Source organism: Rhinolophus ferrumequinum, chromosome 14 (genome assembly GCF_004115265.2).
Source record: "Rhinolophus ferrumequinum isolate MPI-CBG mRhiFer1 chromosome 14, mRhiFer1_v1.p, whole genome shotgun sequence".
Classification (NCBI taxonomy): domain Eukaryota; kingdom Metazoa; phylum Chordata; class Mammalia; order Chiroptera; family Rhinolophidae; genus Rhinolophus; species Rhinolophus ferrumequinum.
Genome location: NC_046297.1, coordinates 5281480 through 5353568, shown reverse-complemented (window position 1 = coordinate 5353568; position 72089 = coordinate 5281480). Strand labels below are relative to the sequence as shown.

Genomic DNA, 72089 nt, shown 5'->3' with positions numbered 1-72089 from the left:
GGGTCTTCCCATTTAATTTACATGATGGATTTTACTGGTGAGAACACAGAGCAACTGGAGCTCTTACAGAGTTCTGGGAGGAATGCAGAATGGCACTGCTGCTTTGGAAAAGAGTTTGGCGTTTCTTAAACATACAGGGAGGACCTGTTCCAGCTTTCTCTCCTGGCTTCTGCTAGATTCTTAGCTCGTGGCCACATAACTTCAGTGTTTACATGGTGTTCTCTTTGTGTGTGTGTGTCTATGTTGAAACTGTCCCTGCTTCTAAGAACAGCAGTGATATTGGATTAGGGGCCCATCCTACTCCAGTGTGACTGACCCCATCTTCACTAATTCCATCTGCAACAATCCAACTTCCAAATAAATTCACATTCTGAGGTACTGGGGGTTAGGACTTCAGGGGAAACAATTCAATCCATAACACCACCTATTAGAATGGCCACAATTCTTTGTTCTCCTGGAGATCTGTTTATTTTTCAATTAACAAGGAGCAAAAGGCCTTTTCTGACATTTTTCCTTGGAGGACTGAATTTAAAGGTATGCCATTTACGTTTGGTACGTTTAATTAAATGTTTGAAATGAGCTTATAAGGAACTTCTATATATTTTAGTCAGTTCAGATTGCAGTAGATCATTAAAAAAATCCATTAGAGATTATTGTTGACATAATGACTTTAGAAAAAGTATATCTAACAGGATAAAGCCTGTTACCAAATGTTCAATCTTCTTTCATATATTTATTTGGTGACTATTTTAATCCCATCATCTCTTAGTGGTTTTCTGATTTTATAGTTTCTGACTCAAATAATGCTATTTAATCAGTGGGTCAGACTTATAAACTCAAGCTCATTCTCACTAACAACAACATAAGAAAACAAAAAGAATGGCCAAAAAAAGAAAAAGACTGATCATACCAAGTGCTGAAGAACACGTGGCAAAACAACTGAAACTCTGATACTCACATAAATCACGGGTAGGAATGTAAATGGTACAACCACTTTCGAAAACCATTCAGAAGTTTCTTAAATTGTTATATATATTCCTGCTATATGACCCAGCTATTCCACCATTAGGTGTTTACTCACAAGAAAGTACAACCTATGCCCTTGTAAATATTATACAAAAACATTTGTAGCAGCGTCAGTCATCCTTTCCCAAAACTGGAAGCAACTCATGTCCATCCATAGGTGAGTGGGTAAACAGACTGTGGAAAATGCACACATGGAACACTGCTCGGCAACAGGAGAATGTACTACTGCTACAGGCCTCTGCTCTCTCCTCCTCTGCCTACTTTGCACAGCGTGGTGCCGTAGAAAGAGTACGATGCCTGTTCCTGAAGAAGGTAAGAGCGAGATTTAGCAGAAATGTCAGGTGCCAAATAAAAACGAGTTAGCGATCTGTGAAATGGAGCTGGGTCACTAACGGCCAAGCCCAGGACATGAGAGTGGATTAGGAGTGGAGGTCGCGGGCAGCCTGGAAGACACTGAGGAACTTGATTCAGCAGCTCATACTCAGTATAGATACTGGAGCTGCTAAGTATTTAGCGGAAGAACATGAAGAGAGTAGTGAACATGCCCATGGGCACAAGGGCACGTGAAGCAATGACAGGAAATCACGGGAACGCAAAAGGTGCTGAAATGCAGACTGCAGCCTGAGCCTTTCCGAGCACACAAACATCACAAAAGACGGCAACAGTCTGCTTGTCTGTCTGTCTGTCTATCCATCCATCCATCCATCCATGCATCCATATCTATATATCTATATCTACAGTGTTATTTGAAGAAGCCATGTTTCCATTGAAGGAGGAAAGAAAGTCTGAAAATGCAGGCAAGTTTCCTGCAGTTAACTAAAGGTTACATAAGAAAGGTCAGTTAAGGGGGGCCCATGAATAGAATTAATGGACAAGCTGAACTGGACTCGGTTTTGAGGTGGGGAGGAAGCAGGAGAGAAGGACAAACCAGAAAGACAGAAATGGATGATGTCAGAGCTTGGGAAGCACAGAGGAAGAAAGGAGTATTTGTGTAGTATTTTAATTCCAAAGTAAGTCAACCAACACAAGAGTAGAGTTAGGCAAAGACTCCCATAAAATTTCACAGAAGGTGTGTTTTCTGACCTTAATGAGCTCTCTGTGGTCATGTACTTTGTATTGTACAGTAACATCAAGGATTTTCCCTGCCTGTTTTGTTTTAAATAATATCTCGAATTAGAAGCAAGGTATGCGCTTACCAGAAACATGGGATACATCAAGCTCTAGTCCATGAATTTTTTATAGGCAGAGAAGAATTAAAGGATCAGATTAAATTCAGAGCAATAACTGAAACCCTGCTCAGAATTAATGTGCCTCATTACTTGAGTGAAGGTTTCAAGAGTAAACACTGCTCATTTCACAGTCAGAGCACTGAGCTGGTGACATGTTTCTAGCTTACTCAGGCAATCCATATTTTAATATTATGTTTCATAATTATGATAAAATATTCCAAGATGGAAATTATGTTTGGGCATTTATGCAAACTTTCATTTTGTGCAAATTAATACAATTCATGACCTGGTGTGCCTTAGGGCTTAAATATTTAAATGATGCTTAATATAATCTTTCCCAGTGGATAAAACCATCTTGGAAAAAAAAGCAAGATTTGGATATAGCAACATGTGATATTTGAAAACTGTTTACTTAAATGTGTATTTGCTTGATGCTTAGAATAAATACTTCAGTTCATTTGATAATCTCCTCTGTTCCTCTGTGCTATTTTTTATTCATAGGATAATTGTCATTTGAAGTTCTCCGTGTTTTAAATAAACACGTATCAATTTTTACTACCTGTGGTAGGTTGTTTGCAAACAGGAACTAAATAATCTCACTTATTCCTATATACATGAACCCTTGCAATTGACTTTTGCTTCTCCTCCCATCAAGAGGTAAGTGAGGTTCTTTTCTCCACACTTTCAATCTGGGCGTGGCTATGTGATTTGCTCTGGCCAATCAGGTATTAGCAGGCATGAGATGAGCAAAGACTTAAAAAGTACTTGCACATGGGGACTTGCTCTTTTTGGACTCCAATTGCAACCTTAAGAAAGCAACTGTGAATAAGCCTGAACTAGCCTACTGGACAGACCATTTGGGATGGAGCAGAGTGCCCCAGCTTGACAGCCTGCTAACCACCCCACTTGTGCGTGAGGCCATCTTAGGCCATCCAGTCCCAGGTAAGCCACCAGAAGGTGACAGCCAACTGAGTGGCCTAGGAAAGCCCATCAGAAGAACTGCCCAGCTGAGCTCAAGAACTGTCCAAATTGACGACTCACAGAATCATAAGCAAATAAAATTGTTGTTTTAAGACAATTTTTTTTTTCCCCAAGTCAAGTTGTTGTCCTTTCAGTCTTAGTTGTGGAGGGCGCAGCTTAGCTCCAGGTCCAGTTGCCGTTGCTAGTTGCAGGGGGCACAGCCCACCATCCCTTGCGGGAGTTGAACCAGCAACCTTGTGGTTGAGAGGAAGCGCTCCAACCAACTGAGCTATTCAGGAGCTCAGCGGCAGCTCAGCTCAAGGTGCCGTGTTCAATCTTAGTTGCAGGGGGCGCTGCCCACCATCCCTTGAGGGACTCGAGGAATCGAACTGGCAACCTTGTGGTTGAGAGCCCACTGGCCCATGTGGGAATCGAACCGGCAGCCTTTGGAGTTAGGAGCACGGAGCTCTAACCACCTGAGCCACCGGGCCGGCCCCCACCAATATTTTTTTTATAATTTGTTACATAGCATTAGATAACTGATACACCAATACACTATTACTCTCTGAAATAAATAGTATTCATTCATTTAAAGGGGGGTGGTACAAAAGAGTGGTAAAGAAAGCAATGCTTTAATTGGGGTAAACAAAGGAAATAAAAACATAGTGATATTATCAATCACATCCGACTGCAATTTATAGCACCCTGACCCTGTCTAGCAAATCCTTAAGTCTCCTAAATTAGCTGTGTTCTAAAGCTGTAGAAACATGTAACTTGCAAATGCTTTCAATTCCAGCTATCCTACTGTCCTAGAAAGCCATCTAGTGAATCCCATTTCCTACCGTGTTAATAACGGGAGGTTGGTAAGCAGCCTCAGTGTTGGATGTGTTCGATGCTGCAGGCCTGAGTTGATCACAAGATCTGTTCCACTGTCACTCAATTTACATTCATGTACAGGAAAGGCTGCTGGGGTACCTGCTTCCACCATGAGTTAGACTAAGGTTAAGCCAAAGTTGCCACTAAGCCCTGTGCCAGAAGTAGAGGCAAAAATTAATTACTGGCCAGGGTCAGTGTTAATGCTTTTTAACCAGGGATAAATATAAAAATCACCAGTGGACTTTTTAAAACTACCAGTCTTTCCCCCGTCTAATGGATGGGGTGGTCGCATCTGCTTTGTTCCAACATCAAAGGTAACTGCCATGTGCACGACTAAATAAGAACCACCATTAACAGCAAAGGACTTCAACACTGTGATATGATTTCAGTGTTAACAAGAGGATCTTTCAAGAACACAATCTCCCGCTGGCCTACTATAGTGCCTGAAATGACATTGTCTCTTCTTTGGCTGATGGTATAGCATCCATGGCCAGGGCAGTTACAGCATTGGGGAAAGATCTAGAATAGAAAGACCTGGGTTGTCTCCTAATCACTTACCTAACCTTGGTGAAGTCATTTAACCTCTCAGTTTCTTCCTCTCCAATATATGGAAAGAAATATCTGCTTGCTAGTTTACGGTGAATGACAAATGATGCATAAAAAAGGGCTTTGCAAACTCCAAACTCCCATCTAGAATGAGGAATGAGTAGCCTGCTGTGGGGAAAAGCCATTAACTTCTCAAAACAAACTTATGGACTTGAATTGCTAGTCTATTCCCTACTAAAATGATGAGGCAATGAGAGCAGGCACAGGTAACCTTGAACTGGGAGGGAAGAAACCTCTGAAGTGGGAGCGTATCTAGGGATGAGGGACTAAGTGTTCCACCTTAGTGGGGGCTCCTCCCCAAATGGCATGTGGACCGTACAGGAAAAGGGGCTCATGAAGGATGTCAGATGCCAGATAGTCGACCTCCCAGGTTAGCCTTGATCAGTTCAACAAATGGCCCCAAATCAAAGGAGAAAAAGAGTAAAATAAGATATGCCTCAGAATAATAGACTTGATTATAGATATATCTGATTTTTGTAGGCAGCTCTCCTTTCTCTCATTTTCCACTTGGAAATCAGGTGATTTCCATTTTTCATATTTGGAAGTATAGAGCTGTAATAGCAGAGGCAGTTGAAGAATTTTTGCAGATACAGTAAAAGTGAATTGCTCTCCTAATTGCCTTGCAGACTTAGCTTATATGAATAATCATTCACAATCTTTTTTGATTCTGTAGTATAATTGGGTTTTATTTTTCTTTTCATGGCAACGAAACAGGTTCATTTATTGAGGTTATGATGATCGAAATGAAAACTTGAAAATGATGGGCGCATGCACTAGAGGAAAAAGAGTCTGAATATTTCAAATACTAAACAGTAAAAGTTTTTGTCACTTCAAGCTTTCAAAACTGTTATGTGCAGGTGAATTCTGTAGACTTTATTTTTTTTATTTTAGTTAACACGATATGTCCAAAATATTATTTCAATATGCAATCAATATAAAAAGCAGTAATCAGATATTTTACATTCTTTTCATACTAAGCCTTTGAAATTCAGTGTGCACCATACTTGCAGTGTACCTCAAAACGGATAGCCCCATTTCAGGTGCCCAGGAGTCACGATTCTTCTCGGCTTCAGAGTGAAGGAGGGGTGGGGTCTGGGAAATAAGAGTGGGCTCTAAGGAGATAAGGTACTACGCTGCCCAGCTGAATAGAAAAATCAACGGCAGAAGAACAGGAGGAACTGAAGAAGTACTAGGGGTCCATGGGTCCTTTCACAGGATTCAAGGAAAAACTAAAGGTCTTGTTATTTTAAAATATTACATTTGCCTGGACTTCATTCGACATTGGCGACCTGAGCGGGAAGAGAGATGGCAATGAACATGCAGAATATGAACACAAAAGGAAGGCAAGTGAGCTGAAGATTAAAGTATGGGAGATGGAAATAGCAGTGTCAGGAAGACAGACAGCTGTAACGAGAAGAAATCTAGTTCAAGAATAATGGGAGTTTACCAAAGAAAGTTGTGCATTGGCAAGATCTGAAATAGAAAAAAGAAAGCTAATTTGTACATCAATAGAGTGCGAGATCTCTGTGAAGCAGACTTCTAAAGATTCAGAGATGAGGGGAAAAAATGACAACTGGGGAAAAAATGTCCTTTATCTGAAGACTTTTAATTTTTTTTATAAAGTGGAAATTTTCCCCAGGCCTTTCATAGCTCTAAACATGATGGTTTTGTTTCAAAACCAAGTTAGGTATTTTTCAATATTCATTAAATAAATGGGCTTTTGCTCTAACTCTATACATGACATTCAGCACTGCGTACATTTTTATTTTTCCTAAATAATAACTACTTATCAAGTACCTCCCCTATGCTAGGTACTGAGCTTCCTAAACCTTGCCTCAACTATCCCTACAGTCCTGAAAAGTAATTGCTAATATCCATATTTCAGAGGTAAGGAAACGGAGCTGCTACATTGCATGGGGGGGGGGTGCCTCCCAGAACTGTGCCGCCTGGTCATGTGTGGTAACCTGCCCAAGTCTACCCATCTAACTAGAAGAAGCCCTGGGTCTCTGGCCGGGAGGCCTTCCCACTCTTTGTATTGCACCAAAAAGTAAATTTCCATGGCTTCAGAATTTCAGGAAATTTTCCATTTCTGATTTAAGCTGCAGTTGCATGAAGTTACAAAGTTATTAGGTATTTATTGAGCCCTCACTGTAGGCCGAGCACAGTATTTGGTGTTCCCCATGTTATTTCATCTTCACAGCTTTCCGATGTCGGTATGATCCAACCTCCCCTTTCACATACAAGGAAACTGAGATGACGGGTAAATAAACCTGCCCGTGACACTCACGCAGGAATTGGTGGATTCAAGATGGAACCCAGGCCTCCCCGACTGATTGTGCAAAGCTACTCTGAGGAATTATGGGGGAATACCACACACTCCTGGGGCTGGCTTCCTCACAAGAGTTCATCTGAAAGTATCCTCACGTTTATCTCTTTCCAATTTAAACTGTCATGCTACTTTGCAATGATTTATCATCACACGCCAGATTCTACAGTCACCACCACACAAATCTGTGGTTGATTAATCAACTAAAATTGGAAGACATGTTGACGATGAAAAATGCTAAGCATTCCTATGAATAATAATTAGTGTGCTACTACAACTAAATTATACATCAGCATTGGAGATCAACCAGCGGACTGAAGGTCAGAGCTCAGACGACCAGAACCAGGTAAGATGGATTCATCAGGGCAACAAAGGTAACTAGAGCAGATATTCGCAGAAAGAAAAAACCAACTTACTGAACACCTACTATGTGCCAGGGACCACTCAGGACCCTGGAGACACGTGCTGAAGACAGAAACGGCGCCTGCCCTCATGGGTCTTCCAGCCCGAGACAGAGCAGACAGCAGAGCTGGGCTCCGAGGAAGCCCTGCAGTCGACAAGCAGACAGGTAGAAAGCAGGGGCAAGGCTATGGTGGCAGTGATTTGGGGGCCTGCACACGGTCCCTGAGAAGGTTGAGATGGGGCAAGGCCGCACTGCAGTATTAGACGAGAAGCAGCACCGGCGGGGCTATGTCAGGGATTCAGCTCCAGAAGTGAGGCGCTTACCTGCCCACAGGAAGTGAGCAAGAGCTTGGTTACTGGAAACAGATCAGGGCCTGACCATCGGGATGGTTAAAATAAGGTCGGACTTGAGGCCTAGGATTTCTTAAAGCCCCCCGCAGCCCACTAGAAGCAGAAGTGACCCCAGAAGCGGCGGCACCTGAGTGCCCTGTTCTCCGATGCTGCAGCCGTGGGAACCGGAGAGCCGCCAAGGAGGAAGCCAGACCAGCCCCTTCCCAGGCCGAGTGTTCTACGAAGGCTCACAACGTTTGTGTAGCTATAATGAGAGGTCACACCACCACGTCAGGTCCCAAACCAGATGTTACCCGAATGACAGTGTCTCATGGGACTCTCCCCTTCCCTCCCAAAGAGAGGTTTGAAGCATGAAGTAGACAGGTAACTCATGAGCTATCTCGCCCAGTCATTCCACTTAGGAGCCACTGCTGCCTTCTTTCCTGGAAACTGGACTCCCAGGCTTTGGGCTAAGTGATGAACTCACTTAAAAAGGGGAAGCCATGTGACCACGGGGTGCACCTGGTTGGGTGCTGTCTTGGATGGGGGGACCTCCGTGACCTACTCAGTTCTCCGACTCGCATTCTTCTGGGCCAGAGACTCAATTCCTTCAAGAGTCCCATTTCTTTCCCTTCTAATTTTATGACTGTCCCCTTTTACGCCGCAGAAGACCATGGCCTCGCTTGTCTTACACAGTTTCTCAGGGGTCATCTGAGGGGCGTTATCTTCCTTCAGATGCCACCTATGCCTTTGCCTGCAGCCTACAATCCCTGATGGTGGAAGGCACAAATTGCACTTACCTGTATTTGATCAAAAATATGAAAACAACTCTCTTTTGCATAAAGATGTAATATTTTCCCAAAGGATAAGATTTTAAAACAGGACGTTTTGGGTGTCATTTACCCCATTTTCTTTAAAGACATTTCTTCTCAAGTGAGTAATTGCAAACTAAATTAATTTGCAACTAAGCTTGGATCTATGCATTGTTAGAACTGTCAAATAGTGTACAATAAGTATTTGTAAATATTTCCACTTAAGACATGCTTCAAAAAGTTAAGTGACTGCTCTGTGAGCATACGGCAACTAATCAAGAGTCAAACAGTCCATACAACTCCTGACAACTTCACCAGTAACTTACAAAGTTTTTTCACATATTTAAAGTTATTTTATCCTTAAAACAGAGCAGAGTTATGATGCCCACTTGACAGTGACAGGTTCACGTTTACACACGTGGACTCTAAGTCCAGAACTCCAAGCCTGACTCCTTTCTGAAGTATACCGTGCTCACAGGCTGTTACCTGTTTTCAACTTGTTTATCAAGTTTTCAACTTGTTTCTATCCTATAAGGAAACTATGTTATTTTCTGAATCTTTAAAAATCTTTTTCTATAGAATGTGGATTTAAAAAAAAAAGCTGACTTCCAAGTGGCAGCTCAGTTATCACTTTTAATGACATGTTTACCGCAAAGACACAGCTTAGACTGTGTTCGGGCTGCTGTAACAGACCACCACGCCTGGGTGATTTATAAACGACAGAAATGTATTTCTCACTGTCCCGGGGGCTAGGAAGTCCACGATCAAGGCCAGCATGGTCGTGTTCTGGTGACAGCTCTCCTCTGGTTCACACACGGAGTCTTTGCACCTTGTCCTCACGCGGTGGAGTGGGGGAGGAATCCCTCTGGAGTCTCGTTTCTAAGAGCACTGATTCATGCCCAAAGGCCCTGAGTCATGACACAGTTGCTTCCCAAAGACCCCCCTCCTAATCCCATCACCTCTCGCAATTAGGATTCCACATATGAATTTGGGGGGACACATTCGGTCTATAGCACAGTCCTTTGCATGCCCTTGCTAAGCTTCTTCACATTTTCAAATGTGGGCCTCCTTATTGAAGTGGAAAAAGATCATGGCAGTGAGATAAATTACTGGTATCCTTAGAGTGGTGGAGAAAGTGGAAGTTATCTCTGGACAAAACTGGTCCTGAAAATACTGGGTTCTTTTTAAAGAATGCTCAGTTGGTCACCTCTTCCCTTAAGCTGGAAATTTTTATATCAAAACAGATACCCTCAGGGTCACCTAAAGGTAGGCGGAAACTCTTGGTTGTTTTCCCTCACCCACGCAGTCTTCCTGAGGTCATTCCAACTGGGGAGACCCCTGAACAAGAGCTCCTTCCTACAGAAGGCGACCAGCAGAATTTGAAGCTGTCCAGACATCCTCACCCAGAGGACGTGGTGAAGAATCAGAGGGGGGAGGGGAATATCATGGGAGAAACAACTACCCATTTCACTCCTCCCTATTTTCTACTGTGAGGATACAGAAGGCAAGTTATCTGTTGAACGATAACAATAGCTGAGTATCTACTGAGTAATTACAACATGCCAGGTACGACTGCCCCTGTAATTCTACTCTGAATGATCCCATTTCATGCTCACAGCATCCCTTGATGTAGGTGCTACTATCCCCGTTCTATGGATGAGTAAACTGGATATGAAGTAGTTAAGAAAGCTGCTCAAAATCACATAGTTAGTAAGTGACGGTGCCGGATTTGAACCAGGGCAGGAGAGCTCCAGAACCTCTCAGCCATCCTGCTCAGTACACACACACACACACACACACATACACACACACACACACACACACAATGTGCCAATCGCCACAACAGGAATACTTACATATTATTTCCCTGTGTGTGTCACCATTATTAGTGAAGCATAATTTCATGATTTTCTTCTTGTATTTCTGTGTCTAAATTTCAGAAATACAAGCTTGAGATGCATTAAAACTCCCACTTTGCTAACAGACGATATGGGTTACATAAGTGGGTAAATAATTAGGCATTTTAAAAGTGAAATTGCCCAAAGAAATGAAAAATGAGAACACAGACCTCACAATGAAGAACTTTTGTACATCTAAAGTCAGCAGTTGACGAGAGTAATTCCAGATGCTGGAAACATGGGGCTAGATAGGCAGTTTCTAACAGGAGCTTCAGGAATAGATGGACAACACTGCAAAAAGCTTTGCCACAAAATTCAGAGAAAATAAATCTATAAACAATTTCATTTTTCATGATCTAAAGTATAAATATTCAAAAGTAGATTGCTTAATTTCTATTAAAAATCTGATACAAAAGACCTCAGAGGATGAGTGATTATAAATGGAAGCCTCAGCTTTGCAATTCTGAACAGTGATTATAAAAAAAATACGTATCATTATTCTTTCTCTCTCTCACACACTCACACACAAAATTCAGTTTGCATTTTTATTCTAATTGCCAATCTTCATACCTCGATCACTGATCAAATGCCTCTCCCACCACTTCTTCTGCTTTCATTCTATTCCCTTCTTTATTCACATCACGTCAGCACGGGGTCTTACAACCATGAAAATCAAGTGAGTTATCAACTTTAATATGTTTCAACTGAAATATGTAAAAATTTTTCTTTTAAGAGATGCCAATATGCCATACTCACCATACAAACAAAAAACAGACAATGAGAAATACTACTGTGTGAGATCTACTACCCTGTTTCCCCCAAAAATCAGACCTAGCTGGACAATCAGCTCTGATGCGTCTTTTGGAGCAAAAATTAATATAAGACCTGGTCTTATTTTACTATAACAGCAGGTATCATGTCATGCCATATCATGTCATATCATATAATACTGGGTCTTATATTAATATTTGCTCCAAAAGACACATTAGAGCTGTTAATGTGATTGTCCGGCTAGGTCTTATTTTCGGGGAAACAGAGTATGTGCTGGGTGGGCCCTCTTATAAGAAACATGAGCTCTAACCCTACATGTAACATACATATTTCTGCATTTTAACTTGAGGAAGCCACAACTCAAAGAAGTTAAAAATCCAGAAGGACTTTTATTACTGGGAGAAGGGTAGTTCTAATTTTCCACTAAGAAGGTCAATTCAAGATCAATTTTATTCTTTCCTGCTTGGTTTCTGAGCAATTGGAAGAATTCTTCATCTGTCAGATGATGAGGAAACTAACCTGGAGGATACATTCCCAGGAAATAGGCATCTGAGCTGTTTCCTGGCCTGAGCAGCTGTTTAGGAAAAGCTGCAGGTAATGTATTTGTCCTTCAGAACAAAAGTCAGGTCCACACTAGCACTGTACATTGAAATGCCGCCCTGGGGACAAGGGCCAAAGAAAGAAATGTTGAAGAGCTGTCTTGGCTAATGGCCGGAGGTAACAAATAGCATATGTGGAGTTTCTCAATCAGTGTCCTTTCCAGCTCCTGCAAGGAAATGAGGTACAAAGTGCAGTCATCTGACAATTCACACATCATTCTGAGGCTCATCTGCTGCTGAGGTTTGCTCAGGTGGGTTTAGAAATTTAATTTTTTTAAAAAAAGAGCACATTCAGCTGCTCCTTTGGACTCTGGAGTGTTCACATGACCTCCCAGGTTGAGAGTGTATTTGTGTTCGTGGAATTTCTGTGTTTGCTTCCTTAAAGCCTGGGAGAGAGGAATAGTTATGGGGCAGGATAAAACCATAAGAATTAGAGATGGAAAGGAAAAACAGGACTGTGTACTTTCATTTTCCAATATACTCTCACCAGAAGAGGACAAAGAAGTCTACTGTCTCATGAGTGCTACTGGAAAAATACTACAGAAAACAGCACATAACGAAATGGGAAAATCCCAATTTTTTCCAAAAACATCGTAAGGTTTTTTCACTGAGTATAAAATATGTTCTAAACAAACATACTGGTGTACCTTTGTCTTTTCCAGAGACTATTAATAAATTGATTATAAATTTCCTCAGTTTAAGGGGAGTTCCTCTTTTGATTGGCTTATAAAGACTGTAAGTCCTCATTTAAACTAGACTAGGGAAACAGAAACTCCATGAAAGGGAAGTAAAAACACTGTTAATATACAGCCCTTTAAGAACCTGAAAGAGCTGAAATTCATAAGGAAAGAAAGAAAGAGAGAAAAAGAACAAGTTTAATTTTGAATCACATCAACGGATTTGGTTGCTAAGCTACAAGATGAAAAGCAAATGCCACTTTAGACCAGGCCAGCAAATAGTGGTTTTTTTAAGTAGAACTTTAGTTCTTGTAATTAAAATTTGAAGGGCTTTTAATATTAGACACATAAACAGAAAAAAAATTCATAAGTTTGGATTATACTCCCAAACGAAGTGAATCCTGGTAAAGGGCTGGTGTAGGATCGTTTTCAGTTGCCGTCTTCCTAGTTTTCATGTAACTGTGAATGACTAAATGTTGTTTGTTTGTTTTTTCCTTAAGTTGAAGCTGCGAGAAATGGTATGGTAGTTGCAAAGAGCTACTGTCATGTCAAATGGTAAATGTGTCTTATCTGTGTACTAAGGAAATCAATGCAATTTTATTGGCTTGGCAAATTCAGCAAGGATATCAACCAACCTTGACACGCTGACGAGGCTAATGTTTTTACAACGTTTAACACTGAAGTCATTTTATGTGTATGCTTAAGTGCATACACATCAAGTTATTTTAATGAGTAAACAAAGAAAGTTTATAAATCATAGTTCATAATAAGGTTGACCTGTACACATGATTTTTGTGTTTTTGTTATGCTTTTAAATCATTTTTTAAATTTTCATTTCAATTGTGGTAAAATATATATAATTTAAATCATTTTTAATGAAAGTACCTTCTTTCTTGCTTTTGTGTTTATGTTAAATATTTTGCCTCTTCTAAACCACGTAATAATGTCATAACTTTAGGCATTTGGACATATGCTAACATACTGATGTAATGACCAGTTTCCTCCAACAAATCTTTTTGATATTGTCTTTCCCAAGTATGTACAGGCCCCAGATTCAGGATAATAAAACTCTTAAGATACCCTTTTCATGCAAATAATTTTTGGTGCTTCTCAATGGGCCACTGGGTTTACTTATCTATAAAGAATGGATGCTGGATAGAAGTAAAATATGATAGTCTTAATATATTAATTATCTCAACCACCATGAGAGCTAACGAAAATTAATGACCCAGAGACCCTCTCTTGGGACCTAGAATCCTAAAAGTCCTTTTCCTTTCTTAAGCAGACATTACAACTCCTGAATTCAGGCACCCCACTATATAAAACCCTTCTCATTATAGAAAAAGGAAAAGGCTGTGCTTTATGGGCCTTATGTCCCAAACTGGGACCTTGTCATAAGCACGTTGCTTTCCTTGGCACTTTCCCTGCTGCTGTTTACATGTGGGAGTGGCTTCATTAGTTGGAGGCTCAACCGAAAGGTTCTGGCTTCACCTCTGGTACTATGACTCCCTAATAGAATATGGGTCTGTTTACTGCAAAACAAGACCCCCCCATTTCTCAGCTACTCTTACTACCACCTATAAAATTCTCCATTGTCTGATTCCCATATAATGGTCAAATGCTGCCCCACTCTAAATCTGGCTACTTTACTTCCCCTTCCTGGTAAAGATGAATTTCATGACTATTTAACAGTGGTCCAATACCATATCTCTTTCTTGCAAGTTGCTGAGAGAGTAGATCTTAAATATTCTCACCACAAAAAACAAATGGTATTTATGTGGCATGATAAGGGTATCAGGTAACACTGTGGTGGTAATTTCTGCAAAGGTCTCAGCGCTGTACACTTTCAACTTGCACAATGTTATACGTCAATTATATCTCAATAAAGCTAGAAAAAAAACATTACGATTAACAGTCGTCCATAATGCCCTACCCTGAGTTGACAAACGTTCTCCTAGAAACCCCAACAGATGATTTGGTGATGACGCAGATCTTAAAATAATCAATGTATATTTTGTGCTGGGCATTCTCTTTACTGAAGCTGCCTTATTTCAAGTTTTCAGTTAACATCACTGCTGATGATAGATGTGCCTTAGAAGTTGTTTATGACTGCAGCTTCACTGTTTTCCCCAGAAGCGGGATCTAAGGCCAAGTTTAGTTTGTGTGGCACATTTCTTAGGGTGTACACTGGGGTTCGACGCTCTGAAAAGGCCAGGAAAGGAAGCAGGATTGGGTAGAGGACACGGCTGGGCTCTGACGCAGTCTCAACCAAGACCGAAGGCGACACTGTGGACGCTCTGAGGCTGGGGCGGCCTTTCGGAATTATTCTCCATTACAACAAGAATCCAGGGCATTTGTCCTCTGAATCAGTGAGTCCCTGGGTGTAGGTGGCCCCTCAGAAGAGAGCATGACCTTGGATGAAAGAGCTGGAGAGGACAATTTCCAGGAAGAGCTGACAGCTGAGGGACTGGGTCCTTTAGTCCTGAAGGGGGACCCAGGCATGATGTCACAGTTTCCGCGACAGGCAAGGTATGAAAACAAAGAGGTTTTCTAACTTCCTGAGACCCCAACATGAAAAAGAAACAAATGAGCTTTTTGAGACTGTCTAACATACAAAGGAAACCTTAGTTCTAAATTAAAGCCCACACTTCTGAACTAAAGGGGTTACTCCATCCATACACCATTAAGCACAAAACCACAAAACTTTATTGATTTTTGTCATTCTTAGTGTTTAAAGAAAATTTCCCCTCTGATCACGAATCCATAGTTGAATAAGAAGTATTTGCTCAATCTAACAACCTGTGCCCACAGGAAGGAGAAGACAGCTCGGTCCTGTCTTGTACACAGTAATGGGTTTGGCCATTCCCAAGACATTTACTCTATGCCACCAAGCCAGTGTCCAGCGCTTCAGCCACATGCTACATAAAGCACCCAGGATGGCAAAGGCCGATGGGTCCAAACTCAGGACATGTCCCGAGAGACTGAACAGGGGACCGGATATTGCCTTTTCTGTCATTATCATAACCCAGGAAAAACTATAAATAAGAAGCCATGGGTTCTCACCCATTCCTGCTATATTTGTGTTGACGACTAGACTGTCCCAGATTTGGCCATTGAGATCCCTTCTAGCTGGCTCCTGTGTCCTTTTTACAATATCCATTATTTTTTAGAACTTCCCTACTTTTTGGCACAATAAGGAGTTTCAGACTGATGTTGAATTTTCTCTGTCCAGAGTCAACCACGTTTCTAAGCTATTCGGAAACTATGGCAAGGTTTAAATCTACCTAGATTGCTTGTTCTCTACACGTATGTCAATAAATGTATGCCCCATCAATATGCACTTTCGAACCTTTTCCCCATGTAATCAGAGGTCCTCCCATGCTGACTACACAAAAACGTGACCTATACTTTGACAAGAACATCCTGCCCTAGTTCCCTTCAATGGAAAATGGTATTTCAAAATCAAACTCTGACTGCGAGCTGTGCTCACTGTACCAGGGTATAATTGCTTCTGTTCAGTGGACAGAACCAAGAAATATAGACTTTTATTATAAATGTGGCATATTTTACATCATGATTCGGGAATGGGTATGTTTATTTTATATTATACTATGAATTCTTACATCTCTAACTCCAATCTAATAGCACTGTGTTCTTTCCTGCCTTCTCCCGTTCCATACCTGAACCTCCCTTCTCCCAGAGTCAAGCCTGCCTCCCAACCAAAGATTAATTTACCCAGTCTCTGAATCCTATTGTATATATAAAATGGTTCCAGAATTTCCACACCCGTGCTATACCAACAAGAAACAATTACAAAGTGTTCAAGGTGTTGTTTGGGGGTGGGGGGGGAGTGGGGGAGTTTGTGTTATTTTGTTTTTAGTTTTGTTGTCTTTAAACTGAGGGTACACAATCAAAGCACTGTGTTTGAAAGTTACATACCAATGGTATTTAAAACCAAAATAGTTAATATTTACAGAAGAATTCAATTCTCTTGATCCTAAATTTCTACTGTAGCCTTAATTATGATGCCATCTATATCATAAAATCCGAATAAACCCTCACTGTTTTGCTCATCAGCCTTACCCTTATTACATTTTGATCTTGTCAGGTGTTTTCAAAGCCTCATATCATATATGGTCATACTCAACAGGTAAAAAGTTCATTTCCTAAAGAGATACCAGTGAACACACCCCTATATAATACACAACCAGTAGTCTGATTATATAGGGAAAGACACCGAGGAAGGTCAGTCTTAGAACTACACTGAAAAAGACCATTTTCAGTGTTTCTAATCACTAATGCTGATCTTAAACTCCAGAACATACAATCCATGGATTTTTACTCCCCAGTGCAAATGTACTAAGGATCTTACAATCTGCATATCCATTCTCATTGGACATCCAATCCTGGGCTCCCTAAATGGTCTCTAGAAGCAAGAAATTTACAGAAATAAGCAAGCAATTGCAACAGACAACAGCCAACATTGCCAACTGTGGAATTTCTTACCTGGCCCCAACCCTTCTAAGAAGTATTAACCCAAATACGTCTAAGGCACGTGCCGCAACTGAACTCTAGGCCTCCCACAATTACAGTTACACTTCCAGAGTCTCAAATCATCTGTGGGATATCAAGGATAGAAAAGAACAGGTAACTAATAATGCACGTTATGATTCAACCATTTTGTCATAAATCAACTCAGAACCATTATATGATTTGTTAAATCTACTGAGAATGTTTGTTCTTCTCAATTAGGCCAATTACAGGCAGGCGGCAACTGGTACCAACTGATTATCTGTGTGTCCTGTCAACAGACACCCAAGGGACAATTTTTCCTTTATAATTAGATGGGCAAATGGCATGTTAATGACATCAAAATATGACCTACACTTTGGCAAGATCATACTGCCTTTCTAAGAATTTAAAACAAATACTTCTGCATCTTCTATTTTTGGTGGAGAGCCTGACGTGGTAACTTATCAGAAAAGGTCCAAGACTTCAGACATCCACAAGGATTTCTTCCTCAGACTGAAATGTGTGATCCACAATTTAGAATTGACTGGAACCAAATGACAAATAAAAGAACTTAAGCTTTCTAAGTCCATCCAAGCCACAAAAATTTGTTGCGTGCGATAGCCCCAGCTAATAAAATTGTCCCTGACTATTTACAGGCAACCAAGTACTGAGCCAGTACTATGATTAATGCTTGGGTAAAACTTCAGGAAAAGAGGACTCGTTTTATTTTGAAGAAAAAACAAGGCACATAGTTTTTAAGGTTGGCCCAACTGATCAATGGGTCAGTCAAACTTATATTCCTGTGGTTCTAGGCCAATTAAAAAAACAGATGCATAGTGGGGTTCCAAATATTTCTTTTGATATTTATGATTGTCCTCAGACATCTTGCCTTTCCCACTGAATGATATGCAGGCGCTTATAAATTACTACATTGCCAGGATGCCAGGCTGACAGATAGCTGAGGCTATTGCATCAAAAAGACTGGAGCCCTTAGGGCTCACTCAGCTGACTATGAGCTAAAGGAGAGCAAAGTCATTACAATAGAGAAATGGTGTAGTCTTAGCTTATCTAAGGAGGTGAGTTCAGCAGCTGTCCAGCCAAGAGTTCAGCAACAGCCATATGCAGAAATAAAACACATCACTTTCAGGCACAGGATTTCTCAGAAAACTCATAAATAATTAAAGTTGCCTTCCCTGATGATGGCCAGTCCCTGATAAATGCCAGTTTCCTTCAAGAAAAATGTTCATCCTGGTAAGTTTTAACTAATAGCTTGCCCACAGACCAAAAAACAAACAAACAAAAAAAAGAGTGTATTTCACTGTTCCTCCGACTGCTGTGGCTTTTGCTTTTATGAATCCTTCCTTGCCTTGGTTTCACAATTGATTTGCATCAGCTGTGCTTTTAATTAAACTGAATATATATGTGTGTTATTCTTTGAGATGATCCTGAATCTAATCAAGAAAGTTAACTTCCATTTACAGGAAACACAGAAACAAGTGACCACATGGAAGCAAACAGTGTCCTCAGAATGGAAGAAAGTTCATAGGACAATTGACCTAGTTTTTGCAATAACTCAATGACAGGAATCTTAAAATAAGAAGGGAGGTTTGATTCAGGTTAAACGAAACTTGAGGAACATAAAACTGAATACAATATATGGACCATATGTGGGTCCCATGCAAACAAAGAAACTGTAAAAAGGCATTTTTGAGACAATTATGAATATGTGATTATGGACCAGGCATTAGATGATACCAATGAATTATTAAAGTTAAGTGTAATAAAAGAATTGTACTTATGTAGGAAAAGGTTTATATTTTTTAGAGATAACTACTTAAGTGTATAAGAGGATTTAAATGATGTCTGAGATTTTCTTTTAAAGATTTCAGCAAAGATAGAAAAAAGGAAAGCCAATAAAAAATCAATGCAAAGAAATCTTGATAATTTTTTAACTTGATTGGTACAAGTTCACTATTTGCTTTTCCTGTGTCCGTCTGAAATAGCTTATCACAAAAAAATTAAGTGTAATACTCTTACATTTTGATGTGAATATTTAATATAATATGTATGCACTAGTTTTTGGAATCTTCTTTGCAAAAGAGGGCATTTCCTGCACATTCTAAATAAACACAAACAGCAAATCTATGGGCAATTTCTTTTCTGCCACAATAGGCAGCATTTGCCAGTTAATCCGCACATTGCTCCTTGGATGCTTAACTGAATTCTTGAAAAGTTAGGTGCAATTACTCAGCCTGTGATTCAGGAAGCAATTATTAAAAAAAAGAAAAAAGAATCCATCAAGATAAGAAAAAGTAGAAGGAGCGTCCATTGTCTATAGTTGAACTCAGGGCTAATGTTACTGTCAAATTGAATTTTTGATGAAATCGCTCTTTTAAAATACTACCTACATCTATTAATTCATTTCCATTTGATAATAAAGCAGGATAGGTTGGGGGAAGTTCAGAGGGTCAGAGAATGAGTTAATAAATGATTAATGGGAAAATGACCTGGGAAGGCAGTATAATAAAGATGCTTTTGTTGTTCTCCTTCCTAATTCCCACTCCTCCTCCTTCTAGCTGTGGTTTAAAATAAACTAAGTTCTTAGACAACTAACGGTAACTGCATGTATAGTGTGATGCTCACAGAGGGGCTTCTGCTTAAAAAACAGAATAAAGCAGGGACTGTGGGATACATAGAGTGAGTCACACTTCTCTTAGATTTCTGTTCCAGACACTTCACTATTGTCTCACTCCAGTGTTGTGAGATAAAATGCTGAGTGAAATCCCAAGGGGAATCAACTTCCCAGAGTCACTGGTGCCCAATTAATGTTCTCCTTGAGCTCAAGCTGTAAATCAACTCACGGAGAGAAGGAAAAAGTTACAGTGGTTGCTGCCAAGACAGCAAACAGTGTTTCAACATTCCCAACTTCATGTAAAGATGCAAAATATTAAATTGATATCACATCCTTCTTATGATTAGAGCAAGTTCATTTCCAGAAAAGTTCAATTATGAAACCATTAATAGGACTTGCTCATTTCAATAAGTCATTTTGCTTCCGGGTAAATTATACTAATTACTAATATGTTAAAGCCCCATTCGGAAATAAAGAAAACCCTCGCTACAAAAAAAAAAAAAAGGACATAATAATTAACTAATCATCCTTCATTTTAAATAACAGATCTAAGAGGAAAATAATAAGATATTAATACCTTCATTCACTATTACAGAAACAACTCTCAACACAGTGGGAAATTCCTGAACAATACAGATTTCCTCGTTAAGAGGGAACACTAACTCTCCCTCTTTGGAATGAAATGACTTTTCTTTTAAATAAACCATATGGGATGGTTCTATTAAGATACATCCAATCCTTTTTATTTTTCATTAATCTCTAAGGGCTTAGACAGGCACAATCATCAAAATGTCAGTCACTTAACTATTTCTTCATGCGTTGCTGTTTTAGAGGTATCTCTCAACATCCTCAGCTATAACTGCATTCCTAACCTCCTAAAAAAATTCTACTTTTTCTTTTTTCCACAAACTTCCTTTGTCATCCACTGAGGTCAGATCAAAATAATTAACTCAACTCAAACAGCAGTTTTCATATCTCACTAACTTTTAGTAATTATTTTAGGATCTGTTTCCAGACACTTGATTCTTATTAGCAGAAAATCATATGACTCCATTAGATGACACTGACTAATCCTCCGAAGCGACTGCTCCTCTCTGATTTGGAAAGAAACCAACACCTCAGGCCTCCTCGCAGAGATAATACACAATACACTGCAACCCACAGTAATTAAAATCTGTGAGCAATCTCTGATTCCCACAACCTCTTCTTACTGCTGGGAAAGACAGGGAAAAAAATTAACCAGGGTCTTTCTACTGACATGAGCTCCACCCACCCATGTGCTTTTGTGAATGGGGCAGGATGTAAAGAAAGAAACAGCCTAGTACCCACACCCAACATGAGCAAAGCAGAGAAGGCTGGATGGGGCATTGCTGGGGCCGCACTGGGTTCAATCACCTTCGTTATTTTCAACTGTGTTTTCTTAGGGTTGTTATTTCACAAGCATTTACTGACCATCTACCATATGAATCATCAAGCCAAGCACTAAAAGGACGTAAATATGTACAGTACTCAGTCCCTACCCTACAAAGTTTAAATGGATTACAAGCCATTAAAGTAATAGCTACAATGTATTAAATATCCATGGTAATTTAGGCAGGTTACATATGATAACCCTTTAATCTACCCAAACCCTGCAAGAGAGGTATCACTACCCTTATTTTACATGGTACAGATCTAGTTATCCACTTGTCCCCATGCAAATCAGTACTTCACAGAAAGCTCTCAGCTCCAGACCTCTGCGGCCCACTCCACCTTTTCAGTTAAAGGAGGCAGTTTGGGTTTATTTGTTTGTTTGCTCTATTCTTTGCAACCCAAAGGGCTCTCATACACAGGATAATATTCATCCTCCAAAAGTAATAACAACGTTTTCTTAAAGAGGTGGGACTTACATTTTTCTTCATGTTGTATTTTGTTAGACATCAAGGAGAAGCTTAGTTGATTTCTTAACATAACAGTCTGAAATTCCATTAAATAAACCTTTGTTGGATGAATGAATTAGCTGAACAAATGGGTGAACAATGAATAAATGACTGAATGTGAGGTACTTTCTCTCTTCCTATTTTGCTCTTACTCTCTCTGGCTCAGATGCATGACTGACAATGAAGAGAAAAAACAGTAACTGATCATAACTCAGCTCTCTGAGCTTAGCTTTCTCATAGCTGGTTGATCTCAGCCTGCTATCTCTCTATTCTATAGTAAGTCACACTAACCTACCACCCTGCTTGACAGTATCTGAAAATCATGCATGACTGAGTTCCGGCGCCTCGCACCCAGAAAGGCAGTAGCAGAAGAGTCACACAGCTGACACTTGCCCCTGTGTATACACTTCCCTCTCACACTCCTATCCACGTGTCCACCAGAGAATGAGAGATGAGAGAGTAGAGTGTGTGTTTCGTTTTGTTTTACTTGTACTGATGAAAAGGGCAATAGATCTTGTTCAACTGCCAATGATAGTTGTTGAAGACATTAATGCCATGAGTTAGGGACCTTTTTCTCCAAGGAAACTAAGGAATGCGTAGAGATGACCCCCAGCCTGTGGAGAAAGGGTGCCGTGCGGGGGGCCGGGGGGGAGAGCAGATACTTTAAAGCTGAAGATTCCTCATCTCGTGACTGGTAACTACTCCCCTGAGAGGGAGTCAGCGCTCACATTTAAAGTGGGGAATTACTATAGAGAGGGAGAAAACGGTGATTTACTTCCAGACCCTGCCAACTTCCATACTGTTCTCTTGCTGTGTCATAGTCATGCTCCTATACAATGACAGGAAAAACAATTTCTAATCTTCCTGTTCACGAAATAATTCTATTGGTCTCCTCTTTATCCTTTATTTTTCCTATGACTCAGCAGGTCAGAACTGATTCGGTTCCAGCAGCTTTCTATCATTCAGCAAGATGTCCATGGAATTAAAACATCTTACAAGTTAACAGGAGGTGAAGACATTTATTTCAGCACCAAGGAGAGAGCCCTGTTATTTTCAAACGGTTTTGTGTGTTCAAAACTGCCTATTATTCATGAGGCTAGAAAGAAATTTTGAAATGTGACTTGATAGAAAACTGCTAAGAACTTATTTCATTCATGAGAAAAATTCTAATCATTTCTATTAAATAAGAACTTGCCAGGATTTCGTACACGTTCATGATGTCAACAAAGGGCTATTCTTTTAGCTCAAATGCAATGGAATTAGCGAATCTTTGCCTACGTCTTTAATGTCAAAACCACAGTTGCTAAGTAGATCTAGCCTGGAGGAAGGTTCAGTCAAGTCACAGAAGGTGGCACTGACAGTGATTAAAAGCTCCATGAGAACAAGTCCAGAAGCCTTCTCACTGCTGGATCCTCAGAGCTCAGCACATGGTAAGCACTCAGCGAATATTTATGAGTCAAGTGAGAATCAACGAATTAATGAATGACATTAATTGAGTAAGAATGAACTAATAAGTGCGTCCTTCGTAATGAAAAGTCATTTTTGCGACTGGTCTCAGAGACCATCACATGACACATTGCTCAGCTGGAAACTTGAACACGTCGTTCCTTGGCCTATATCAGTGGAGTCTCTGGATCGCAAAAAACTCATGTCCCAGATCACGTCTTTTATCTTCACTAAGCTGTCGGTGTACAGGGTTCTCCTTAGAGACCCGGAAAGGTCACTCAGGTTTCAGCCCATGGAATCCTACATTTCCAGGGCAGCATGGATTTACCCACCTGTGGCTCCTCCAATGCTCAGGGTGACCAGTCCGCCTGGTGCTGCCCTGTTAGCAGATGGACAGGACACAGGACCAGGCGCTAACTCTCATCCTCTTCCATGAGGTCCCCACGTGGACCAGAACTACTGGTCCCTATTGCCAAGCAGCCCAGGCAACCCCTTCCTTCTGCGCCACAAGTTTTCTTAGAAAACATCAGGCCTTGCTCTGCTGAGGGATCCTCAACAGGGCTGCGACATCTGAGTCCGGCCGTGCTGGGAGACCAGAAGGCAGTGCTGCTGGGAGCTGCCACCACAGATGACATGGGTTCACTCTGGGAGACCAGAATCTACCAATGACAGTGCCAAAGGCAAAAGAGAAAAGAAGAACAAGTAAAAACAGTGTTTAGACAGATGTTTCCAACAGTCAGCATGTTGTGAAGAGTCTTCAGGCCTCTGAAATCCCTTTCCCTTTTCTGTGACTATCTGTGCAGTGAAACGTGTGAAAGAAGTCAAGGCTCCTGGCTGCCAGGTAGGCAGAGCCGGGTTCTTAGCTCCAAAGAGGCGGCTTCTGGGCTAAGCCTCCACTCTACTTGGACTGTACTATCAGGCCCCCAAAACGGGGGGAGCTGCCAGGGAAGGACTGATTTCCATTTCAAACCGCATTCTGGTACTCTGTACTCCAGCACCACTGGCCAATCAATATTTAATGCTTGGAGATTCTGACTCTGCGGGAGTCATGTCAGGGGACCCTGGGAGCCAATCTGCTTGAGCTTCGGAGCGATAATTATTCATGGGCTCCTGCCTCTTGCTCTTTCTCTCGCACAGTCCCACTCTGCAGACTCAGTGCCTTATTCAGTCTTCTCTCGCTGTCTCCGCTGCCGTAGCTGGACCCTGCGCACCTCGCCACCTCTCAGCGTCTGCACCTCCCCACGATGGCTAAAACAGCAATGGGTAAGGCGGCGCGCCTCGCTCTCCCTCGGCTTCACCTGGCGCCCATCCCCACCTCCTCTCTTAGAGCTGGCAAGGCAGTCGGAGATATTTAATAGAGAAAAAGACGCTGACGGGAACAGGGATCAGGAAAAACGGTGCAGCTTTAGGGATCTGGGGGGCGCAGCGAAGGGGAATCCTTGGAAATCTAAAGCCAAGAATTTATTTTTAAAAGTAGAAGCAGGTAAGTTGCCTTCCCGAGGGTAGGGAATTTATGATGTTTCCGTATCTAAAATTAAGGTTCAATCGTAGAGGGAGGCGGCTACCTTTGCCGTTTGCCTTAAATGGGATTAAGGGAAATTTTGGAAAGTGCTTTGTAATTTTATTTTCTTCTCCAGTTTAAAAAAAAGAAGAAGAAAAGAAAATGGAGAAGTGGGGTAGGAGAAATGGGGAGAAATGCAAAGTCAAAGCGGTCCCATCTAGGCTTGAAAGATGGGTGGAGACCACGGGCAGGTGGAGAACAGGGCAGATTTTACGGTATTGTCTCGCCGGAGAAACCGCTAGTCCTGGGGCGCGGTGCGGAGAGGTTAAGGGCGGGGGTGGGGGCTACGCTTCTTTGTTTTAAGGGAAGGGAGGGGAAGGCGAGAGGAAGTCGCTCGGGTGGGCAGCTGCAGGGGCGGGGACCAGCGCCCGGGAGGGAGGGATGGAGGGACAGCAGTTGCGCTGGCGCTGGGGTGGGGTTTCTTTGTGTGAGGACGCAGGGTCCTGGGGGAGGCACCTGCCGCGCTGGGTGCACAATGCAGACAGCCCCACCCTGTGCAGAGCCGAGCCGGCGCCCCACCCCCCCCAGCAGACTGCAGCCTCTTCAAGCTGAAAGGGGGCCGGGTGGGGAGCGCCTGCACGACCCCCAGGAGCCCAGCCAGAAGGGAGGGGGAACCCAGCCCTACGGCCCACACTTAGCACTTAGCGACAGCCTCGGCTTCAGAGTGCCACCTGACCATTGCCGCACCCCATTGCCCCCCTCGTTGTTCCGTTTTACTGGAGTGAGAGGGACGGAAAAGTGAGCTAGCATTTTTCTTTTCAAAACTATATTGCATACGGTGATTAGACATAAGCGCAGATAAAGGCTTGTTTGAACTCATTTGGTCGGTGTGAGAAAAAGCTTCTGGAACCTAGATATGTGTATATATAACAATACAGACCCAAAAGAGGTCAAGGTCTTAAATTGAGCCACGTGAAATATCCATTTTGTAGGTCAGACAGGGCCAAATATCGGCAATTTTCATAGGCTCAGCCTAGAGCACAGATCTCGGCAGACAGTGGAGACACAGAGCCTGAACTAGATTCCGCATCCAGGCCTCCGTCTCCAACCTGCCTTGTGCCACAAGTGCCCCCTGTTCCGGCGCTTGGTGGCCCAGGGCTGGACAGGCAGGGAGGGGCCCAGGTCCGGTAGTGGCTGGAAGCAGCCCTCTCCCAGACCCGGTGAGGGTGAGGAGAAGGAAGAAACCTCGGTTTGCTCTGGACAGCTCCACCCTTGCCCCACCCTCCGTGCGCTCGGAGCTGGGAAGATCTTGGGCTCCGAGACTTGGTGGGGAAAGGGGTTGACTGCAGTCCCAGAGCCCCTTTTCCAGCCCTGCAGTCCGGAACCTCCCGGGACCCCCTCGACGTGCCCAGCCACCCTGTGTGACTCTACGTCCCAGCCAGCTAAGTGGGTGGCTCTGCAGAAAGGCTGGCAGGAGCCCCGCCTGGCCACACAAAGGCGCAGCCCCACCCCAGCCGGCTGCGAGACCACAGAGGTGACCTGTGCCCGGGAGTACGTGGAGGGTTTTTTTCTCCTCACGCTCCCAACAGCCCGTGGAGCTCGAACCTACATTCCCGCAGCCCAACCCACAGCCCACCCTCAGTTCTCGGGATGGAGACCCTTTGGGCAGTCTCCCCAGGAAGCACCGTCGCTCTTCTAGCGGGATGTAGCCCAGCCCCACCCTTCTCAACCGGTCCGACCACCAAACGCTGGTTGGCTGGGGGCGCACGCGAGCGGGCTATGGAGCGCCGCCAGCCCTGCAGAGCCCACGCGCCCTGCGCTCCGGGTCCTGCGCCCTGCGCTCCCCGCCCGGGAGCTGGGCGCCCGCCCCCGCGGGTGCAGCCCAGGAGACAGGTTTCTGCGCAGTGTCCTAAGCTACCCGCCGCTTCCCACAATTCACGGTTCACCCGCAATTCCAGAAATGTTCTGAGAATGGGGGGTGGGGAGATCTGGCCCTGCGCTCTGCTCCCGCACCGAGAGGTTTCTGCGGCAGCCGGACGGCTACAAACTCACCACCATCATCATGATCACTGTTACTGGTATTTCAGATCACTATCATCATTACTATTCCATGACTCAGGGACCTTATTTGTTCAAAAGGTTTGAATGATTGCGTCTGGTTAAGGATTAACCCTTGTTTCACTCTTCTTTCTCCTACTCCTTCCTCTCCTGCCCCCCGCAAAGAATTCTGTCTCCGGTGCTCATTTTACGTTATAAAGCAAATATATTTTCGGTTTTGTCCAGATTACGCATGTTCACATGGGTTGGATATATGTGCAGGTGCCTGATAGGGCAGGGCTTGTGTGCTCAAGATTGCTGGAAAATTCTCCACAGAGGCTATGTGGGTACAATGGGTGAAAATGTAATTGAGCTACGATCTTCAGCGTGTATTTTATAAGGTTATATCCATAAATACATAAAAATAGGTTATTTACAATATTTTAACTTTTTTCCCCTGAAACCTGTGCTTCCAACTGCTGATTCGTGATATGGTCTCAATTCTACACAGAAACACAGCTCGTTAAATGGTAGCCACCCAAAATCCCACCCCAACTACGACAAATGCAAGGGTCCTTTCTGCCATAAATAAGCTGCATTTGCAAATCATGAAAAGGAGCACAACCTCAGCAATAGGAAAGTAATGGATTTTGAAATCATTCCAGTTGCAGAGGATAATCAATTAATGACCAGGGCGGGTACTTTTTCCTGATTCATTCAACAATTACTGCATTCAGCATGGTTGCACTAGGTGCATAGAACATTTCCCATTACCTTCTCTAAGGAGGTGGGCACCTTCTAAATGGATGGACAAAAGTGAGAAGATCAGGATTTGGTCAGGATTTCAGGATAAAACTGACACAGCTGTAGCTTACCAATTAATCACATATGTATGTATTTTTTTCATGCCAAGTGAGTAAGCTGAACCTGCAAAAAGCATTATGTGACCCAGTGTAGCCCCAAGCAGATGGCTAGTGTGATGGTATAAATTAATACACTGGTGGTTCTTGATTATGCGTGTTAAAATAAATAAGACTGGATGGTTTGTAATACTAAAATCTACAATTTTGTTTAGTCAAAATTCACAATGGTTTTGTGATGTGATTTACAGATATGCAGTGTATTATTCTAGTCTAAAGGGGACAGGGATATTTTTATTGTTAGACCAACTGCTTCATCCCTTAGTCAGTAACATTTTTAGCAGGGTTTTATCTGTTCCATTAAAAACAATTTCACTTAATTTGGAGTTGTTTTTTTTTTTTTTAATTACTAATGGCTAGGCTGGGAATAAGCATTTGATCATTTGGCGCAATATGTCTCCCATCAAATAGCTTGTCCTCGGTGATGAAAATGCTGCAGGAGGCTACATTTCACTCAGATTCAAGAAATGCCCATAAATTCGGGTCACACAATAAAATAGTTTTCCTCCCTAGGAGGAAAATAGTTCCTTAAGTCTGTGCACTAGTAGTTGCTATCAATGAGAGTTTTAAGTTAAATCTGTATTATTAAAAATTAAATGGAAGATGAATCGATTCCATATTTAATGGGTGGAATTATTTCTCATTGATGAACCCAAAGCATATTTTTAAAAATTCCTGATTCATCCATCACCATTGTTTCTCACTCCAACTGAACAGGATTGCTCCATCCCAGTAGCTCCTTGCCTACACAAGGCAGGATGCAGCTGGCCTCCGAGCAGGCGGCTACCTGCTTTGGGCGTGGCCACCCCACCCCCAGCCCCACCCCCAACCCCAAGCTGCTGATAGCTAACTGCAGCTCACACCAATTTCCCTTTTGGTCTTGCGAAAACACATTATTCTGTGGTCACGGATCTGTGACCTGTAAGAAAAACGCAAGAAATCTGCCAGACAAGGGGAAAATAACAAATTAGCCCATGACCCAGATGTTTCCAGAATGGAGGCTGGCTCCCTCCCTTTCCTGGTTATCTCCGTTGGAAACCTTGGAGTCTGTATTAACTTTTTCCCCCACTAGAGGGCAATCAAATTCTCTAAAGAGGTAGATGATTGATTTAAACCCAGTTTCAAATACTACTATAGTTTTTAATGAATTTTTTTTTTAATCTGCTTATTCAGTTGCTTATTTGATAAGTTAATGCCATGCTTTACCCTAGTGGACAAAAAGGGTTGTGCATCTAGTTAATTATATATTCTCTTACAATTTTACTTTCTAGTTTCATCACATTGTTGTTGTAATATCATTTACGGAGTTGTTTTTTCTTTTTTAGTTTTTTAGTGGATGAATAGTAGAACATAGTCTGTAGTAATAGCACAATTACTTAGGAACAGAATATTTTAATGTTTAAATAAAGGACTAAATGAAACAGAACATTGTTTACTTATTTGTTTACAACATGTTTGATGTTGAACACACCTAAATGTCAGTGTCCACATTCAGGGAGCTTGTGGGCTAGCAGGTAAGACAGGTAGATACAATGTGATACTGAGTGAGGGGGTACCAGAAACAGGATTAAACTAATTTTTAGGATCATCAAAAGTGGATTCTTTTCATGTTTGGATTGGTAGGGAATTCTTGTTCTCTACTATTTCATGTAACCATGATGCATCTGTAAAATATTTAAAAATTTCATATAACTGTGTTCCACAAACTTTTAAAAGTTTCATATAACTGTGTTCCACAAACTTTAACGTGCATATGAATTACCTGTGATTTTCATTACAATGTAAATTCTGATAGGTAGGTCGAATTGAGACATTCTGGTCTCCTAACAACCTCCCTGATTCCAAACACCAAACATGTCAGTTTTAGAAATATAAAATTATGATATGCATGTTCCTCCCATGACGAGCTCTGGTATTGTGTGTTAACATTTTCAAATCCATGGCAAACTTTACAAAATATTTCCCTTCCACTGGCATACACTTAGGGATTTTATTCCTTTGGAGTTACGTGTTTTGTGCCATCACTCTTTCTCAGTTGGATTTTTAGAAACAGATTCCTATTGCAGGACATAGGACACAGCAAAAGACCTTCAAGAGAAATGCTGAAAATGAGAATTTGGCTGTGTTTGCATGCAAGCACACGTGTGTGTCCAAGAGCACAGGACTGTGGCTTGTGGCACAATTGAGGGTTGATAAATCGTATCACTAGCTTACTGTGATATACAAAACAATGCGCAGAACAAAGTGTTAGACTTAGAACTTTTTAGTTGTGGGATAATATGCAAGTCTGTAATCTCAGTTACCACACAGCTAATTCACTGCAAATACTCCACATACTGAAGAAATTAAAACAGAGGACTGAACAGCACTAAAGTTGCCTTTTAATATATCCCAGACTCATTACTTACCAAATTTTTGTGAGGGAATTTCCTTCTAGATACCACATGAGGAAATTAATAATAATTTATTAAGTACAACTATATACCTGAAAACAGATTATGTGTGTGACTTTTCTGCTTACTTAAGCCAGTAAAGGAATTCCATTTTTTGATACTTTCTAAGGAAGTCAACTCAAAAGGAAAAAATGGGTCTTGAAAATATCTTATGTTAGTCCTCCCATGCTGTGGGTGGGTGACCATGCACACATTACCACATTTCTGTAAATGCTATCCTGCAAAAATGATGCTACGTATGAAATACCTCAAATTAGAAATACTCCATTTCCCAAATCGGGCACTAAAATCATACCGTTTCCCAGAAAATAAGACCTAGCCAGACCATCAGCTCTCATGCGTCTTTTGGAGCAAAAATTAATATAAGACCCAGTTTTATTTTAATATAAGACCCGGGTCTTCTATTAATTTTTGCTCCAAAAGACGCATTAGAGCTGATGGTCTGGCTAGGTCTTGTTTTCGGGAAACACGGGAGTCCCAGATAATACTGGCCACAGAGTTGGGAGGATGTGCTGTTATTCTACATGAAGTTGGATTACGCCTCAGTATCCATTCCTCGGTTGTTGCTGTCAACTTCATTTCAGGGCCTCTCAAAAGCTAGGAAACTTTTAATTGTGTAACTCCTGGTACCTTTTTTAAAAAGACAACGACATGCTAAAACAGCATTACAAAAGTAACCTGTGTTTTAGACGTTTAATGCTGGCAGTCTGTTGTGGTTCTATGTGTACCTGGTTTGGAGATAACAAAAATCCAATCATGAGGACCTTGGAGACTGAGCCAAAAAAATTTCTTGACTGGTCCTTTAATCAACAATCTTCCTGTGACACTCACTGCTTTCTTTCAAGAATACTTTTTCTGGCATAGGCGAAAATTTCAGAATGTCTGTACAAAGGGACGCTCATTGACTGATTTAACCCTTACATAACATGCTAGGCACTAAGCACTTTACACACACGTATTTGCTATGTTAATCACCCAATAAGCCTAAAACACAGGTACTATTACAAATGAGGAAACTGTCACAGAGGTCAAGTGACTTGCCAAGGTCACACAGTCAGATCCAGATTTTGAGTCCAGGCCATCGGGCTCCAGAATCTGCATCTTTAACCAGTTCCAGATACTCCTATATCTGTCCGTTACAGGTGTAGGTGTTCCCAGAGCGGAGGTCAAACGTGTGATGCAGGCATTTTGTTTAACAGACCTGAGATGGTCTTATCCCTTCTGAGCACAGAGTCACCTTGCAGAGAAAATACCTTCAAATTGGTGACTAGTTTTAATAGCTAACCTGGGACTTATTAAAAGAATTCTCATGATTTAGGCTTTGGGGAAAGAGGGCTACAAGACCTTGGGGGTTATAATGTATGGAGCACATAGCTCTCCAAAGGCTCAGCTGAGAGAGTAACAGGGGGTTCCAGTGTGGACATTTGGTCCAAGTTGCTCAAGCAGTAGTAGTTCGCCGTAATCAGAAGGGTCTGGATGCTTATGGTAACCACTTTGAGCACCTCTTGTAATTGCAGAAGTCAAACGTGACTTGTATTCATCTTTTGTTATCGGTATATATTAATACAGATTTTTCCTTTCTTAAAATGTGTATACATTTTTTGGCACCGTGTGTGTGTGCGCGCGCGTGCGCGCGTGTATAGACTTACTCTAATTAGTTTCATCATGGTTAACGCGTTTCAGAATGGATCCTTAACTCCTTCCAAAGACCCCAGATATTTAATTTTCATATTTTGTTTCATAAAATATATCTAGAACTAAAAGAAATACACGGCTCAGGCATCCACATTTCACATAATCGTTAGATACTACTTCAAGACTTCATCTTACTGCCTCAAAAGCAGGCAGGCAGGAGAGATCTGTGGGAAGGCTCTGACTCCCTTGTGAAACATTTTTAATTATCTTTTAATAAAGGAATCATGGCCTGTCATTTGTCAAGGAGACATTCGCAGTAGTAAAACCTGTGTTTATATAACCCATTTTTATTAGCCATGATTAAAGATAACCTTTTGTGTACATTCATTCTCACAAAACAGTTTTATGTGAATGTAAAGGTTAATTAATGCATTTCAGCCGTCACTCTGCGAGTCATCTGGAAATACAGCTCTCTAGGAATTGTACTTAAGAAGCCATACATTATACCCTGAAACCATAACAAAAATTTTAAGATTGTTCTCATTTATAATTTTGTTGATTGCCAGATTAAAATATTTAATTCTGTGAAAAATTACAAGATCCCAAAAATTTGTTTTTGTGATCAGAATAATTACGGTTCTATGATAGTATGAAAAACATATCAATATTTTCTGGAACTGACTTTTTTTAACCAAAATCATTGCAAAAGCAATACTTGTAAGAGGGCTTATTTAGCACTTAATCTTCTGGAAGAACTGCACTTTTAGATGTCAGAGTTTGTGCACTATTCATCAGTACAAGTAATTAATATAACAACAGATTATTAGTAATTGCATCTGTCAATCTTAGTGGTATGCCTTTATATCAGCATTAAAAGAAACAGATGAAATTCATTTAAACCTTAGTCCCACAAATACTTGTACAAGAGAGCACTTAAAAGTTTAAATTTTAATTAGCCTTCTACTCCCTGTTTTGGAAGATTTTTTCCCTATGAACTGCAGCTATAAAGTGTAATTTCCATTCAGCAAAACTGCTCATAGTAAACCTAACGACAAATCGTTCGACTTGGGCTTCCTAGTGGATAGAAACCTATAATAACTCCCATAATAAAACTCAACTTATACTGGATGTTGCAAAACTGAGACCAGAGAATCTCAGGACTGTGGGGTCGGGGCGGGGGGGGGGGGGGGGCACCAACCAGCTCAGGCAGTGGAACAGAGGCTGGAGTTACTGCAGCCTCTCTTGGAACCATGCTTCAGAATGTAATTGTCTTTACCATTGCATAGTGCTTTTTTTATTCCCAACACTAATATCTGTTCTTGTTATTTAAGTCTGATAGCTTTGTCTGAGAAGTGCCAGATTGTCTCGTTATCATTATTCAAACACACAAAACATTGCCAGGGTCAAGTCTCATCTTTGGATGCACAAATTACATGATCCAAGACTCCTGTCACTTAAAAAATCATCTTTTCATTTTACTTCACACCTAATTTTTCTTTTATAATTAAAAAAAGAACAGACAAACATTCAACAGGAAAACATCCAAGAGAAAAATTAGCATGATCTATCTATACTGGACCTTGTAGTCCTTAGAAAATATTCACCTGTCCCATCCTTTTTAATCTTCATATAATCCCTGTGAGATGGGCATATATGTGTTACTCCGTTTTAAAATGAAACAATGTGAAAGTGATTTGCATCTGTTAAGCACTATAAAAACAAACGGTTGCATTTTTAATTGTCGTTAGAGTGACTGAATATTTTTTTTTACTCATGAAAACACCACAGCACATGCATTTACTTAGAATGAGTAACAAACAGGGAGCAAGGAGCACAGTCAGAAACTGAGTTATTTGCTTTTTGAAAAATACTTCCTAAACAATAAAAACTGAAATAAAAGTTGAATAAAATTGCTCAGACAACAAACAGCGTCTGATACTTTAAAAGGGCTTGTGCTTAGGTCCAACTTAAGGTTCTTCTTTCAAATTCTTTGCATGAAATGAACATTGGCTGAGAAGCAGCAACTAACTCACCCAACGTTTTGTTATAGGTAGTCCCCACCAATGTTTCCCCAACCTCACCTTTAAGGGAAGGCAGTGTGTGGCGGCCCAAGATGACAGCCACCAGGCTGAGAGAATTGCTGGGCAAAGGAGGGTGCCTCAGCAGAGAGACACAGGAAACGTAAGCAGGTAGACAAGCCAGAGGTAAAACTCAGTACAAATTTTTCTTCTGGTTCCATGGGTGTCCTGGCCAGTCCCTCCTTGACACTCTCTGCCCTCTGAGCCTGCCGCCAAGCAGCTGTACTAGGCCCACCGTAGGCAAAGCAACCCAGGGCCACATGGTCAGGTGTGCTGAAACCTTGGGATAAAGCTGCCTCCAAATTCAAAAACAAAAAGGAAAGCCTCTGTGTAATAATAAAAAACAACTTGTTGTGGAGCTCGAAGAATGCAAAATCCTATGAAAATTAAAAGCAGTACTATAAATTCCTCAAAAAATGCTCAGGTCGGGGAACGTTAGTTACCGGTAAGAGAGAGCCGGGTAAGAGAGAGCTACCCTTCTTCCCTGTTTACCATCTGATAATCCCTGAGCAAATTATCATTTCTATACCACAATTTTCTCAGTTATGAAAAGGGAGAAAATACCACCTAAATCACAGTTGCTAAGAGGATTAAGTAATCAACTGAATGTTCAGCACTTCGTAATCAAAAATATTAATCCCCTTTCCAGACACCTTAGATGAATGATGAAAATACTAAATAAAATATCAATTTAAAGCAAACATCTGAATCATTTTTAGTAAGATATAACTGACATGTGTTAGTCTCAGCCATGTGACATCCTGATTTGATATTTGTATATGTTGCAATAAATTCTTATATTTTGTGAATTTCTACATGTTAACAATAAATCTCCGAGAAAGGACTTGATATTAGGAAATGATCCCTACTCAGTGATTCTTTGTGGTAGAAGGAGAACTGATAATAACTTACACACAACTGCCAATACAGTGTATCTGCAAGACGAATTCTGGGTAATGCAAGAATTTAAAGTACATTTCTCTTGCATTTATTTCCCATCTTTTGTTTCTCCGTCATATTCCATATCTCACTCTACTTAAAATGCACATATAACTTCAATAAAACTAACCTTTCTTGCCTACCCAGTAAGGCTCATCAACAAGGTGTGTCACATTCAGTAGAAATAAAAGTGATTCCAGAAGCGTTTGAAAGTAGAAGTCTAAGATGAGGTCTCTCGAAGAGCAGGAAAAGGGGGACTGTATCACATACGCTCCCCCCCCCCACACACACACACACACAGAGCCTCTCGTTCTAATAACACAATCTTACTAAACCATCAGCTTCATCCAGAGCCCTCACCACCTGGCTGTTACATAGCCTGTCTCCCATCTCCTTCCCCCCTGCCTGCCACTCGCCTGCTCACCTCCTTCCATTTTCAACACCCTTCCTTCGGCTAGATTTTTCTTGCATGGTATCACTCCGGGTGCTCAGTTTAGCCTTCCTCCCCTCCACCCATTAGAGGACAAGCACCAGGAAAGTACTGGAGTCCGACAGTCCGAACAGAATGTTCCTTGGGTGATTAGTATACAGTGGGAAAGGGTGTGGGCACTTAGAATCTAGTATTATTGCCGCCCCCGTCGTTCATGAAAGTGACACCTTTTCAATCAATAGTGTCCCAGGTACCAATCAAAAACATCTATAAGATGCTAGCAGAATCTAATTATTGGAATAAGAAAGATATCCTGAGAAATCAGATAAGCATTCTTCATTCATCTGGCACCTGATTGTACAAACACTTAAGGGAGGAGACTTGACTACCAATATAAAAGAGTATTTTAACTCTTTTGCTTTGTGTCCAAAATATCAATTCATATACATGTCTGGTACATAAATTAGAAATTATACTTAGCACATAACTGCAGACACGTTAATAGAAGTATGTGCTTACATTTTTAAGTTGAGTCCTTTTTCAAATTAGACGCTGCTGCTAACAACCTACATATAAAAATACTCTGGAATTTTTCACATTTATCGGCTATAGAATACAGATGATAAAATATACTCCTACTTTCCCAAATGTGAAATAATGACAAGAGGAGCTTTATCTGAAAGCATTAATACAGTTTAAATCTTCATGAGGTCACAATGTATTGCACTGCGTAGGAGAATTCAGCTTTAAAGAAAATGTAGACATTTCCTCAGTTTAAAAAAATCTAACAAGGTTCAGGAAAGCCTAGCCAACACACAAAGGCAGAGAGAAAAGAAATGCATCTCTTCTACAACCAAAAACCTGGTTAAAAAAAAAAGCTTAGTAGTAGAGCAAATAAAAGAAAATGAAATTCAGTCTTTAGGATGAATGTTTTTTTCTCAGTTCAGGACTAACACGGAAGAAATATTGAATTAAGCAGCTTTGAAAGAACTGGGTTCTGTTTGTTGAAATTTTTCTTAAAAGGAAATTTAAAAAGCAATGCAGTTGCAGTCTGTATTGGTCGTGCATTGCGGCGAGCTATATTACAATCTACCAAAGAGATGAAAAGCAGGAAAATGTAACTTGGGAGAGAACACTGGACTTTCTGTCCTACTTGCTTGGCTGGAAAGAATAAAAGCCCCAACTAACCAGGAGGGAAGATGTTCTCTACAGCAACAAACAGCCAAAACTGACCAGTAATGTAAACATACCTATATTGATGAACTTAAAGTAACTCTGTTTGAGAAACAGTGCTCACCAGTCCGAGTCAACCAGGTTTCATAAAAGTAGAATGATAATGCAATAACCAAAACAAACTAAAAATCCTTTCTATTTCCTCGAAGTATGAAATTAACATTCTCCTGATCTCTCAGATATTATTTGTATCTCATAGGTTCAGTGTATTGTGCAACCAATAGAGAACAGTTACTTTTTAAATCTTTCTGAGGTTTCTGTGGTATGTAATTACTTACTTCAAGTAAATCAAAACACTGTTTTCAATCTCTTTATCTTCTCTGTTTGCTTTATTACAAGACAAGAGGCAAAATGATATTTTGGCATGGAAAAAATAAAACTACCTTTGTCATAGCATGAGCATGCAAAACTTTCATGCTACCAAACATTACTATTTCTTAGAGCTTTGACTTCCAAATATCCAGAAGAAACAGAAAGTATGTGAAAGAAAGGAAATTTAGAAAACTTATCCTGGACTAAATTGTCTTTGATATTTTAATCCTGTTTGTAACAGTGATGACAGAAAATTGACTGAGATTCAGAAGCTTCAGACACATGACTCACGCGCTCTGTCTAACTGCTTTTCGTTCCTTTCAGAAAATTACACTAATTAAAAGATTCTAGGATCTGATCGGACGAATCCAATTTCAGAAAATGAGTCTTTACATAGCAAAGCTTGAGGAAGTAGCATTTGTGTTCCAAAATCAAAAAAGCAATTGTCACGGCATATCGAGTTAACCTGTAGGATCTCTTTCGCTCCATTTAGCTGCCTCTAAAATGGATGCTGAGGAAAATCACAGTGGAAGCTTTAACATGAGATGACACTCATCTCAAAGTCTGCGTTACTCTCACATGCTCCCTGGGGTACTCAGAAATAATAGCATTGCAATCACTTTGTTTTTTTTAATATCGAGTGGTTCTAAACCTTGACAATATGTATATATTTTATTCTTTAAAATAGATACCTGTCCATTCTATTCTCCCTGACCCAAAGTGGCTGTACTTCCCCTTGACGGGCCAAGTCCCCAGATTTGTTTTCATTCAAAGGAAAAAATTTTCCTGACTGTTCAGTTTTTGTTCACCACACCAGTTATATAAGCATTTACCACACAGTTTTGAATGGATGGCTAAAATAGAACTCTCATGAATGTGATCTGAAAATCCAACTTTCAGAGCGCTGTTGAATAAATGTTACACACTGCATTTTACAAAGTTTCATCGAATGAGACTCTAGAATTTGCCTTAGGTTTTTGGAAACAAGCAAAATGCTGGCTCCTACACAAGGCTTTTGTGGTCTTTGTATGACATAGTTGTCATCTATTCATTATTTACATATCATTTATTTCCTAAGAAAGCATTTAGGGCAACTGCTGTAAGTCTCAATTGAGAGACCTACTCAGATAAGGATTCTATTCAACAGAATGGAATGGAACCTTGATAAGCATTATTGGGCATAAACACCAAATGAAAATACTTGTTTTATTCATTTGATGCTAAAAACTATTATAAGTCATATGGATTTTGAAAGACACTCTCAGATCTAATATGGAGCTCTTCAAATGCATAGAAACTTTACGCCATTCCAAGGAAATAGAAGTTTATATATAAACTCTTCAAGAAATATGCTTTGAACTTTTAGTAAATTTTCAGATTGGCAGAGGAATTAGGATATAACTTATAAGTCAGAACTTATCACACAAATTGTTTTAGAGTTCCCTCTTATCCCCAATGTTTTTTCTCAATACTCTGTATAAATTAGCATATTCCATTATCTGAAGACAGGCAAGCCCATCTCACGATGAAACACAGGAGTCCCTTTGAATTCACTGCCTGTATCCTCAATGTCTAAACCACTGGTCGATTCAAGGGAAAAGTCAACAGGCCCATTAACTGAGCTAAAGTCATCTGAATCTTATATTACAGTTCTTTATTTTGCACTTGTAACAAATGTCTTGCATTTTCCTTCCTGAAGGCTCCTGCTCTCACTGAGAACGTAATAGGTAATTCACCACATATGTAGTCTTACACCGCCTATCCCATACCAAGACATGAGTCAGTCAGACGTAACTGTAAAACTCATGTGAAGTAGAAGCTGGAGGTTATTTTCTGCAGTAAGGCCACACATTACAATGAAGTGAACAAGGAAACCAACATCCTATCACTGATGACCAACACACTTCTCATTCTAGAAACTGACCCCACAAATGTAATAATTAGGCTGCAGAGGAAGTATGCGTTTTGCTAAGTTAAGAATGGATGCAAAGTATTTTTCTATTCTTCAGCCAAAAAGTTAAAAAGTAATATGGAGAGATTTAAATCACTTGGGTCCCACATTCAGCCATTTTGGAGACAACTCAGAGAATGTCATGGCAGCCTCAAATGGCCGTTACATCCAGCTCAGGAGACAGCAGGGACAGAAGGGAAGAGTCATTCTTACTTGAAAACTCCACTCAGCAGGGGCACAGACTGCTTTTTGACCCTAGCTTTGTCTCATTTAAATGCCAAGTTAGCTATCATCTTAGGCTCATTACCACTACCTGGGAGTACTGGGGACTTAAGAAGAAATGATCACTCAGTAACCAGAATTAGGCTTGGTGATAAAACCTTGAAACCTAGGCAGAATAAAGTGCTTCCATGACTCCTGCAAACCGCAGTGCAGTTTGGTGTCTGTGGAGGACTATTAAGAATTTCTTTCATCGGGGGAAAGAAAAAAGGACAAGACCCTGCATGATGTAGTGGAATTCTCATTAGACTCAGCAGGAGCTCTAACTGGCATCAAGAGTAAGCTGAGGTCCCAGGTTAGTACAATTTACTGTTCTTATTACAATTTTCATCACAAGGATTGACTGATTTCATTCAGTTTCTTTTCCTTGTCACAACTGCTTTGCCAAGAATCAATCTCACTGAAATTTAGGAGACTCCTTTGCTTCTGTAATACCCAATGATGTGTTGTCCAGCTCTGACCTTCTTAAAGGTCCCTCTATTTGATGTTATATCTATTCCTACAGAAGAAGTATGCTGCTTCATCTGATCGAATACTGATCTTTCAAAACCTGTCTGGTCATTACAGCTTAGGAGACCATAATTCTTGGTAGGGAGACGTAAGGGGAATGAATGCAAACTGAATCTATATTTATACTAAACTAATTAGCATGACATCATCATAGCAGAAATATCTAGAACATTACCTCATACCAGTGGTCTGCTGGGATGTTAAAACATCTTTAAAAATCTGAGATTTTGCATAGTTTTTGTAAGGCCCAAATTGAAGCCAATATAGTATGCAAGTGCTTTAAATAAAATCATTTGAATCTATTTCATCTTTCAAGAAGAAAAATCACAGTGATGGAGCTCCCAAAAATACTTCAAAACAGGATGACACATTTGACTTTTAGAAAATAATGTAACCTCAGACTCTAGGACCCGTAAGCATCAACGTACCAAACATGCTACACACACACACACACACACCCATAAGACAGTATGGTCAAAATCAAGTTAAAATGAGCATCAGGAGCTTAATCTGTGACATGTAAAAAGAAGGCTAAGAGGTCACTGATTCCCATCTATGTTAAGACTCAGATAATGGGAGGAAAAGAGAGTGGAGGATACAATTAGGACATAAAATGTGGTGGTAAAGCGTGGGTTCGGTGTTTAATAATCGGGGTGTAAGTCTCAGGTCTTTAGAACCAATCAGCAGAGGATCCTGTTTCTCCCACTGTGCTGTTTTTTTAAGTCCTGGCACCAGCGATGAAGACTGCCAACCAGGTCCATGGCTATCACCCACAATCTGCCAGGTCCTAAAGACACCTCTACCTGGAAATGACAGATCTTTTTTACTTAAGAGGTGCCTTTAGTCACGTTTATATAAATATATAAATTAGTATGCTTCAAATCAAGAAAAGTTTTCAATGAAATCGCTCAGAAACCAATGCAAATCTAATTGCTGTAAAGCCAAGCGTAAGGCATCAAAATCCTACATTCTACACATCATCTGATTTTATCCTGTACTTTCTGCCTAGACTTTCAAAAGAAGAAAATTAGGTTGAATCCAAATTGAGTATTGAAGCCAAGAAAACCTCCCTGCTAGACAAATATGATCACAGGGAAAACATGACAAAGGAAAGGAGAAGAGGGAATGTGCTAACAGACTCAGGGCGTTCTTTGGCAGAACCACCAGAACCCAAGTCTACGGTCAGCTGTCCAGTCCTCTGAGTGGCCGTGTCCTTATGGTCATACATGGATGAGTAGTCCATACAGAGAGTATGAAATGTTTTCTCCCAGAATAGCATACTCATGACATTTTTAGAGCATCCCTTACTGTCTTTCACATGTTAACAGGACGTCTAAACATATTACCACTTTACACACAGCATTAGCCAAAACTGAGTCAAAGTATTTCCCAGAATGCATAAACGGAAGGTATTTTAGGATACTACTGATTCTAAATCAGGTAACAACAAAATGGTAAGTGTGAGAACTCATTTGGTCATTCTCACATAAGCCAAATGAAGTAGAAAACTGAAAACTTTTAAATCGCTTATTTTTATTTGGCCTTTAGAAAATGACGGGGTATAATCTCATGCACAACACACATTATTTTCTTGTCAAAACACAGTATGTATAAATTTAAGGCATACTTCAAAGTTTGAGCAAAGGGCCCTAGAGTTTATGATACATATATATGCGTGTCTGTTTCATATTTTACCAAGTAAACAAAATCTCTCTGCTGTTTTCATCTAGCCCAAGATCTAATCAGATTATTAAATCTCTAATACGGATTATATTATTCTCCTTAAGCACACTTTTTTCCTCAAAAAAAAAAAAAAAGGAAAAATTCAGGTAATTGCCTGCCAAAATACATCATTCTTAAAATAACCAAATAACGGATACAAAAGTTTCCTGTTCCTAAAATACCCAGATAATTATTTATCTCATTAGCTGCAATATAAATGTGTAAGGATCTATTTACTCTTATAATAAGAACATATATACTTAGAATTCCTTTTGAGAAACTTCTTCTGAGTTTTCTACCCATCGGCACCAAGTAAAAGCCACAAGTAAAAAAAAAAAAAAAAAAAAAAAAGTTTCTTTCTATAAAACTCTATATTTACCCATAGCCATGTAGTCAATAACTAACGTGCACATTCATTAACAACAAATGCCAAAGAAAAATGGGAAAAGTCTTGGACTCTATTTTAAAAATCAGGAATAATATACATTATTTTCTCATTAGAAATAATGTGTAGACAGTGAAGGTGTGACTAACACATCTGAGCAAATTGTTGGAGGTCATCAACTGCATTAAGAGCACGACGAGGCAGGCGGACCTACGTTCAAACTAAACTGCCCACTTTATGACCTATCGCACGTTGGGCACGTTACTACACTTATGTGAGTCTTGAGTTCATCTGTAAATCTGGATTCATTATAGTACCTTGTTGAGATTATTAAATGAAATGCATGCAAGTAGCTGAGTACCATGCCTGAGACATCGTGCTCAACGCACAGCAGCTGTTACCATTATTCATAGTTCACTGTAGGTAGCCATCGGAAGAGGGGAAAAGCTATTAGCGTCCATACACCATTAGGCTAAGTGGATATTGCTACAGAATCATTATACATCATGTGGGTTGAATTTTAAATGAATTCACTGGAGAAACACACTTGCTTGCAGATATTCATAGTTTAATAGCAAATGCAACCAACTATGAAAAAGATTATATGGAATTACCTGTCACCTCCCACATCCTTACAAACATGCATACGACTCTGCATGGTGTTGGAGCGTTGTGAAAAGATTAATATATGCTGATTTCAAAAAAAAAACAATAAAGAAAATGATTGTCAACTCAATGCATGAAATGTCAATAGTGAAATATTATTAGCATGTTTTTAATAGGCTTTGCATTTGCTTGGGATTGTTTTTTTTACTATTAATAAAAAACTTTATCCAAATTATATATATTTCAGTACCTCAACCCATACCCTGTTTTCTGCAAGGCCAATTCATCCTACTGGACTCAGTTTTAGCCACACTTTCTCTGGAAAGCTTCCCGTGACCACCCATCCACAAGGCTCTCTCTCCCTTCCCTATGCCCTGGGCCCCACGTTCAGTTATTAATTCCTAGTAATGCTTCTTTCATAAAGTCTCTTGCATTTCGCTTTCTTTTTCCGTTGTACTACCATCTTCCAAAGCCGTACCACATTACCAGCTGAACTTGACTCAGCTGTCTCTTAAGTGTGTCTCCTACTTACAGGTCTTCCTGCATAAATTGGCCAAATAAATCTAAGAACAGGCTTTTATCAAGTAAGCCCGCCCCCCTTTCAGAATGTTCAGTGGCTCCCTATTGCTGGGATGGCTGTAATGGCCAAACTTCTGACAGCGCAAGGGAACATTATTAATGTGCTTAACCAAGAACCGTGCGGACAAACAAAGACTTACAGCTAACCAACCCACTGCCATCTTTGACCTCAAACTCTCACAGAAATAGTCCTAAGGGTTGACTCAAAACTAAACTCTCTTCTTTTTAAGTTTACATGTTTAAAATTCATGATATTCTGACATTCTTGAATGAAATATATCCATGTTTAGTTTCATATAAATATAATATTGTAAGTCACAACCCTTGTACATGAGCAAAATTTCTAAACATCTTACCCAAAATCGTGGAGCAGAATGGACCCACAGAAAGACATACTCCAGGACACAACTCCGGAAAAACCCACGGTAGTATGGTCTGTGTCAGGGCCGTCCCCTGGAGCACAGACAATGCCATACATAAAGACCAGGAAGTAAATAACAAGCCCTGGAGTTATTGATCTTTAAGTGAACTCAGTACCCTACCCAGAGAAATCTTCCATGTGGTCTCTTTAAAACCCATTTCCATATGTCTTTGCTTTCCTCAACACTGCTCAGTCTTTACAACCCAGGTCCACTTGCTCCGGTTGCCATATAAAGTACAAGACACCCAGTTAAATTGAATTTGAGGAAAGCAAAGGATGTTTTTCCTATGTCCCATGAAATATAAAACTTCACTAGGTGTGCTGTATTTTTATGTGCTAAACTTGGCAATTAGGACTGTAAAGCCGTGCCTGACCACCCTGCCCACCCTTATCTAACCAGGCATGTCCAGCCCGCTGGACACAGTGACCCGCATCCTGAAAGTAGAGCTAGAAGAAGGCCTGTTGGCGGTCTTGATTTGCTACAGTTTAGCCAGAGGCCCCAGCTTTGTCACTGGCCACATACGAGTATGACTTTGCCCTTTGTGGGCCAGTTTCATTTGCAAATTGGTGGACGTTTGGCTAAATGATCTCTTAGGACCTTCCCAATCTAACATTCTGTAGCTGTAAAGCATCTGAATATTGAATCTGTTTCTTGCCAACCAAACAAAAGATGCACCTATCAATAAGGCCCAAGCTAAACAAATGTTACCTGTGCGGTTCAGTGTTATTCCATCACCATTTGTATACACTTTCTCATCATTTTTCTTCCCTTTTTCTTAATTTATAAATCTCAGTAATTAAAGAATCCATAAAGTGAGAGGATCGCATCTCCTTATCTCCATTTGGTCATCACTTGTCCTGGTGACAACCAACAGTAGTAAAATGCCCTCCAAGGTCACCTAGGCAGGACACCTCTTGAAGGAAAAAGGGGGAAATGAAATGGGGAGGGGATGAAGAGGGAAGAAGGTCCCTATCCCAGCTCCTGCAGGTCCTTGGCAAGGTGGGCACCCAAACTGGGTTATGCAGACAGGACAGTAATCAGATCTCAGATCCAGGTTTTTGGTGTGTGTGGAAAGAAGGAGATAGAAGAAAGTGAACTTGGGAAAGCAGCAATATCGGCCCCTGGAGGATGTCCGCTTAATAACTATCCTGATGAGTTCTCTGCCTATCCCCAAATGAATGTGTGGCCATTCAGGCTGAACCAGCAAAGGATCCCTCCTGAATCTCACTTATATACAACAAACCTGCTGGACATGCACTAGAATGGACCTATGTCTCCTCATTTTCGCTTCTGCTTCCTCCAGCTCTCCCCTGTCCTGCTGGATCTCAATTCCTTCTACCTTCCTTTCTTCCTCTAACTCCCTTTCTCCCACTTCTTACCGTACCTGCTCTAATGTGTGATTTACGTCCTCTGTAATAAGGAACATGCGCGTGGGAGCTGTTTCCATCTTCCATCCATTTATATTTTGAGGAAGAGTGGAGTGATATCCCTGGCCACACTCATTCTGCAGGAGGCTAGGATTCCCTTTCCAATTAAAAGCAGCGCTAAGAGGAAACTCAGAAAATGAAAGATTCTAATCTCGAGCCTTTGTTCCAGCCTACAAGGAAAAAATGAAGGAGCTGTCCATGCTGTCACTGATCTGCTCCTGCTTCTACCCGGAACCTCGCAACATCAACACCTACACTTACGACGGTGAGTCTGACAACAGAACGCCCCTGCCGGCGAGATCATTTGGGAAAGCGTGGGTCCTTCAGTTTCTCTCTCCCGGCTGCTAAGATAATTAAATCAGTATTTGGTAGATCTCACTGTTGACTTGCTGTGTCTACCCATTAGGTCTTATTGCTAGCCTACTGCTCGAAGCAGCGTGTTTGGTGCTAGTAACAGCACATTAAGATCTCGTAAGAAACAATGTTGAATTATTAGTGCAGCCACGTCTACAAACCGTGTCAACATCCAGAATGTAGCCAAGTCTTTTCTTTACAACATGATACGATAAGATCTAATCAGAGCAGATCATAATTTGCAAGAAAATGCTTTATACTGAGAAAACCCAGGAGAGAAAATCAATAGCATCACAGTTTTCGCATTAGCATAGTCTTTATAAAGTTCCCATATTTGGTGTATGCATGTCAACAACCTAACAAGTTCCAGTAATAAAACTGACTTAGGACTGAGGCTCTACATCAAGACGATTTAAAAAGAAAAGCCTAGAGAACTAGCCGGGCTGTGAACTTCTGTGCATTGTAACCCTTTCGGTTTGATTTCTCCTGGCTCATTCTGCTTAGTTTGTTTCCTTCCTGGCTCTGCCACTATCCACATGACCCCTGGCCAGTCACTCAGATTCTCTGAGCCTTATTTAACTCTAGCGTTCTCCGCCCAGGGGTGCTGTGGGGCATAAGTGGCTTAATGCAAATCGAACACCTCCTTGTAAGCACCCCAAAATGGCACTTATCATTATCAACAATACCGTCCTCACTTAATTCAGTCAATACAATCAAAATGGCTGATACAGTCATGTGTGTAGCAGATATAGCTGAAGCACGTTTTTCTGTTTGGCTCCTCATTATTTATCTTCTCCACATGTGTAAAGAAATACATTAAAGAGAAGGTAAAGGGACCTGTGGCCGTTAACCCCTTCTGTGCCTTTAAAGCCCGTTCCAGGACTGACAGGCATTTTCCTGCCAAAATGATTCTGTCATGACACAAGCATCATACATGCCAATTAACTTTCAAAAGGAAACGGCCTTCGTGCAAAGGGTTTCGCTTTCCAACAACAATTCTCATTAGAATGCAGGCCCAGTGCCTACTTTGTACAAATTCATTAATAAACTAGATCCTTAATGTGCTAGATGCAGCTCTGCCTAAATCCAGCTGTTTCTTCTGAGATTCCAAAACGTCATTCTGTGTTGTCACTAAGGCTCCAAGGACGGACACAGCATGGCCCCCCACTTCAAGGAACTCAGGGCCTAGAAGAGCACCCCACCATACAAGTCAGTAAGGAGGTCACAACATGGTTACATGCCGTGACAGAGGGTACACAGGTGCCCTGGTGGGACAGGGGACAGAGTGCCGGTTTCTGCCCACTGAGGGACTGAGGGGGGAAGAAGAAAGTCAGAAGTTCTGTATAAGCTCAGTCTTAGAAGTTGAACAGACAATTCAGCATCGCTTATGCACTGCTGAGGGTCTGATACCCTGCTTACCTTCCTCACAGAAGCAGCTGGTGAGAAAGACGTGGCTAACCGATTTCCAGTTCTTAACCATTTCTTACACAGACACAGGTTACAGCTTACAGAAGTGAATGTCACCCTCCCCCTCCTCTACGGCCTCTTTCCGGGCTCCTCTCTGCATCCTAAGGAGGACGTTCTAAGTAGCCACAAAGTCGGATTAAAGACATCACAGTGGGATCTTGTCTCGCTGTCCCCATTAGACAGTAAGCACTCTGAAGGCAGGACCCCACCACATGTCCTCCCCAGAGTGGACACTACACACGCTTGACGACTCAGGTCAACACACACACGGAAGAGCAGACTGTAATGCAGCTGGATGCTGTGCACATGCGCACGGCCGGAGCCGAGTCTTTCCAGGCGCTCAGGGAGCGATGTTGGTTCTAACAACAGCTCCTGCGATTTCCCACCACAGGATTATATATGTGAACTGGACGACTATGTTATTTTCCTCATCATTTGGCCTGAAAATGCCTCCAGCCATGGTGACTTCCACCAAAAAAAAAAAAATCTAAATCTGTGCTACTTGATTTTCATGTGAAGCTCATATTTATTCAAAAGGAAAATAAAGTTTAGTTTAAATCAATTCAGGCTGTTTTTTCCTAAGTATACCTACCATTATTCCACTCCCTATGGACATTTTTGAATTCCGCAATGTTATAAATATATCCATAATATGTTAAAATATATCCATAATTATACTAAAGAATGAGAAATCACAGTAGAGCAAATGATCACACATAGCATTTTATTCCTCTTTGAACATCAATGTTATTTTCAAGTGCCGGAATTCAGATTATTAAAATACAACCATGCTTCATGCTCTGTATGCTTAACATTTGCAAATATTCATTTCTCAGATATGGAAGTGAAGCAAATCAACAAACGTGCCTCTGGCCAGGCTTTTGAGCTGATCTTAAAGCCACCATCTCCCATCTCAGAAGCCCCACGAACTTTAGCTTCTCCAAAGAAGAAAGACCTGTCCTTGGAGGAGATCCAGAAAAAGCTGGAGGCCGCAGAGGAAAGAAGAAAGGTACCTTTTCCAATGGTTGTTTCCAATTTTTAATTATAGTTGAATACATTACAAGAGTTTCAGGTGTATAGGATAGTGATTAGACATTGATGTACCTTACGATGTGATCACCACAATAAGTCTAGTACCCATCTGTCCCCATACATGGCTTTTAAATCTTCTCCCTCCGTCCTTTCCCTCCCCTTGTCTCTCTCTCTCTCTCTCTCACACACACTCACACTCACACTCTCTCTCACACACACTCTCTCACACACATACTCACACTCACACTTTTAGCAGAGGTTCCCAAGGACAACGACACCTAAATACATGTGGGTCTTCCACAGACACAGATGCAGCCTGTGAACACTGCTGAAGCCCAACATGTCAGACACAAAGAGCCTCAGTGCCCTGGCGCCCTCCCCTAGCTGGGATGCCTCCGTGTATAATAAAGTCTCCCTGCCCTAGTCCTTCATCATAAAGGAGAAAGCACAGCCTTAGGTCACTTCACTCCAGGGTGGGGGTGGGAAGGCTGCAAGATGGTGACGCTTCCCTCTCGGGGTCTGCATCCCATCCCCAGTGTGCTGCGTGGTTTTCCTTGGAACTAGAAACTCCCGGGTCCTCGCTCTGAGGTACTTCCTGCCCAGATGCTTTGCACACCAGGGTAAGCGCCAGGAGCTTGCACCTGTCCTCCTCAATGCCTCGCTACCTGCCTTGAAGTTGCGCTTCCCAAGATCAGGACCCTTTCTGGGATCTGAGTATCTTCCAGTACCCACTTCCAAGCCTTGATGGTATATTTCTCTCTTTTTTCCATTGGTCTCTGTTTGTATCAGAGAGCTTTTCTTTGGCCAGATCTTTAATTTCTACAGTCAGATAACTAAGAAAAGCCAAGGTTATTAAAAATGGAGGGCACTCAGAAATCCCAAAGATATCTAGCGACAGAAGTTATGTCTGAACACATCTGTACCAACTATGTGATTATGGGAGCCCATCCCATCAAGATACTCTTGATCCCCCCCAAATGAAATTTTAGGTAATTCACTTCTGCATTGTATTTTCCACTGACTTGATCATGATCTAGTTTCAGAATCATGTAGTCACTAATATGCTGCATGCACGATCTTATGATTTGAATGGAAACTCTGCATTTATAATAGTTTATTTTATTAAGATGTTGCTTATAAAAAGTTAGCCAACATATTAAACATTTCTACGCTGGATAGTTAGAAAGAGAATGAAGATAGTCCTTCGCCTAAAGACTGAATTATCTGACAGGGTATACAGGACAAACCCAAATGTGTGTGTGTCTGTGTGCATGTATAATACATACATACATACATAGTATCAGATAACAAGGTTCAAAGATTACATGTCCTCAGATAAAGTCTTCTGAACCAGAATATACTTTTTGTTGTAATCTTTGTGGTTGAAAAATCGTACTGTCATGTAACATACTGGCTCACAATCTCAGTTTTCACTAGAGTGAGGTTCTCCAAGTGTCTGTGTATTTCTCTACATATATATTTATTGTATTTGATCAATCACTGTTGTTATAGATAAGGATTTTAAAAGAAGGAAACTGAGCTATTAATCCAAGTATATGTACAGGAAGTTGCTTTAAAAATATTTATTCGCTTTTTTTGTTATGCACAGCTTTCTTCTCGTAGTAAAGCTAAATGAACTTTTCAGAGTCACAGTCCATCGAGACTTTGCTGCCAGCAGATATACATGACTCACTACAATAGGAGACAGCATGTTGCACTCGAGGCAGTCCTCACCCAAGCAGTGGCATTTGTCATGGGTTGACAGATAAAGATGCTGTGACTTGATTATAATACAAACTCAGTAACTGAGCTAAAATTGAAACTCAGAGATAAAAATTCAACATGGTTCAGGATATTGCTGCTGTTTCTAGGTAATAGATTTAATTTGTGGGAAACTGTTAAAAGACAATGAAGAACAACACAGAGATGATCAAAATGAACTGGGTGTTCTCATAAAACTCCCTGAGTTACCTACTTACTGATTCTGGTAAAATCCCTGCCCCACTGACAGCAAGAAATTCTCAACTATTATACATTTACACAATTGAACGAGAAATTGGCCACGTGACTAAAAGACATCTACAAATGTAATCATCCAGCATTATGACTCCCAAGAAAAAGGGCTTTTTTGGACCCCTGTAAAATCAGTATTCCTTCACGTTTCTGGTATTATTTGTTAAAATTTTCAAGGCTAAAATCATTATATAGATGGTGTCCTGGTAGTGGAGTTTTCATTAGAAGAAAATGTAACTAATGAACAGAAAGTGCCAACTTGAAAACTCATTAATTGATTTTATTGTATTGGGCTGTACTGACTTAATTAGCTCTCATTTGAAGAACTGTTAATTCTCTTAAAAGCCTTCAGCAAGTGCATATATCTCCGTAATTATCTTAGTGAGGACGTGCATGGAACCAAAACCCAACTCAACTAGGGGAGAGACTCAAATCCTGGGACTGGCTGCAGATTCAAAAACAGCTGGATTCAGGAGATCAAGCAGCATCGTCAGAAAACTTTCTTTTTATATCTATTATCTCTTCCTGCTTCTCATGGGTTTTGATACTAAGAAAGTTCAGTTTTCGTCATCCCAAATTATTTTCCTCACAAATCAGCAACTCCAGCAGAAAGACAGTTCTCTTTCCTAATAACTCTAAAAAGCCCTGGAATTGAGTCTCAATGGCCTGGCCTGGGTCACATGCCCAACCCAGAGCCAATCACTGCAGCCGAGGGAAGGCAGCACTGTGATTGGCTAGCCTGGAGCACATGCGCACGCACCACTGACCTGCAGAGGAGGTAAGATATTTGGGGTAACGAACCTAGAGGAGTTATGCCCCCAAAGAAAACTGCCGTATTCTTACCTGAAGAACGGAAATGAATCTCAGACAAGCAAAATTACAGGCCTCCACAGTTTTTATCTGTAAATGTTTAGTGTTACTATAACCATTAGAATAATTATTTAGCTCATACACTATGAATGTGTAATTCTCTCCTTTATCCCTGCCGACATCCTTTCTGGTTATTTTCATATAAGTAGAATGAAAAAAGCCATCTACTCAGCTATACAGACTAGGGCTGTCCAATAGAAATATAATGTGAGCCGCAAATGTATTTTAAATTTTTCTAGCAGTCACATTTTTAAAAAGAAACATGAAAATAGCCATATGCAGCTACTAAGCTGGATGGCACAAATACGGATAATGAAACCAGAAAACTTCTAGTGAACGATGGGAGAACTTTAGGCCTAACTTTCTCAAATTGGTACCAGATAATTATTCAAATTCAACTTTATTTTCATTTTTTTTTTTGCATATTCTCTAAGAATTACATTGATATAGAAATTCAGAAAGTTAAAAAGAAACTTCCATGCTATGATTTCAATCTTTACATTATCATAATGAACCCAGGTGAAAACTAGGGCCTACTGTAAAGTTATACCCTGTTTCCCCGAAAATAAGACCTAGCCGGACGGTCAGCTCTAATGCGTCTTTTGGAGCAAAAATTAATATAAGACCCGTTCTTATATGAAAATAAGGCCCGGTCTAATATAACACAATATAAGACCGGGTCTTACATTAATTTTTGCTCCAAAAGACGCATTAGAGCTGACCGTCCGGCTAGGTCTTATTTTCGGGGAAACACGGTAGGATCTTCTAAATCCCACTTTCTTCCTTGCCTACCAAGGGTCTCCATTTTCACGTCAGTTTCTCAGTGTGGGCGGGGCTTCTCCAAGCCCAGTCTTTGTTATTCAAGGTACTCAGATCTGTTTTTCCTCTGTAGCCCTTAGCACAACTGACAAGCAGATGTTTATGTGCGTATTTATTTAACCCTCTACCCCCCCATTAGATTACAATCTCCATGACGGCAGGGATTGTATCTTTTGTTTAATTGTGCCTGGCAACAGTTAGTATTACAAATGTTTTTAAGTGACTACATAAATGATAAAGAGATAAATGTTAAAGAGGCAATATGTAACTTGTTTTGACTTTTAATTTCATCCTCTCATCCTAAAATAAAATAATAGTAAATAAATTTCCCAATTTCATACATCTTCTGAAATTGCACTAAGTAAACACTATAATCCAAAGAATTCTTAGTCTGGGGAAAATCAATCAACAGGTATTTATTGAGCACCTACTATTTGACAGGCACAGTGCTAAGCACTACGGATTCCCTCATCAACTTTACATTTCAATGGGGGAGAAACAGCTAATAAATAAGCAGATGTCAGATGATACTGAATATAAACAGGACAAAGGGAATCAGCAGTGCTGGAGTGAATGGTGCTATTCAGATGGAGTGGTCACAAAAGGCCTCTTGAATATGAGAACATTGGAAAAAGAAGCATGAAGGCAAGGAGTGAGTCATGTGACTTTTCTCTGGGGTTAGAACATTTGAAGAGAACAGCAAGTGCAAAGGCCCTGAGGTAGGAGTATGCTAGGACTGCTTGAGCAGTCACAAAGAGGACAGTGTGGCTGTAGTAGTAGCAGGGGAGACTGGTAGAAATTGTGGTCAGAAGGGATTACTTTAAGGATGTTGACCTCAAGTGAAGTAGGAGGTCATTAAGGAAAATAAAACCTTTTCACTACTTGATGTGGAGTATGGCATATTTTCAGAGAAACAACTGTTTCAAAAAGCTGGGTAACTAGAAAAATAAATACTGTCAGATAAACAGAGAAGACATGAAGTGTTCCGGACTAAGAGAGCAGTCCCAGAACTAAGTATGCCCAGAGTGAGCATGCAGCAAGTGTGTTTCACAGTAGTGGGCAGACCAGCAGTTTGAACTAGTGGAGCTGGGTGGGGAGTGGACAAGTAGTGAGGTGAGACTGTAGAGCACCTCGAATGCCAGATTAAGAGGCTCAAATTCCATTATGTGAATAACGAGGAGTCACTAAAGGCTTTCAAAAATTTGCAAAAGTGTAACCTAGCCCAGTTGGTCAGCTACATTTTCACTGCCCTGGATCCATTTCTTTTCCCAGACAAGTTTTTAAAGATTCTGCTTACCAAACATACTACATGTAAGTAAGTATTAATAAATTCCTCGTCGTTATAATCAAAGGAATCTGTAACTCAATCAGTATTTCTGATTATCATAAAATAATAGCATTTTCTCACTAGATTGGCATAATTCTAACTCAAAGTAAATAGAAAGATAGACGTCAGCACAGAGGTGAAACATGATTTCTGATAGGGCTTTTAAAACATAAAACGCATATCAAACCCTATCCCCCTTGAATGGCCTGCTTCTGGGAATACAGGGGCCGCATCTGGGAACCAGTGACCTCGGCTGTGTTACAGGCCTTCTGGATTTACAGCTGGAAGGCTGCCATGGAGGCGCCTCCATGTGGACCTGAATTCACTGTGCTAAGTGTTCTGGCAGTTTCCTATATTCTTTACTCCATGTGACCATCTGGTTCCTAAGTGGGATGATCCTCCCTCAGGCTCCTCTGAACCAGAATTAATGCTCCACTGATTCACTAGTGGAACTCTTTTATTTTAAAAAAGAAGACCTTTCCCTGCTTTTTCTCCCCTCTTTGATAATCTCTGGGAATCAGTGTTCATCTCCATGAGACCAGATTCTCTCATGATGTTCTCTTTAAGTTCCTATCTTGAAATCAAAGTTTCCATATTGCAACTGACCCACATGGGGGAAATGACAGGAGCACTTTAGTCATCCGTGCATCCATTTATCCACTCAACGAACATTATTTAGCGAGAGGCAGAAGTGTGAAGCTCAGCACACACCCCAGTGAGCCCAGGACAACTCCAGCTTACTCCTGCTGTTTTAATACCATTATTATTATTATTATTATTATTATTATTATTATTATTATTATTATTATTATTATTTCAATCTCATTAGTGTCCCAGTTTGGACGACAAATTATGCAGGCATCCTCAACTGAGTAGTGTTTAAGAGCGTTTTTTAAAGCACAGTGGTTAAGAACATGTGGTTAAGAGAATGTCTATTATTAAAGTCTAATTCTAACACTTAATGCTGTGTGACCTTGAGTAAGTCACTAACTTCTCTATGCCTTATTTTACCCATCTGTAAAATGAGACTGATAGCAGCATCGACATCATGGCGTTATTGTGAGAATTAGAACAGTTACTAACTCTACATAAAGATACATAAGCACCATGAAGGCACTGTTAGCTGTCTCTGCATAAAAACACATCCAGTTCCTGACCTCACAGATATGGTGATCTAGCAAACTCATAATTTTATAGAGAAGTTTCTCATTAGTGCCAATACTAAAATGTTCCAATACAATGTTTCATAAATATTTTTAAATATTAGGAATACTATTTATCAAAGTACAAAGAAATGTCATTTGATAGGTAACAGATAAATAAATAGGTCAACCCAACTAAAAGTGGCTTGAAAAAAATTAGTATTATGAAAAAACGATGAAAACTTACACATTTAAATGACAGTGATAAAAATCTCACACTAAAATAGATTAAATTAAAAAGAATTCTAACGAAGTAGTCCCGAGAGATACAAATTGGTATAGTGACAATATTGGCACAATCAACTCCAAAATCACTGAACCTCTGAAAGATGTGTTGCTTATTTTTAATAAAATAGCATAAAACTGATCATTAGTCACCAAACGTGATAGACTTACCTTTTCCATTTGTCGGCATCTCATACTGTAGATAGCAATTCAAGTCGAATCCCAGAAAAGGGGGTGGTTTGCATAGCAATGGATTCTGAACTGGATTATTAAGTGCTGGATTACTCAACATTCAGGAAGCATTCTACTCCTTAGAGAATGTGACACATGGGCCACAGACTCCTCGCGTGTGTCACCCCCTGGTTCTGCTTTGAGTGAATCACAGTAAATGCATTATAGGCTTTAGCAGAAGGGCTCATTCTAAAGGTCTTTGAATTTTAATCATTTTAAACTTCTCATTCTGCAGCTGATCCTTCAACAAACATGAATATTGTACCCTTTGGTTTTACACAAGTATATTCAGTTGTCATGTTTCAATAAGACATTATTTGTGACTAATTGGGTTAATGTTTTTTCATTGTTAACATTAAAGCCAATAATTAGAGACATCATCTAACCTACTTCCATAAAAGCATGTAGGTGCTAGGAGATCTAGTATCTGATAAATGGTTCTGGATGGCAAGTAATACGTCCAAGTGATCAGAATGGACAAGAAAATAAAGGGATAGAAAAATGTGTTTGCTTCAGAAACAAATGGAACACTAGCACTGTCTAAAATGTAGTCTTAAATCTCATATGCGTATCTAACGTAAAATGAGTTTTATAAACCACTTAGCTCAAAGTTATCTTCCATTTCATTTGTACGGTAATTAAACTCTTAGTAATATAAGAAATGGTAATGAACCTCTTCGGAAAACGTTCAAGTGCTCCTAAACGTATAATAAGTCTTCTCCCCATCTCCTTGTTTTTCCTTTCACGTGCCTCACATACTCATTTCAGTGCGAGGAGGTTTACGCCTAGAAAAGGTGTTCAGCAGTAATGTGCTTCTGACATTACAACAGCAAGACGGAGAAGGTTCCTTCATCTCCCAGAACACCATGTTGGATGTTTTGGCTCTATAAATACTTTGCCTTGACATGTGCATTATTATATCAGCTGATTATTAGCATGCCCTCATTTTCTATTTCGGTTTCTCAGTGACCTTCTAGTTAGGTACATGCTATTCCGAAAAGTTCCTCCACGGCCAGATCCTCTTCCCTTGAACAATTTATTTTTAACCACTTTCAGCAAATCCCACCTCTCCACCCTCCCTGGGAGTCCATGCAATCAAGATTGCTTTCTGCTAACCTACGCAAGTAAGGAATAAAGTAAGAGTATTTAGTCAATCATGTAATAGTACTACTCCTAAAAGGAAGGCAAATGCTTCCACTTTGTCACATTTCACATTTTTATTCTGCATCCTCATACTCATTTCATGTCATCTTTTTGTAGTTTTCTGGACTAAATGGTTCTTTGCTCATTGATAGAAATATTGGAACCAGAACCAGTTTTCTTCCTATGACGGCGAGGCTAAGCTAGATTTGCGAGAGAATCAATTTCTCCCAGGAATAAAGTTAGAGAAGTTATAGCGAGCGGTATCTGGACGCTCGGCTGTCAAAGAGGGAAGAAGTCTGACTGCAGCAATGGAGTGACAGCAGCCTTAGGAACCGAGGGAAGGCCCTCATGACCCAGAGCTCTGAGAAGAATGTAAGAGTTGAGCACAGATGAGGAAGGACCAAAAAAGGGAGCCATAAATATTCTCTCGGGGAGGAATACATTTCCTAATCGACTTCTCATCGTCTAGTTTTTTCATGGACTTGAGCTTTAAACACGTGAAACGCAGATAGTTATTAGGCCCTACCAATGCAGGAATTACGACAATGGTGGCTGCCAACCGTCCCTTCCAAGTCTGTAAACAATGGCACCACCCACAGAAGTGAGGAGCCCTGAGTGTGGCAGGTCTTGGGCATGTAGCAGTGGCTTCACGCATATACTGCCTTCTGTTTCCGTTTCACCCCGTTAACTGTGCTAACAAAATACCAGTGGCAGCAAAAGCAAACGCAGCTCAAGTAAATGCAACAGGCCTCTCTCCATGACTGACAGCGGAGCCCGTGGGAGTTTGTTCACACAGACAAGGCGTGTCCCATCAAGGCAAGAAGTAGGAACAGGTGTGCGGGGCTATATTAACCTTACTTCCCTGCTCAGGCCTGTTCCCCTGCTGTCTTTGGCTCTCACATAAGAAAATTAAGAATACAAATATAAACGTTAAGTTGCAACACAATTTAACGAAATGCCAAAGTTAATTCAAGCATCTGGAAATTAAAAATTATGCAGTTGCCTCTTGATAACTATCCGTGGTAACTCTCTCCGCAAGAAATGGCCATAAAAAAATCCAGGTAGCTTCTATCTGGACGCACTGAGGAGAAAGGAAGGGAAGGCCCTGCTACCACACTGAGCAAAGTTTCACGTGTCTACCTGCCTTTAGCAGCTCTGGCTGATGGACACATACTGTACAGAGGAAAACCACCGGAAAGCACTGTTATAGAGAATTTTGAAAAGTTAAGTTTTGTTTTGCTTTATTTTGATCTGTTTGGTTCTGTTTCCTGAAGTTATTTCCCACGATTTCCTGTCCATGAAGAGAGAAACCTAGGTTCCAATCTTTAGTTCTTTGACACATGGCACCCGCATTTTGTGACAACCCAGACTTCTCTCCCTCTAAAAAGTTGCCTGGAGTGGCGGTTATGTAGATTGAATTGAATTTTCGGAGATGAAGGCTCAGTTGTTTCCTGCTCTTTCTTTGAGGTGCTCACTTCCCTATGAAATTTCCTATCAGTACAGCCCACTCAGTGGACAAGTGCAGGTACAGGGGAGGGAGCTCGGAAAGGAAGGAAACATGAGGACCCCTGAATCCACTTACCGTTGATAATCAAAGGAGTCTGAACAAATGTCCTGCACACAGGAGGGGGGCAGAATTTCCCACTTGAGTTTAGCTGTACCAGCAGGTTCGATGGCTGTCATGTCCCAGTCACAAGGGTTTTGAGTTTACTTGCAATAATAATGGCTACCATTTTCGCAGTACTAACTTACCCTTGATTAGACACTGCTGAATACCTTGCAAACATTATTTCATTTCGTGCTTACAAACAATCCGATGAGATACGTAATGTTTTTACCCATATGCCAAAAACATAACCATCATCATAATTCCACAAAGACCTTTTTCAGAGAGAGACTTGAAACACACACACACAACTTTTCAGTCAGTCTGCCTCTCTGAAACAATTCAATAGTCCTGGTCGCAGAACAAAAACAAAACTAACATTGGACGCTTTATCAATAATCCCACCTAGAGGGAGGAGGATCAACCAGCTAAAAAATATTTGTCCACGTTTTTCCAGAAGGGCTTCATTTGATTCTGAACTTATTCTGTGTTAACATTTCCTCGTTATTTTTCATATTGGTTTCATGGCTAGCTACAACAAAGCAAGAACGTGCTGGGTCCACTAAAGATGTCCGCGAAACCATGTTGGGGTTAAAATTAGAAGTGGGGCTGGTTCCCAGAATTTTCTGTCTAATCTCCAGTGAGTCACTAAACACCTTCCTGATAAACTTTGGAACTGTGTTGAACACATCAACACAGACTCTTAAGGCTGTCTGATTTTACCATTCCAGTGGAATTTTCTCTGAAGAGACGTCTGTTCCCCTGTCAGACTGCATATTGTTTATACAGCAAGATTATCCAGTAAGACCCCACAACCACGACCACCAGCTGAAATGTTTTCCTACTAGTGATTTTAATGGTAATCAATACTTCACAGGCCATGCTTAGGTACTCACTCACATTTGCTCCTGTGAAGGCTCATCTCAGCGGACCAGCCGGTCCCAAGGAATTACCCAGAAACAATGAAAAGAGTGGGCAGTAATTTAGTCTTAAACCTGGATAGCTCAGGATTGGCTAAGACTTGTCTTAACTGTGTTATTGTGGGGCAGAAAACGAACATGGAAAGTAGTTAACACTTCCCGAGTCACCAACACAGCTAAGACTTCGACACAGGCCTGCCACCAAAGCCCATGCCAATGCATTTTTCAAGACGTAGACTGGGATTGCCTGCATTATAAGCACTGGGGAAGCTTATGAAAAGCATAGATTCCGGGCTCTCAGCCAAGAGCCACAGAGCCAGAATCTCTGGAAATAGGTACCAGGCCTCCACATGGCTCTCAAGGGTGCGGCGATGGTGAACACCCACTACGAAACCACGCTGCCTCCTGCTGGGCAGAGACTGGCAGCGCACAGAGTGCGGGGGTATGCGGGGCTTGGATGTTTCCGTTCTAACCACTGGGCAGCCACAGGGCTTCAAAGCTCACCCAGGTAACCTCAGAATAGTAAAGAAAGGCCAGAACAAACAAGGACTTTCCAGTTGTCTGTGGCCACGTGGACATTAAGTCTGCCTGCAGACAAGTCTCCAAAGGGAATCTGGCACACAGTAAAAGGGGGGACGGGGGTGAGCATGGAATAAAATAAGAAAGTGAGTTTGGCAATATGATTGGTGAAAGCTGAAAAGTCCATTGCAGGATCCATATTACAGCTGATCGGAAAACACTGGGGCAGGGAAAAGACTGGAATCTGCCCCTGTCCTCACCTGTTTTCCTCAGGCTTCACTAGATGCTGCTGTCCTGTGATTCACTACAGCACTGCATCAATGCTTGACAGCAACATATTAAAAACAAACCAAAAACTCCTCAATGAGGGTTAAGTGTTTCTTCTAAAACAGCCTGTCCAGAAAAATCCACAGCTGAAAACCCAGCTCACCACATTCTACAGAACACTCTAAAGTACCGAAGAGACAGCAGGGCTCAAGACTAGACGTACTGTTCATTTGCAAAGAACACTTTCTGGAGTCGGGGTCATTATTCCACCAGCTTATAAAACAGACGTGTTTTTCTTACCCAGTCTCAGGAGGCCCAGGTGCTGAAACAGTTGGCGGAGAAGAGGGAGCACGAGCGAGAAGTCCTGCAGAAGGCTTTGGAGGAGAACAACAACTTCAGCAAAATGGCGGAGGAAAAGCTGATCCTGAAAATGGAACAAATTAAGGAAAACCGTGAGGCCAATCTAGCTGCTATTATCGAACGTCTGCAGGAAAAGGTAAGGACAGAGCCCCGAGCAGAGGTTGCTTTCACACACAACACAGCTGGGTGGACTCCCAAATCTGGGCACCAGCGACTTAGTCCAAAACCTGTACACACCGAGGAGAGGTCCCTGGTGGCCAGGGTCTCCCAGGGCCACACTGACCCATGAGAGAGCAACAGATGAGGACCCAACACGAAGGCTGGATTTTTGTCCAACTTTCCAGGGGTGAATGGATTCAGGGAGGCTGCCTTGTGCTTTCCAAATGTATGACTGCTGGTCCAACCTTCAGAACCAATCGATGGGGAACACACAACTAGAAACATTAAATACTTCATACATATATAAGATATAATCATGTTTCATTCTACTTTAACCTTTAATTAATACATATGAAATATATCGATATTAAGTCGGGAAAATGTATTTGTCAGGAAAGGACAGAATGTTTACGAATGGTGGGAAGCCCATTCTCTCCGTGGAGGCACTCGGCTGTAATAACAGCACGACCAAAGGGAAGGGGAGCGAATAGGGGACATTCATTGCCTCACGTTCTGGTTTCCTGGTACCCTTCTCCTCACCGCCCTGAATGTAAAGCACTGATATCAGTCAGGATGAGCAGCGCTGGAGATCCTCCAGAAAACGTTCTTTCTTGCCTTTTTGTGGGTCCAATGCTATCTATCCACCGCCATCACCACCACCCCTCAAAAATCTTTCCTTTAAAAATGGACATAGAGCTGTGAGTAGTCTAGCTCTGTCCATTTCCGGACATTAGATTAGGCACTGAGAAAGATTTTTGAAAAAGAATATCTCCATCCTTTTCTGAGCAGTTACCCTCCCCTCCAGTACTGGCCGCTATTACGTGTTAGGCCCTGGAGATACAGGGAGTTATGGGCCTGTCCCTGTTATCAGGGCAATGAGAGTCTACAAAGAACAGCCTCCTGTTTCTGTGTAATTCTTAGGAAGCTTTATGTCACCTGTTAGAATTGGCCCATCTCATCTACGGATCAGGCAGCCTTATCCTGATAGTCTGGTGATTCTTTGTTTTGACTCCCATTCTCTAACTACAAATATCAGGCCGGAACCAAAGGAAATCAGACAGCAGACCTAAATGTATCTATACATTTCATTTCCTGGAGATTTTCATGGGCACCTGCCCTCTTAAGGAACTTCTGCAAGCTTTGTGGGCGTGGGCATGTGTGCTCTGACGCGGCGGCAGACAGAGAGGTTCTCGGAGGCGAAGGGAGAAGTACTGGGGACCCGGGCAGAACAGCCACTGAATGGCTTGGTCAAAACTTCAAAGTTGAGAGTCAGTTTACTTATATAAGCTAGTGCTTCCATACTCAGAACTGTGTCACTGTGGGTCGGGCCAGCACTGGAGGAGGCACCAGAATTCAGCTCTGCAGGTTACAGATGGCAGTACCACAGCAAGTGCTGGGCTGAGACAGGAGAGCACAGTTCCGTTGACTGAAATGTATACCCATGACCTTGAACGAGTCTTCCTCCATTTGCCCCAGGTGGCACTTTTCCACATAGCTGAGGAGATGCCTGCTGAGGGGTGCTGGTACCATGGACAGCAGAGAACCACTGAGCATTCTATACAGGGTAATTGTGGCTTGACCTTTATCTCAGCCATAAAAAAAAAAAAGAAAAAAATCACGTGGCATTGCTAGGAATGGGGCATGTTGATATCGATGCAGGATTCTCAGTCCTTTGGTGTCCAGTGTATGATCTTTATCACTGGCAATTCAAGAGCGTTAATAGTTTTGGAATTACACACATACACAATTGCTTTCAATTATAAAATAGTTCATAAAATTTGCATATTTTAACTAGTATTTCCAGTGTTAGATTTTACTAGGCAACTTATTTTTCTCTGTGTATTTATCTTCACCTATCTGCTGCCCAGCTCCGTTTTGCACTCTTCCGCAATCTCACGAAGACTTAGTCTCCTCCCCCAACACATACATGCATGCATGCATACATACATACATACAATTAGTCCTGGAAATCATCCACCTATGGCACGTTTGATATTCCTGAAATCAAGCTGCAGAGTCTCCAGGGGTGGAACCCAGGCATCCATATTTTTCTTAAACTCTCCAGATGTTCCAGTATTCAGCCAGGTTTGAGAACTAGTGGTTTATAGCTTATTCTGACCTAAGTCCTCAGATGATAGTATTCTATCCCATGCTAAACACGCAGCCCAGATCATTTTAGGACCATAGTTTCCCTGGTATTCCATAGCTAAAGAGATGCCTTTCAAATCTAGTAGGATCTTTGACCAGTGTCAGCCAAGATCTGTTATCTTCTCAGTAAAGGGAAGTACTCCTCAGGGAATACCAAATTTTCTTCCAGTTGATGTATTTTAAATACGTTGTAGATTTGGTACAATTTTTTGTTTACATATTGGTGTATGAGTGTGTACTAAGACTACTTACTTTGCTTTTCTCTAAAATAAGACAAAGTTTTTAATTATGACCAATATCTAGCCTTTTCTTTGAATGAAGTTACTGCAATGAAATTAGAAATGAAAAAGAGGATCAATAGTAATAGCATGGCTGAAAATGCATGAAACTACCAAGATAACAGAAGCTATTCTGAAATCTGCCATAGCAAAAGATTACTACTGAAATCACACCTATTAATGAATTAATCATTTAATGAATATTTATTCAATCCCATAATGTACTTAGAAACACAGAAATGGGGTGTAATATCAAAAAGTATTTGGGGCATCCAGTTAGCTCAGTTGGTTAGAGCGTGGTGCTCTTAACAATAAGGTTGCCGGTTCGATCCCCTCATGGGCCACTGTGAAGTACACCCTCCACAACTAGATTGAAGCAACTACTTGACTTGGAATTGATGGGTCCTGGAAAAACACACTCAAATGAATAAAAATTTTTTTTAAATTACCAATATTAAAAATAAAAATAAAAATTATTTAACAACCATCTCTTTCTCCACGCAGACAATGTAAAATCCAGCAATAAATAACCTAGCACCAAACACCAGAGAATAAGACAGCATGTGACGTGGCCAATACAGACAGCGAATACTGTAACAATAAACCCACATCGGGGCTAACACACTCTGTGCCCACCACTGGGACAGCCCCCGCAGCCCTGTCACTCAGCCAAGAGAGGTCATAAAATTCCACGTGAGCTTCTGCCACAATCTGCCTGGCATCCAGCCCTCAGTCCACGGCCTCAGTTCACAATTGAGCATCTGAGCAGAGCATATCCTCACACAGAACTCATGATGCTGTTTTCGATGTCATTCACTGATCAGTTCCAGAAAGCTCTTGGACTCCTAGCCATGTGAGCTCGAAGCCTTGAGCGAAAACTGCAAGCCTAAACCAAAAGCAATCCCATTTGCACTTAATCTACTGGAGAGCTCTTTACAATGAGAGATTCTGAGTTAATTGTCTGTTGTGGGGCCCAGTGATCAGCATTACTTTTAAAGTTTACCAGTAGGTGCTAATAAGCAGCCAGAGTTGAGAACACTGAGCTAAAGGCTTTTTAAATATGCTGTTATGTTGTCATAAATTCCATTTAAATATTTTTTATCTTTGTTCCATGAAAGTGCTCTTTGTTCTTTCAAAGAATGTTACACTCTTTTTTTTCTACTTTAATTCCTGTTTCCATAGTACCGTATCTCAATATTCCAGCTTTTTATATAGAAAATAATCAAGTATGGAGAGTGCGTGGGAGAAGGCATGCCTGTGCCACAAAGATCTGCATTAGGCTGATCTAGTTATGTCACTCACATTGAGTGACATGAATCGTCATACCCAGGACTGTAGTCTGTCAATTATGACTGATACACTGGTGAAGTTAAAAATGCTCTTATTCTCGGAATAGTACAAGAAACAGAAATAAGAGAGACGTAGTGGGAAGGATTACAGACACTTTCTTCCTCCCCTGAAGCACCAGATAGTAAGTATCCTGCAGAAAATTCACCATCTGACCCATCAGGAACCCTGAGTAGTAGCAGCTATCTTACCAGACCCAACCAACCAGGAACTGTAATGAGTAGTTAATTTTGAAAAATCAGTTAAAGCAGGTATAATCATCTTAACAATAACACATACATTCATTACATATAAACTTTTAACAGTAAACATTTAAGCATACATTCAATTCCAATCTTTTGGTGTAGGCCAGGATGTTTCTGAGAAGTGAATCAATAAATTGGGGTTCTGTGTCTTTTTTTTTTCTTGCATGATCCACACCTATATCACATTAGCTATGATTTACAGTTTCAATTTCTTTACAATGGAGTGACGACTAAAGACATCTGCAAAATAATTTGATGTAGAATTTTTAGAACTTTCCCCTAACTTTTATAGTTGATCCACCCAATAGCTAATAATACTTCATTTAATCAAATGTTTCTGAAGCATTCTCTCTATCCTCAGTTTTTCATACTGTAATATTATTCAATGAAACAAATTTTCAAATGAAGCTAGCTGAACAGGTCTGGAAATCTCATTGGCTGTGATCAAGCATATGGTTCAACAAGAGAAGGGACAAATACCGGGGGTGCCAAAAAAATGTATCCAAGTGGACACTTTGGTGAACGTTGCTCAAGCAGTAGTTTGCCATAATCAGAAGTGTCTGGACGCTGATGGGAACCACTCTGAGCACCTCTTGTCATTGCAGAAGTCAAATGTGTCTTGAAGTCATCTTTTGTTCTCAGTATATATTATTACAATTTTAATGGTCATATCCTTTCTTAAAATGTGTATACTTTTTTTTGGCATCCTCTGTATATGGAAATACTAGAGAAAAGACTGCTAGCCTCAAGCAAGTCAACACTTAGAAGCTCAGACAGAAAGGTGGCTGGAGGGAATGGGAATGTTAATTAAGCTAGCAGGTCATTTAAGAGGACGTCTACTGAACCTCGCTGAGTTGTCCATTTCCTCCTGAGTGAGTCACATCTTGCTTTTATAACTCTCCTGCATCACCCACGCCCAATGCCAAGACTGCCCAGCTCATAATATTGTAACCAACAGCAAAGGCACTTTCAGAGGAAGAAAAGCAGGAAACAGACGGCCTTCACAACTCCTTTACCCCTTCCGCCCACGAAGTACTGTACCTAGGAAGTGAGAGACTGTCTCCGTGAAATAGATCTCGTCACCTCTAACAATGTAGGAAAGGTCAGGTGAAAACCTTAAAGCCATTATTTTAAAGATAACAGTATCACGTAATATGTACCTTCAAATGATAAAAAAAAAATTTTTGTCTTAAAGGAATAAGATTCTGTGATTCTTTTAAGATGACTTTGATGATACATAACTCTTTAGACATAGACTTCAACCATTATCAGTTTCCATCTATTGTAGCCTTTCATTTTTTTCTCATCTGGCGTTTGTTTTCTTGTCATTCTGATTCACAAATGCCATTTGTGTAACTATTTACTATTGAACGTGTCTGATCAGTGAATAATGAAAGGAAAAGGGCATGACACCCAGCCTGGGCTGCTAGCTCATCACAGGCCAGCCACTTGGCACGTACCATGGCATTTACCCAAAGAACAACCCTGAAAGGAGATGCTGTCATTATCCCCATTTCACATCTAATGAACCTGTTTAAATGCAAGATGAGGCCAACGTCGTAGATGGGGATGATACCCTAAGTCACCTATCAGTAGTTCACACCCTTGCTTACATTGGATACTTAGGCTAAGGGTCAAGGAAACAAAAAGACCGCCTATTTCTCGGCATCCTGTACAGAAATCCCCCTAATCACATTCTTTTAGAGAATCAGAATTTTTCCTAAAACCACCTTTTATGCATTTGTGCATGCCAAAGGAAGAGCGGCATGAATGCTAAAACAATATTTATTACACTTCCATTCTGCTGATGGGAGGAAAAGGGTCAACTGCAGAGACCATTGCAAATTTAGATCTGTGGGGGTCTGTCTAGTTCAGAAGGCCTGACAGTGCCTGGCAAATATGAGAAGCTCAATAATGAAATGAATATTATCAGAAAAGAGCCTTACCTTCTTGATGAACTTAGAGTATTGCAGCTGCTTCAGTAAATCTCTGGACTCAAGTTCTTCTGATAATTGTAGACAGTTTGCTGATAAGAAAAACAGACTATGTTGAAAATCACATGCCTCCTGCATGTCTGCCTTCGATTCTCCCACATTTTTATATAAAGTGACGTTACAATTTCATGAGTATATATTTGATGAATTGAATGTAAAGTTTTCAAATAGATTGACTAAAATACCTGAAAACAAACTTTTCCTAGAAACTCAAAATTTATTTAAATTTCCTTTTTTTTTTTTCATGTTATCTCAAGCTCACAGATTATATTTGTTCTTTCCTATGGCAAAATCCATTTCTTCACAGTTAATTTTGAGTTTAATAAGAAGAGTACTCCAAGTAGCCTAATAACACTAATGATGTTTCCTATTATATTATAAAATTGAGTTTACATGAATGTTTAGACTTGAGGCTCTGGCTTTTTCTAGCATAGTGACGGTCTGGGCTTTTTCTCAATTTTCATCAGAGCTCAGCTCGCACTAATTTTCTTTCTGCATGAGAAGAAGATTTTGCTACATCTTTTGCCTCATAATAGCAGAACAAAAGGGAGCGTGACCTGCATCCATGCCAACCTCCCTGTGACAGTTCCAAACAGGACATGATCCCTATACATGCCTATTTCCCCTTCTCTTCATGGCTTTTGAATATACACAAAAAGCTCATTGAAACCAATTATATAAAACTGCTTTTAAACTCCTTCTCTCGTCAACTTCCTGCTGACTCTACTCTGTATCTTTGAAGGAAGTTCAGTGTGGCATACGCCTTTTTCTCCCAGAACCGATATTTGAAGAGACACGTTTTGTCACACAACGGTAAAACTGCCTCCTCACACTAATGTTGAGGTTGTGTCGTTGTGGCTCAGAGCGTGGGCTGTTGAGCCAGGCTCCCTGGGTCTGAATCCCAGCTCTGCCACTTCTTAGTTAGGTGCTCCTGGGCTGATTCCTTAACCTTTCTGTGCCTCAGTTTCTTCATCTGTAAAATGGGAACAATACTACAGCCGCTACTTAAGATTGTTTGTGAGAATCAAGGGAATTAATACAGGTAAAATCCATATTCATGCAGACCTGGTACACAGTAAGTGCTTAATAAATGCTCAGTGTTATAAAGAACCCTGTAAGCAGAGACACCTTGAGAGTAATATAATTTATCAAGATTTACTTTATAGCTGGTCAAGGTCATTGCCCCTGAACAAAAGGAATCTGTAGAGCCACAAGAAATTTCTGGAGCTACTGGGGGTAAAAATAACAATATGAACAATATTCTACGTAGAAAAATAAAGACTAATGATAATTAGCATTCTAAAGTTTTAATTTAACAAGCATTTATTTAGCATCTGGGATATGCAAGGCAAATAATGTGCTTATAATCATCCAGTGCAAAACGGGGTATGATAAAATACTAGATCCTCAGAAAGTTCAATTCCCAAATCTGCTTTAGAGCGCAGTTCCCATGTACGTAAGTACCCCGTCACATGCCATTTGCAAAACACTCTGGGGTGCCCTCTACGTGGAACAATGAGAAAATAGTCCTGGCCCAGGGTGAGCTCAAATATAAGCATCTGCTAACCGAGCAGACGAGACAGAACAGAAATGCCCACACTACAAGTTAGAACAAAATCACTCCCACACAAAAGGAAAGAGCTCCTCAGGTGAGCAAATGGACAGTGAGATTCCTTTTAGCTTGCAATCTTATGAAAATCATCGTGGAAAAAGGGACCACTGCCACCAGGGCCTCAAGAGTGAGTTTGCAATCCTGACCATATGGAGGCAAAAGACTAGGAATCTCAAGCATTGAAAACTACAGGAAAAGACCGTTCCACTAAACGGAAGCATCCAGTATGTGTAGCAGAAGGTGGTGCTGAAGACTGGGAAGGTCATTTGGACTCAAGGTTTGAAAGGCTTGAATTAACAGGTGAAGAGTTTGGGACGCATACAGTGGGTACTAGGCTTTTCGGGGGACCACTCGGTAAGGTATATAAATGTCTAACCACTCCGCTGTACAACTGAATCTAACATAATATTGAATGTCAACTGTAATGGAAAAACAAAATAAAAAATTCCGTAATTTTTAAGTAAAATATATAAAAAAAACTAAATTTAAAAAAATTTTTTTAATTAAAAAGTTTAGGGAGCATACAAAAAGTCTTCATTCTGCCTCCAGTGCTCCCAGAGTGCCCACTGTCAGTTATAAAACCCTTAAAATCTTAAGGGAAAAGACAACCACCATTAAAAATGAGACGGAAAACAAGATGACCTTTTGTTGTTATCCTCTGGATTTATACAGTGGTCGTAATAATTCAAAATTCTCTCATTCATATGACCTTTTGGTCACAGTTTCAGTCAAACACAGTGTTTGTTTCTTAAAGAGCTTGTAAGATGTTCTGTAATGTGACGTGTACTGGGCCCCGTGTTTTCCTTTCTTGGGAAACGAGAGAATTTCCTAAAGGTAGGTATCAAACTGGGTTACTTCCAATCAAGCACACAGAACACAGAGGTGTGGGCAGGCCTTCTTGGTTCCCTGTGGACCCATCAGCAAGGATCTGACATCTCTTGGCCCCTTGGTGTTTTTCAGGAGAGGCACGCTGCGGAGGTACGCAGGAACAAGGAACTCCAGGTGGAACTGTCTGGCTAAAGCGATGGCGGGTACGGCGCGCCCCACCTCTAGTAAATCCCCCTGCCTATATTACCATGGATCACGCGGTATCAGTATGGGAAATGTATGACATGGTTTAAAAAGAACTCACTATAAAAAAAAAAAACACACACACACAAAACAGAAACAAAAATAAAAATAAAAAAAAAATCAATGCGGTCTCTTTGCAGAATGTTTTGCTTGATGTTTAAAAAATACCTTGGATCTTATTTTGTAAATACTTACATTTTTGTTAAAAAATACAAGTATTGCATTATGCAAGTTATTTCATAATCTTACATGTCCTGTAACAGGCTTTTGATGTTGTGTCTTTCCACTCAAATGAATTGGCTAGGTCTGCTCTTTTCAAAGCTCCCCACGTCTAATGACCTTCCCTGCCGTTTTCATTCCAACAGAAAAATGAGGTCCGTAGACAGTCTATGGTGCTAGAAATCCACCATCGCCTAATGACCTAGACAGCTGTCATCTCTGATCTTGACCAAGACCATCCCTAGATCACAGGGGTTAGGACTCCACACCAACCTCCACATTTGTTCGCTCATAATCTACTTACTACCTAGAAACAACAAAACCGGGCTAAGAAAATCCACCAATCATAGCACTGCCTTCTTCTGCTCCCACTGGATTATGTGCCACAAATGTGCTTTGGCTTTAGAAAGGGACGAGTGACAGGACAGACCTGAGATCAATCTGGGTAGAAGCAAAAAACCGAACCTTTTAAAAGTGCTACCTTTTAAACAGTTCAAGCAGCCGTGAAATCACTCTTCATGAAGTGGGCTTAATTCTCTAGTTTAAGTTCTTTTGATGGAATGAATTAATGTGTCAGGTGGCTTATTTGTGGATGCCATGATTGATGATGTTCATTTTAAGCTCTTACCTATAGTACAAGTACATGATGCTACTGAATACTTTTTCACTTGGAAACTGTGAGCTGGTTGTTGCATTAAAACACACAAACACACACACAATCAAAAACACTGCGGACTTTCCCTCAAGCTGGTCTTTCTTCCCCAGTGTGAGGCAATCCTGCCTTTTGAAAAGAAAAAAATCACTCCGTCTGTGAGGGCTGACACAGTTAAGGGGGGTAGGCAGGGCATTTGTACCAACTAAGAATCACCAGATACCCACCATAAGTACCAATCACAGTTTTGAAGTTGTTTCTCCCCCAACTCCCAACTCCTGAAGGTTGCTGCCTGCATATTTACTCTTCATTAGTGCTAATTTCCTGTATGTCATTGTGAGCAAGCTGTGATTAATAAAGAATTGGAGTTCTGTGAACTAACAAAGGTTTGGTCTGTTCTCTCGCCCCTTCACGTGTCTGGCCCCGGAGTTCAGGTTTTGAAATGGCCAGTGGATTCCCAATCTCAGAAGCAAAGAGGCACTAGAACATTTGAGATCTTGCTCCCCAGCATATGCTGTCAGTTTGGCTCAAATAAACCCTTATTTAAAAAAAAAAAAAAAAAAAAACACACAAATTCTCATAAATATAGTTAAATTTTTTGAAAAAATAAGCACAGAGACAATAATTAGTGTTTGAAGGAAACCAGGTCGCTGCTGATTCACTTCCCTTCTGGAACAGCAGGCAGCCTCTTTCATTTCTCTCCCCCTCTATCAGGCCAACACAGCAGGAGTCCTCAATCTGTTCCCCTCAAAAAGCATTCAGGACTGAAGGAGACACCACAGGTTCAGACTGAGCATCCTGAGGAAGAAGAGAGCCCCTTTCACAGCACTGGGGAGGTTCTGGCCCCACCTCACGCTCTCCCCTCCCCAGCCTGTTAAAATGTGCACCCCCCGTCATCCTCCTGAATTTGGCACTGCCAGCAGACCCTGTACACATGGACACAGCAGGGTCTCACCATGACCCAGATGGGTCCTCCAGGGCCAAAGGAAGCACGTCCAGTCTTAGCAGAGAATCACAGATAACTGAAACCACACTGACTTGCGAATAAATACACTGGGCTACTGGCCAGAGGAGCTGCCAAGCCAAGCCCAGGGCTGAGGCCACCTGGTCTCTATCGTGAATACCCTGTGTTTGTGGGAATCCAACACTTGCTATAACAGTAGATAACGCGCTTAAAAACACGAGCTCCTCATCTTCCTCTGCAAAGTCCATCAGAGCTTCTGGCACAAAGTAAACTGTATTTTCACGCTGCTTTTTACGTGACTTAGCTTGGAAAACATTACTTGAAGAGCTCCCACGGAGCCAGACCCTGCTGATGAAGCCCTGGAAACATGACAATGAATGCTCACGAGCAGCTCACAATCGAGTTGCTTATTTTGGCCCAGAAGTGGAAAACTGGGTGTTCTGGCCAGTCCTTGCAGCCTATTGGGGGAAACCTGCCATCTCCATGAAGCTTTCTGAAATGTTAGAAATAGCTGACAACTGTTTCTCACGACATCGTGGGTCCCTACCTTGACACTGCGGCCAGTCCGACTGCCTCGTGTCAAAGGCCCAGAGGGGCGTGAGTGCCTTTGCTCCAGGTCACAGCACCCGCTTCTCATGATTTCTCTCCTTGTTAGCAGCTCATCAGACCATCCCCAAATCTCAGCACCCTGACAGGGACGGGTTACCTCCAGTGGTCCTCAAATTTTAGCATGCCTCAGTCATCTAGAGGACTCGTTAAAAACAGACTGAGGAACACCGCCCCCCACCAGACTTTCTGATCCCTGCGGTCTCTGTGGAAGCCTGAACATACACATTTCTTGTCTGCAGCCTCACGCAAGAAGCCCCACTTCAAACTGAAACCATCCAGGTGTATGGATTCCTGGTGACGGCCACACTGAGGGTCTCTGTCGCAATCGGGACACGCTGCATTAGTGGCAGGTGTGAAAAGAAACTCAGTCCATCTTATTCAAAACAGTGGGAGTGGAACACAAAGGAATCCACGAAGACAAAAATGAAGAAGTACACCTGGCAGGAAAATAAGGCAGTCAAAAGAAAGCACCTAGAATGTTTCGAGCTTTCAGGTGGTTACATATTTTCAATAAATTTGAGCTCTAAATGCCAAAGAAACCAATGAAAGCCATGATATTGGGAGGGACGCCAGATCTAACTAACTGCACTATTTATCTCAGATACTACAAGGCAAAAGGAATTTCTTCATTGACTTACTTTGATGGTAACTGTAGTCACAGGCATATTTTTTGAAGGGTAAGATAGCAGAAAACTAAACAAAAGCTTCTCGGGCATGCTTTTGTCAACAACTTATAGAAGTTTACATCTAAATCCAACAACAAGGCCATTCTACTACCCTTCAGGTTAGCAGAAGCACTCAGGTCTTGGAAGGTAAAAAAAATGCTATCCTTTGTCATATTCCAATCCCATTGTCGTATTTTTTCCCATCTATTTCAGTCAAACTTCTAGAAGTTGCTTCTCTTCCTTCACCTCCTATGCACCCATTAACCTACCACTATCTGCTTCTTGCTCTCACTTCTCTGGTGGAACTACTCCCACCAGCACCAACAGCTGCTTTGCTGCTAAACCAAACAGACGCTCTTAGTCCAGTCAATACTGCTGAGGTGCTCCCTTTGCCAAGAGCCTCCCTGAACTCTTCCCACCCTCCATGGCTGGTAAGCCACCTCTCGCATGTGTCCCAGAGCAGCCTGGATAAAACAGTGTAGTGGCCAAGGGCCTGGGCTCTGCTGGGTAGAGTTCTCAGCTCTCTGAGCCTGGGCATATAGCTTCTCTTCCTTAAATGTCCTCACCTGCAAGTTGGGGGTGACATAATAGTAAACATCTATGGTTTATTGAATAAGTGTTCTCATCTGTTCACTCTCCCCCTGCATCCTTACCCTTTGCCATGTGACTCTGCAGTACCTCCCAGGAGAGGAGGCAGAGTGTATTTCCCTGCTCCACTGACGCTGGACCTGGCCATGCGTCATACTTGAACCAATGGAATGACAATGGATATGACATGAGTGAAGGCTTTAAATGTGCAGAGACTCGCCAGCCTTCACTCCTACACTCTGCCATGAGACTGTGTCACAGAGAAGCTGCTGTAACAAGGGAAAAGGGGAGACACATGAGCTGACCTGACCCCACTGAAAAGCCTGGAGCCGAGCCCCACTGCCTGACAGCCTGGAACAGAAGACATGCAAGAAAAGGGAACATGTGTTGTCATGAGCCAACTGAGGCTTGAAATGGTTTGCAACACAACGTTGTTATGAGATGATTAATGTAACGTCTGAGAAGATTAAATGAGCTTATATAAAAAATCCTCACACAGCACCTGCTGCGTAGCAAAGATTCAATAATTATTAACATATATCACACTGTATTATCATTTCTGTCGGCTTAGCTGTTTCACTTAACCATAAGGCCCTCTAAGGCAGCCTCTCACTTATTGTTGAATCCCCAGGATTTAGAAAGTGTTCAACACACACACATACACAAACACATCTCAGCCAATCACACCACCTGGGCTGCTAATTCCGCTTGCAAGCCTGCCTTCCACTGTGCCACATGACTGG

The 72089-nt window shown here is 41.1% G+C and overlaps 1 protein-coding gene across 2 annotated transcripts; it reads left to right on the top strand.

Moving 5' to 3' along the window:
• Positions 1–24055: 24055 nt before the first annotated feature.
• Positions 24056–68901, top strand: STMN2 (stathmin 2). 2 transcript variants are annotated; one of them, XM_033126791.1, is made up of 5 exons: positions 24056–24284; positions 44610–44705; positions 47098–47270; positions 58740–58931; positions 67539–68901. In XM_033126791.1, the coding sequence occupies exons 1-5, from the start codon at positions 24266–24268 to the stop codon at positions 67596–67598; spliced, it is 540 nt and encodes a 179-aa protein (XP_032982682.1). In that variant the 5' UTR covers positions 24056–24265; the 3' UTR covers positions 67599–68901. The 2 variants fall into 2 exon arrangements, with proteins under 2 accessions (XP_032982682.1, XP_032982683.1); XM_033126792.1 differs by lacking the exon at positions 24056–24284 and adding an exon at positions 24385–24504.
• The last annotated feature ends 3188 nt before the right edge of the window (positions 68902–72089 follow it).

Excerpts from the sequence above, each read along its gene's own strand:
- STMN2 (XM_033126791.1), top strand. Across the intron at positions 47,271-58,739 it reads CCGCAGAGGAAAGAAGAAAG|TCTCAGGAGGCCCAGGTGCT; the intron begins GTACCTTTTCCA and ends TTTCTTACCCAG. Across the intron at positions 58,932-67,538 it reads TCGAACGTCTGCAGGAAAAG|GAGAGGCACGCTGCGGAGGT; the intron begins GTAAGGACAGAG and ends GGTGTTTTTCAG.